Below are 71,185 nucleotides of genomic sequence, written 5' to 3' on the forward strand. Positions count from 1 at the left end.
CCATCTTGGAAGTGGGAAGATATCTGTATGGACTTCATAGTAGGGTTGCCTAGGACATCTGTAGGCTACAATTCAATATGGGTTATTGTTGATCGTCTAACCAAGATAGCTCATTTCCTACCAGTCAGAGATAAATATTGAGCGGAGCAGTATGCAAAGATTTATCTTGATAGAATCTTCAGTCTGCATGGGGCACCCAAGACCATTGTCTCTGACAGAGGGTCATTATTCATATCCAAGTTTTGGAAAAGTCTACATGAGTCTTTAGGAACTAAACTTATCCGTAGTTTTGCTTATCATCCGCAAACAGACGGACAGACTAAAAGGGTAAATCAAATTCTTGAAGATATGTTAAGAGCATGTGTCCTTTCCTTTGGTGCTAAATGGGATGAATGCCTTCCCTTAGCTGAATTCTCGTATAACAATAGCCATCAAGAGAGCATTAAAATGGCACCATTCGAAGCACTGTATGGCCGTAGGTGCCAAACACCTTTAAATTGGTCAGAAGCTGGAGAACATTGGTTCTTTGGACCGGATGTGGTCAAGGAAGCTGAAGAGAAAGTTAAACTCATACAAGCTAATATGAAGATAGCTTAATCCCGATAGAAAAGCTATGCTGATAAGAGGAGACGACCACTAGAATTCAAAGTGGGAGATTATGTCTACCTCAAGGTATCATCGATGAAAGGAGTTCATCGTTTTGGGATTCGAGGAAAGTTGGCACCCTGTTATGTAGGTCCTTTTCAAATCCAACAACGATGTGGACTAGTCGCATATCGCGTCAAGCTACCAGATCACATGTCAGCGGTGCATGATATCTTTCATGTATCTCAGTTAAAGAAGTGTCTTCAAGTACCTGACCAGGAGATCGACTTTGGTGATGTAGAACTAGAACCTGATTTGACTTATGCTGAGTACCCCATTAGAGTCTTAGATCAGAAAGATCGAGTCACTCGTAGACGTACAATCAAGTTCTACAAAGTACAATGGAATCAACACACGGAAGATGAAGCTACTTGGGAGTCTGAGGATTACTTAGAAGAGAACTTTCCTGACTTCTTCGCTTCTATCTAGTTGTAATACCTTGTCTATATTGTAACTTGTCTTGTTGTTAACCGAATGGAAAACCCCCTCACTAGCCTTTTGAATAAAGTTATGATGTGTTAGCTTGACACATTTCCTTTTTCATTACTTAGCCTTAAGTTTTAAATCTCGGGATAAGATTTCTTTAAGCGGGAAGGGCTGTAACACCTCTGGTGTTTTGACCTAACACTAAAATTTGACATGTCATCATATGCATTGCAAAGCATTCATAAAGTAGAAAATTTTGAATGCATTCACTAAATAAGGTTTATTTCATAATGTTATTATTTCATGTGATGTGATTCAAAACCCTAAATAAAGATCATGACCACGAGGGTCAAATTTCATGTGATCATGTGAGACCATGTGTCATTTGACTCAAATAACCCTAATGGGTCATGTTACTGGTCAAAAATCAAAGTTAAAGCAAAAGGTAAACAAATCAAATTTGAATTCAAATTCAAATCATAAAAGTCATTTTTGCCCCTTTTGTCTAATTCAAAACCCATGTGGAATTTGGGGTTGAGGTAAAAAGCAAAGTTGAAGATTATTTTATAAGGATCAACTTTGGTATTCAAAGTTTTTCAAGTTTACATATATAATTTGGAGTAATTTTGAAATAATTCAAATACTCAAATGCATCCCAAATTCAAATTTCAAAATGGAGGCAGAATTTGAAAATGTTCCTAGAAGCAAAGTTGTAGAGTTTGAAAATTTGAGCAACTTTCATTTTTGGAGATTTTCAACTTCTTTGGAAATTTGGGAGTAATTTGAAAAATAGACGCAGTGGCAAATCTGTAAATACTTCAAAAATCTAGATAACTACAAGCCGTCACCGCCTCACCGCCGGCGTCCTTCTCCGGCCTTCCAGGCATGCCTGCGACCACCCTTAGCTTCGTGCTGGCATGGGGAGCATGCTGCGTGTCGATTCCATGCGCTCCTTGCCGCGCTATAAAGCCCAGAAGTCGCCGTTCGTTTTTCTTCCTTCTCTCTGTTTTCCCAACGCCGTCGTCTCAACTCCGGCGAGCTTCTCCTGTCTCCTCAGCGCAAGCAAGCCCCGTCTAAGCCGTGTTCTAGTTCCGCCTGCTCCTTGCACATTCGACCGAGCTATTGCTACCACCTAATTTCGCCGAGAGCTCGCAGTACACGTTCATCTTCCTCGTGGCCGGCGACATCGACGGAAGCTCCGATTCACCGTGGCCAGCCTCATCTGGTGAGCCGTTTCCCTTGCTGGTTGGCTCTATGGATTCATCTCGATGCTGTAGTGCTCATTCCACTCTTGCCTGCTCGTTTTGCCCACTGTAGTCACCGAAACACTGTCGTCGACGAGGTCCGCTCCGCCGTGATCCCGGTCATCGTCGAAACGCGTCACCGTAGCTTCTCTGGTCTCGCCTGTTGCTTCAACATGATCGAGGTGAGCCACTGATGCTTCCTGTACTCTCTGTTTCACCGTTACTGGCCTTGTTTCGCCGGCGTAACACTACCGTGCCACCGCGTCCGCCATGGTTGGCGTTAGCTTCGTTCCATGTCGTAATCGACCTCCAAAGTACCACTGATCGATGCGCCTAGCTCTTGTGAGCATGTTAGTGCTTTGGCCGTCGCTGTTAGACTCACCGACGGTGAATTAGCGCCGATCAGCGCTGTCACAGCCACAGTCAATGCCCGAGGTTGGGGATGACAGGTGGGGGCCGGCTGTCAGTGAGAGCAAGAGAGAGAATAGTGAGCTTTGTTTATTTTCTGATTTTGAATAGTGCTAAATCTTTGGAAATTTGTAGAAAAATAATCCTAGCTCCAAAAATTTTGAAATTTTGTGTGTAGCTTCTGTACATGTTCTAGTATGATTTAAAAATTTGAAACTTGAAATTTGAATAAATTTTTAATGCTCAAATATTCAGTCCATTAATTGAAAAATGCAATTTCCATGATTTTTGTAGGTCACTGTATAATTCCAAAAATTATAAAATTTGTTTTGGTACACTAATTTGTCATGAGAAAGCTTACATAAAATTTTCAGGTCATTTGGAACAAGTTCATTCTTGGGCTTAATTCCAGATTAATTCAAAAATAAATAAAGACAAACCCTAAGTGTTTGATTAGTGTTGGATCTTGTTTTGGTCATGTTTTGTGACTAGTAGGGTTTCAAGATCCATTTGGTCAAGACACATGTGTGGTTCTTGATGGTAGGATTGCAAGTTGGTTTTGTTGGCTTGCAACTGTACTAGGAAATAAAATCATTTGCGGGGTGTTTTTACATTTCATGTACCATGAAAGCATCATGTTTACATTATCATCATGTTAAGGCATATGTTATCGTTTCGTGTAGAATCCGAGAGTGAAACGATTCTAGTTGAGCAAGTTCTGGAAGAATCTCTGGTTGTCACGGGATTCGATAATTGTGGTACGGATCCAGAACCTGAGATCGTCAACAAAGGCAAGCCCCGATTTATGTATTAAGCCATTACCTTGTTTACTTTGAAAAGTTTATCACCTATGTTATTTATTGCATTAAGTTGTTTAATTCAAATGTTACCTACTTGATGCATTACCTACCTTGATAATTGTTTACCATCCTTGAAGATGTGTTCATTTACAAAGGCGTAGAATGCTTAGTATGCTTTATGATAGGCTTTCAAAATAAAAGTTTTGATACAATCAAAGATGGCATACTGGCCAAAGAAAGAAAGAATATAGAATGAACTAGTCGGGTGACTTATCTTGAATGTTGGGTAATATTGTCGACTATGTCGCTTAAAGGCTACTCATTGTGGATCTTCTGAACGAGACACTTTGTAGTACTGGTCACATACTCCGGTAAGCCTACTTTGGTTAATCCGATACTAAGACGAATGCCCACGCACTGGGAGTGGAGAGATGGCGGGAGTAGCATGTACCCTCATGGCTGGAATGTGGCCGGATTTGAGGTGTGCTGTACTCTCGGGTGACGTGGAGACGGCTTAGTATAGGAGAATCCGGTAGTGAGGTTGATATATGCAAGATTAAGTTCTGCATATGTCGTGTGATAAGGAATCCCCAGCTGGGACTTGAATCAATTCGAATTGCCGGTGCTCCGCGGATATGGAGACTCGATTCATTACAGAAGCAATGCAGGACTGGTGAATTACTAAAACATGAGAAAAGAATGAAATGAGAAGAAATGGAATATGGAAAATGTACATTTAGTTTGAGATAATGAACTAAAAGGACTTAGGGGTAAAACTGAAAAATAGGATAAGAATAGTAAGCTTTTGGCAAAGTACTTTGAATTTTGCTACATCCTTACCTTGCCCCAAACTCCTGCATCTCTAAAGTCTTACATCCCGTTATGTCGGATTAGTCTTGTTGAGTACCTTTGTACTCAGGGTTTGTTAACCCTTGTTGCAGGTGAGTCGCATGCGCAGACTTGTTTTGGTCCCTGCTGCATGTCTGTGTTTGAAGTCAATGACGATGAGGAGTGATGAATGGCCTTTGGACAAGGCACTAGTTTATATGATAAATAAAGTTAATGTAATATTATCCCGCTACTATGGTTGTATGACACTTATGGTATTGTAAGTTTGAAAACAACTGGTTTGTAACTATGTTATCTTAAGACTTCCGCTATCTTTTACTCTGGTATATATATTTGAATAAACTGTTGTAATCTGCAATGTCCGTGATTGGGATCCTATTTGAAAAGAGAATCGTGGATGATTCGGGTTTCCCGAGGACACCCGATAGACCTATTGAGTTGTTGGGAACTCGTGTACGCTATCCGCGGTCTGTTAAAGACAACGATAGGTGCACGTGGGCCTGATTCCTTAGGAGGTTCTGCCACAAACGCCGTCTGCAGCTGACTACTGCCGCGAGCCTCAAACCATGGTATGAAGCTACTCATCCTCTCAATTGTTTGTCTGGCGTCATCTACAAGTTCATCAACTGGAGCTGTTTTGCCCGACGTTGCCCATTGGTGGCCAGTGGACCAGGGCCATGAAGATCGTGAATACGTGCAGAACATCTAGAGGCCCTGCTGGCTGCCGTGGGACCACTGATGGAGAAGCACGACCAGGCAAAGCTCTCACCGCTGGCTCTTCTCATCGTCTGAGGCGAGCATGCTGTCATCTATGCCTGTTCGTTCATCTTCAGCCATGTTCATGCAAAGCAAGCAGTTGCCTCCTACCTGTTCTGCGAGCTGTCCTGTTTGCCATCACCAGCAGCAATCAAAGGCCAAACCGGCTATCAGCTAAGAAAATAGCACTTCCCTGCAAGCACGTGATCGGCCAAAGGAACAACTGATATGTCCAAGCACAATACGTTATACTTTTCTTCGAATCCTCTACTCTCCTTGATAACCCGATATCTAAAGCTAATTTCGTCAAAAACAATCCTTCATCGTTTGTTCGTTTTAGCTCAGAATTTGTATGATACGCTCTTGTCAATATAATCTACGTGTTAGTTTTCGACATTTATCTTTCTACATATTTATACATTTATGATTAAATGTTAATTTGGTTAATATGTATGCAGCTAGTTTTATAATTAAAAGCAACACAGTAAACATTGATCTTTCGCAAATAGACACTAATTTGATTCATGATAACTTGTATGTTTCTAATTATTATAACTTGGTTACTTTAAACTTGTTTCGTATACAAAGATGATCACATGTTTTCTCTTTTATATTGTTATAAAGTTTAAATGGATTAAATAATATATGCATGGTCATAATTAAAATCTGAATTAGTTTAACTTGGCTTTTAAAATAAATGTGATTTGTATGCTCCATATGATTTTGCTCAATTAAAATGAATCAAGCATGTAGGCTTCTCTTCTATAATATATGGAATTCCGCTAAACGTTTCTTTCTAATGGTAGTTTTGTTTTCGGTGTTTCTTGTGTTCCCGTGACCGTAGCAACGAGCCATCTCTTTAGAACCCTTTCTATTATGATTGGTGTACTGTGCTTAGTTATTTATGTTTGTTTGCTTGTATGTTTCTGTGTGCTTGGTGTTTGCTACGAGTAGAAGAGAACCGTACGTAAGCGCTGGAAACCAGAAGCTGTGGAATGGAAGATAAAGTTGAGGTTTCTCTAAGAAAGTTGCTTTGGGTGTAAAGCAAGTTCAAGGCAAGTATAGCATGGGATCATCCTTATTACCTATTCACCTTTAATCATTTAATTCATACTGCATGTGTCTACCTTAACTGCCACTAAAGATTTTCTAGTGCTTTGTTACCTTGTGCCTTGTTACCTATGGGGTATTGGATTGGGTAGTATGATGCTAGTGCTCAATTAAAAACCATGATCTTGTAACTTGACTAATGGTATATGCAATAAACATTAAAAGATGCTTTTTAGCAACATAGAACAAGGAGGCTAGAGCATTGGGCTGTTTTATGGTGCTCTAGATTTCTCTCCTTAAGGACTTATTTGTAAGTGATTTATCCGGGACTTACAGTACAACTATGAGGGCTATATGGCTCTGGCTTTAGCTTAGTATGAGGATATTTTTTAGCTTGTTAGTGGTTATCTTTATTGGCGTAAGAATAGCTTGACGAATCGGATATAGTGCGGCCTCTATCCCCTTGAGTATAGGTTGCGCATCATTGTGCCATCAGGAAGGGGGGCTCTACGTCTATTTGCCGAGTGAATCTAATAGCCATAACTTGTTAGACGAACCTTTGAAAAGCTTCATAGTGAACCCTGCCGACCTTCTTTGGTAGTGGGTCAAGAGGCTGATCATCTCGGGCGAAAGGGTAAATCACGACTCATAGTGAAAGTGTATAACCTCTGTAGAGTATAAAACTGGTATATCAGTCGTGCTTACGGTCACGAGCGGCCTTGGAATATTTACGGAATAGATGATGAACACTGATGATACTGATGATAAAGATGCTCATTAATGATTACTGTTTATGCTATTCATTATTCATGTTTATCTGATCATGTGTTTATATAGGCTTTGTGATAAACTTGTTGCTACTCAATTGCTAAAAGATGACTCATTAAAAACTAATCGCAGTTAAACCAGTGTCAGCCTTTTGAGCCTCATGAACCCCATGTTATATTTGTTGAGTACGACATGTACTTACGCTTGCTTTATTTTTCACATATTTGGATAAAAATCTCGGATGAGTATCAGATTGCTAGTTTGGTGGAATTAGGCTTGTGATCAACCAGTCAGTTGTCCCTGTAGAAGTGAAGTCTTCGCCTGAAGATTGGAGTTGTCTTTCCGCTGTCTATACTCTGAGGTTATATTCTTTATACTAATACATTATGTATTTAAGCATTGTCTTATGATATTACCCTTATTTGTAGCTATATGTGAGATTTGACTTTATGGGCTCACATATGGTGTGTATCTAGTTTTGTTCTTAAAACTAGGTGCTACACCTCCAGAGGCACCGATGCGTAGTGGAATCCTAAGCCAGAATAGTAATGTAAAGACAGGCAGAGGAAGACTAAAGTTGACTTGGGTAGAGGCAATAAAAGGAGACTTGAAATGATGGAATATACCCAAAGACTTAGTCTTAGATAGGAGTGCTTGAAAAATAGCTATTCACGTGTCTGAACCTTGATTGCTTCTGCTGGGTTTGAGCTCTAGCCTACCCCAACTTATTTGGGACTTAAAGGCTCTGTTGTTGTTTTTTTTTTGTTGTTGTATACTCATATTATTGTAACCATGCCCGAATTAACTCATATTTGAGATAACATGAGGTACACATTCCGAAGCAATTCGACCCAATTTTTTAGTAATAGAAAGAAAATCAGCATTCACGTTCTGAATGGATTGACCACCTAATATAAATACACCCTCAGTCCTAGAAAAGTCATACAAAATAAGTTTTGGTATTATTTTTATCTTATAATATGTTGTTTGCTAAAGAATCAATATCATCCTAGAATCATTTTAAATACAAATCTATTGATGTAAATTTTATGTTCTAATTTTGAATATAATTTGACTAATTATTGATTCAATTGTGTGATTGGACTTTTTTCTATACAAAATATGCTTATCATTTTGAGATTGAGGGAGTATATAGAAGAAAAAAATGATAAATAAATAGAAAAACTTTCCTTGATTTTTACCTTGATACTTCTCCATATTAGAAAACCTGATGTTTTAGAATTTAGAAATTATTCAAGATCTTTTAGTTTTCGCCCTTAGACATTAGGCTGGGCCCATATCATTCTCCCCATGTGGCAACAAATCTATCACTACATGCAACACGAGGTAGTAGTGGGTATTATCCCATTGCCCTCTTTAGAGCAAGAATCTATAGGAATTATATATGAATTTTACAAAAATAAGTTCATTTTTCACCGAAAAAATGTAGAAATAGAAAAAAAATCTAGCGTTACAAAGGAGGCCCTAATAAATAGGAGTATCGGTGTAATTTCATGCCTCCATTAATCGGTCGATTGTCCATGGGTTTTGATTTGACCAATAATAAAAACATAATAATAATAAAATAAAAAGGGAAAAGAAAAAGAAAAAAAGGAAACGAAGGAATTAAAAGGAAGGAGAAAACAATAACAAAATCCTCAGCACCCACTCAACAAATTTTTTTCCTTCTTCTCCCCGCTCACCTTTTCCCCTACTCTATAACTACCTCCATTCCCGGCCTCGCACAAAGCTTCCTCCTTCCCCCATGGGCACCGCCCCTCCTTCCCCAACTCCAAGCTCCATACGCCCTCCTCGTCCTTCGCCACCTCCAGCCTCGTCCTATCTCTGCTGGATTGGAGAGGTTTGAAGCATGTTTCCTTCTCGCGCGCCACGTGCTCGACGGAATTCCTCGTCTGCACAGGAGCCAAGAAACGCTAGGATTAGGCGCCTTCCGGGGTCCCTTTTAGTTCCCCTCTAACAAATCGTAGGTTTGCGGTTTGGTTTGGCTGTGTCCCGTGATTTTTGGGTGGCTTTGGTGTAGAGTTTAGAAAGATATCAAGAACTTCCAACTTGGGGTTTCCTGTAGCTTTTTTAGCTGTTCTGAGGCTTTTATGGGAGTGCCCGTCGCGCAGAAATCCGATTCTTGGGTGACTGTGCTTGCGATGACGGACAGCGGCGGCCTTGGCGTTCGGCCTATTAACGGAGGCCGAGGGGGTGCCGAGGAGCAGCATGGGCTCGGCGACAACGGGCCTCCAGTGTCCCCACCAGAGCGTGTTTGTACGCCACCTGCGCCGAGGCTGGCTGCTTGGCGGCGCATGTCATCGCCTGGTCCTCTCCGGTGCTCAACCCCGAGGTGAGCAATTGACTTTCTTGTTTGGCTTAGAGGGGATAACTTGTTGATAGACTTTTCACTGAATGAAATAAGTGGATGCAGGAGCATTGGGTGTGAAGAGGGCGAGGATTTGGATCGGTACTTTTCCCCACAGAGTGAGTTTTCTCAAGACACTTCTCATACGGATTCGATGAGCACAAGTATTAGTAGGATGTATACCTTCCGGTTGGGGACTTCAAGCCCATTAGATAGTCCTATCAAACAATTGGGGGTAGGAGACACAAGTCCTCCCTCAAGGAGGGGTTGCCATTCTCCTAGCTATCCTTGGAATTCATGCCGGGGATCAGATGATGTTGATTCTAGTTTTATGAATTCACCTTGGCATGATGATGAACAGAGGAAAGATGATGTGCAACCAATTGATTTTGAGAGTAGACACATCTGGTATCCTCCACCACCTCAGGATGAAAATGGTACTTTTCAATATGATGAGGACGATGACAATGATGATTGTGATGGGAAGGTCTTTGGACATGTTAACCATGATTATTGCGATGGCGAGGATGATGATGATAATGATGATGATGATTTCTTAGGGATCAAAGGAAAACATAGTATATCTCACAAAGAGTTCTTGAGGAGTGCTTTACATGGGCATTTCAGGGCTCTCGTGTCGCAATTGCTCCTAGGACATGGCATTGATCCCATGGATGGCTGGCCAGACATAGTAGCCTCATTAGCTTGGCAAGCAGCTACCTTTGTCAGGCCAGATACAAGCAAGGGTGGTAGCATGGATCCCACAGACTATGTCAAAGTCAAATGCGTAGCATCAGGAAATCCAAATGATAGGTATGCCCTTTGACTACAACTTGTACTGAAGAATTACATGAAATTTCCGCCATGGTATTTTGGCGCTAAATGATTGTTCAACTGTTTGCAGTGCTTTCATTAAAGGTGTTGTCTGTTCTAAGAATGTAAAACATAAACGCATGGTGTCAAAACATGAGAACCCTAGGTTGCTTCTTTTGGGAGGAGCACTGGAATACCAGAAAGTCACGAACAAACTAGCTTCAATAAACAGCATTCTTGAACAGGTATCATCATTTTCCAGTTACATGTTCATGCTGATTTATCTCAATATGTTCTTAATATTGATTTCAAATGCAATGTGTACAGGAGAAGGAGTATCTTAAGAATGCTGTTGCAAAGATAGAGGCTCAACGCCCACATGTCTTGCTAGTCGAGAAAAGCGTGCCATTGCATGCGCAACAGCTTCTTGCAAAAGATATATCTTTAGTATTGAACGTCAAGCGATCACTTCTGGAAAGAATATCTCGCTGCACAGGTGCTCAAATTGCGTCTTCTGTTGAAAATATCACTTCTACTGGAGTTGGACAATGCCAAACATTCTGGATTGAGAAAGTTACAGAATGTTCATCACCAAAGGTCTCAAACAAAAAAACAGTCAAGACACTGATGTTTTTTGATGGTTGTCCAAGACGCTTGGGGTGCACGGTAATAATCAAATTATCTAATTGCATTTCAAAGATAGCTTTTATTCACTATTACTGTTAATTGGCCCAAATAGTTTAAATTCTTCTGCCATTTGTCTTTTCTGTCCATTATTTTACACCTGAAGGTATTATGTGCAATTGTGCATTGCAATGGATTTTCTTTGGTGAATAGCAAATGCTTTGTTTCAATAGTCTCTTAATCCTTTACTATATTTGGAACTTACTATTTTGGATCTCTTTCTTTATATTGTGATTATGCCATATATCTGAAAAAAATGGCATGCATTTACACCTTCAACAATATGATTTTATTTGGTTGATGGAAAATTGAAGGCCTTTCTTTATATTGTGATTATGTCACATAGGATAAAAGTTATGTCTTTATTTATACTGTGATCATGTCAGATCTGATAAAAATGGCATGCTTTTCCTAGGTTCTTCTAAGAGGAAAGTCATATGAAGAGTTAAAGAAAGTCAAACTTGCTGTGCAGTATGCTTTATTTGCAGCATACCACCTGTCACTTGAGACCTCATATCTTGCTGATGAGGGTGCAACACTTCCAAAAGTCCCCTCAGATCTTCAATTTGAGAAGCAAAATTCTTCCTCAAGATACTGTCAGCAGAATTTGAATGAATTTCAAACCATTGAAGGGGAAACTTTTGGAAGTGAGTGCATCATGCCTTGCCTTAATGGTTCTGCAAACCAATCTCATTCAAGAGATGACATAATTCACGAGGAACATGCACACTGTCATTCAAGAGCTGACTTAAGTCAGGAAGAATATACTCGTGGAACCATTAAGGTATACCCTTATTCCACAGAAGCTTCAATGTATGGCAGCTGTATTCCACCTGTATGTATGACTGTTCAGACACCTAAAAGTTCACTTGCCAGTGTGAGAAAAAGGACACCAGGAAATTTATATTTTCCCCATAATGGTCACATAGATGAAGCAGGTGGTGGAATGTCAAAGGTTGATAGTGACTTCCTTGACTTGGATAATGGTTGGAATCATATCTCAGATGAAGATTCTGTAGCAATACGTGATCACAATGGGAATCACAACGAATATTTCCCAACATCTGACAGTCCACAGAGCATTTTGGTTTCCTTGTCAGTTGCATGCCCTCTGAGAGGAATTGTATGCAAGCAATCTCAGCTATTTCGGATAAAGTTCTATGGTACTTTTGATAAGCCACTTGGAAGGTATTTTCGTGAAGATTTATTTGTTCAGGTAATTGCGTTGTCATCCATAATCTGCTAGTTTACTAGTATAGGTTTTACAGTACCTTATTAATTTTCATCCACCCTATATTTTCAGACTTCATGCTGCGAATCTTGCAAGGAGCCTGCAGAATCTCATGTGCGATGTTACACTCATCAACAAGGCAGTCTCACAATCAGTGTCAGAACTCTTCCATCTGTCAAGCTACCTGGGGAGCTTGATGGGAAGGTATGGATGTGGCACAGGTGTCTCAGGTGCAAACCAAAAGATGGAATTCCTCCAGCCACACAAAGGATAGTCATGTCGGATGCAGCACGCGGATTATCTTTTGGGAAGTTTCTGGAACTTAGCTTTTCAAATCACACAACAGCCAATCGAATTGCCTGCTGTGGACACTCACTCCAGAGGGACTGCCTTCGTTTTTATGGGTTTGTAGCTTCTTATTGTATACTCTTCAGTTTCTTATCTAATAATGACCAACATAACAGTTCGCATTCTCAATCAAACAGGCTTGGGAGCATGGTTGCTGTCTTCCGTTATTCACCAGTAGACATTCTTTCTGTCAACTTGCCATCCTCAGTACTGGACTTTGCTTATCCAAAAGCTCAAGATTGGGTCATCAAAGAAGCTGTTGATGTATGTTTGTGTTAGTTTTATCTAAACTTGTCTAAATTGGTTCTAAAAGCCAACCCATTGGCATCATTTTGGGAGATGTATTGCCCTTGGTAAGCTTTTATGACTTAACTTGCAGGTATGCACTAGGAAGGAACATCTATATAGGGAAATTGTTGTTAAACTTGACTGCATCGAAAAGATAGTTAAAGACCAGAACATTGGTATGAAGTCAGGCTTGCATAAACATGTTGCCGATCTTAAGGAGTTGGTTAAAGTTGAGTGGAAGAAGTATGATGTAAGTTCAAATGCTACTTGTTTTATAGATTTCTGTTGAACTGTACAAAATTTTCTGTTTGTCTTGTAGATTGCTATCGAAAAGATAGTTAAAGACCAGAACATTGCTCTTTACTTTTTCAGGTTGTATCAGGGTTTTCTATCATAGATGACTTGCTGACATTTGAACCATATATAGATGTTCTAGAGCTCAATCGCCTGAGGAGAGAGCTTGTACTTGATATTCACGTATGGGATCGCAGACTGTACATGATGCACTCCCTTACGAAAGAAAACTGTCGTACTGTGCCAAATGATGCACAATGTTCTGAGAAGCTTACTGAAAGCTTATTAGAACAATCAAAGGATGTGACATCTAGTAAACATTTGAATGTTGAGAATTCTCTAGAACAGAATCAACCAAGTACGTTGGAAGTGGCTGCAGTTTCAGTGAAATCATCCCCTATGACGGAACAAACCAACACTAGTGTTTCACATTTGGGATTGGAAACCAACATTATGGGTGATGTATCCATGCATTCTGGCTCAACTGTTATCAGCTTTGCCCCAGGGCCATGTGAAATGCAGAGTGAAGGAGTGCTGGCTGAACTAGAAGCTGGAAAGACTTTGCAGAAATCACAATCTTCTGCCTCCAATCTTTCTGACAGAATTGACTTAGCATGGACTGGTTCTGGTCAGTTTGTTAACGATTCATCAAGTAGCATGGAGGCAGTTTCATTCATACCTGCTAGTCTGAAGGATGATCCTGCATACCAGAAGGTTATAGCACCAATCAGAATCAAATCGTTCGATTCTGCTGTCAGTTCCAGAAATGTTGATGATTCAAATGCTAGTATAAGAAGATCTTATTCTCAAAGGCCCCCAAAGGCTATTGAGAGAACTGGTAAGGGTCTGTCACCAACATTCTTGAACAAGCTGTCACTTCCTGGTATGATTGATGGCGAGAGTCGGTTGCTACTGTCACAAAATGATTCAGATGTTATTGTTCCAATCTATGATGATGAACCATCTAGCATGATAGCCCATGCCATGACTGTTCCAGAATATCGCAGCTTCTTGTTGCCACTTCTAGATCAGAATAATGAATCTAGTTTATTGAATTATGGTTCTGATCAGCCTCAACCTATAACTGGAAATGACTCTAAGGATAACCATTTGACTGTTTCTTTTGAGGATGAAGACTCATATTCTGTTGATAAAGCAAAATTTTCTGTGACATGTTATTTTGCAAAGCAGTTTGATGCAATCAGGAGAAAGTGCTGTCCAGATGAGCTAGACTATATCCGCTCCTTAAGTCGCTGCAAGAGATGGAGTGCTCAAGGTGGCAAGAGTAATGTCTACTTTGCCAAAACACTGGATGACAGATTTGTGATAAAGCAAGTGACCCGGACAGAATTAGATTCATTTGAGGATTATGCTGTTGATTACTTCAAATATTTGACAGTCTCTGTATCATCTGGGAGCCCAACTTGCCTCACTAAAGTCCTTGGTCTTTACCAGGTTCGTGTTACTACTACTTTGTTACTTCTTGTGTTTATCAAATCCTGTGAGATTACATAATGAACATAGCTGTGCATTTATGCACTAGATCACTGCCAAGAATTTGAGAGATGGAAAGGAGCTGAAGATGGATGTAATGGTCATGGAAAACCTATTTTTCAAGAGGAAGGTATCAAGAATATATGACCTAAAGGGCTCTTTGCGTTCGCGCTACAACCCTGATACTTCAGGGAACAACAAGGTTCTCTTGGATCTTAATCTGTTAGAGACACTTCACACAAAGCCCATTTTTCTTGGAAGCAAAGCAAAAAGAAGGCTGGAACGAGCTGTCTGGAATGATACTTCTTTTCTGGCAGTAAGTAGACTCACTTGCTGTGAGATCTTATTTCATTGGTGAAGGTTATATATACCATACTCCCTGGATGCAGCAACCTAGTATTTCTATCTGGACTGTGACCTTGGTCGCATAGCTAATTTTACATCGTCGCCCCATCTGACCTTGTCTATATATGAGGTGTCACTACCAAAAAAACTGTTTCTTGCACTCATTTCCACTTCATCATGATTGGTACTATGAAGTAGTAATCTTTTTATGTCACGTGACATGAAAAGTATGCCAGTATCTACCCTGGACATCTGGCGGTACATTGGATTTCAGTATGAACCTTAACCTTGACCCTGGTGATGTGCACCATTGCTGGGTTCCCTGTTCTGATTACCCTGATCTGCACATATTTTTCTCCATCCTGAGTGATGTGTTTCAGCTCCCCCTCCCTTTCTCCCTCATCACTCAGTAACAGACCAGACCCAATGATCCCAACAAAAAAAATTCCTTCTTTTGGTGTACTATGACCTATAATATGTGCCCAGACATCTGAATTTCGGACAATCGCACACATTAGAAAAGCCCACCTACCTTCCCCCACCATTTTCAAGATTCCAAGAAATCCTAAGCAGCCAATTGATATGGGAAATATTGAATGCCCAATATTAGACATGCTACTTGAGGCTTTGCCTATTGATTCTGTTGTGATTCATATTTGCTTCTACAAAGATAGAAATAGACAGCTTTTGCCACACATCTGAAATTCAGATGTGAAAACATGTAGAAGCCACAATCTTTCATTTTGGAGGCAAACCTTTGTTCAGTTCTTCCGTGACATCGCGGAGAGATGTATAAGTAGCACTACAAAAGTGAGTAAGAGGGGGAGGATCTATCCATTTTTTTGGAGGCACAAACGGCCAATTGAGGTAAGTTTGCACACGTGTAGAAGTAAAGGTTGCACAAGTGTAGGGGTCAGAGAGTGGTATGGAGGGAGAGATAGCAGAAAGTAGTCTCTAGCCAGGGTGTAGCGTGGCAGCTAGCACTAGGGATGAAAACGGATTGGATACGGACGGATATCACCGATATTACATTTGTTTTCATATTTCTGTCCGGATTCGGATTCGAATACGGATAGTGTCAGCTATGTCGGATAGGATACGATTGGATATCGATATCATAAATATGCGATTTGAGTATTTGGATACGGATATGGTATCGGATGTTGGATATCCGGACTCGGATACGGACAGATCTCAACCCCTCTAAACAAATTCGGTTTCGAATACGGTCGAAAAATATCCGTACCGTTTTCATCCCTAGCTAGCAGAGAGGAGTTTCAGGATAAGGAAATGCAAAGAAATCAAAAGATGGGCAAGGTCAGCATGAAAAGTGCATAATTAATATATAAATAGTGGCAAATGTTGTCTATTTTTCATCTTTACAGTGGCAATTTATGAACTGTAATGGGTAGCTAGGATGGGTGTGGGGCAGGCTGGGCAGACAACAAGCTGTGGGGTTGCTGGGTTGAGGTAGCTTTGAATGCACTGGTTTTTGAAAAATACACTGTTGCCAGATGAGTGATTTTGGTGCCAGTGTAGCAAGAGTTAGTGGTTAGTCCACATGACTACTGTCGATGGTTCAGATAGGTCTTATTCATGCCAGCTACTTGGATATGGTGATTTGGTTCCCGGCTCTTTTTGTTGTTGCCATTCTAATTGACAACTTGTATCTAACCTATCTTGTCAGTTTGGTTCAGCTTATATAGATGGTGACTATTTGAGTAAACTGGTCAGATCAACAGACTTTTTAGCATATTCATTTAGAATACCAAGGTGCATGAAGATGCAGCTGTTGTCACTATCTAACTCTTGCTGCCATGCATTCCCCTTTTCCTCAGTCGGTGGATGTGATGGACTACTCTCTCCTAGTCGGCATTGATGAAGAAAGAAAAGAGCTTGTGATGGGGATTATCGACTATCTTCGGCAATACACTTGGGACAAACAACTAGAGACTTTGGTGAAGGCGACAGGATTTCTAGGTGGCTCCAAGGATGTTCTGCCGACCATCATATCTCCGGTTCAGTACAAGAAGAGGTTCAGGAAGGCCATGTCGAAGTACTTCTTGGCTCTCCCTGACCAATGGTCACCGTAACGTCTCCAATGCATCCAGGCCATTCCAAGCGCGACAGGGAAGACACTTTGGTTTTCCTTTTTTTTTTCTCCCTTTTGTTTCTTTTAGAACGATCGATCCATCTATGCCTCTTGTATGCTGTTTTTGTTCACAACAGGCAGGATGAACTCTCTGGAGGATTGTGGCGAGGGTCCATCCAGGCATTGGTTAGGCGTCAATACGTGTACATACCCTACACTATAACATGAAATGCAAAGGAAATGAAATACGCGAACTCCCGAGTTCCTTCCCAGTGATATGATTTGAGGTTTTGTGGATTGGAAGCTGTGTCCATTGTTGCTTTGTGAGATCTGAAGCATGCAACTACTCCCTCCGTTAGGAAACTCGAGATTGAATGTTAGGATACTCGAGAGACGAATAAGAAAGGTGCCAATAAAAGAGTAAAGAAAGGCACAGCGAACACGGTGGCATTTATTAACGATGGAGCATTTTACAGCGGGGTAAGCATACATTATTACGACTTACGAATTAACCTTAGTTGCGCCACATTGCAAAATACAATAAGCACTTCAGTTCAGCCAACAATTTGTAATGAGCTCTCCGGTTTATGTATACCGCAATGAGCTGTATCTGTAAGCAACTGCAGAGTAGCATCATCATCATCACGAATCCAATGACGCAGCCATGCCCCCCGTACTGCATGTTGCCGGCGCAAGTACTTCGCTCAGGCTTTCCCACAAGATCCAAAGAGGCGCAGCTTCTCTGCTACCACAGCTTTCATTGCTTCTTTAGCAGACGCCATGACCTGAATCAGGTCCTTTTCTGGCTTTCTAAGGGACTCCAGGTAGCTATTCCGAACCTCGGTGTTCACATTGAATTTTCTCACGCCCAAGTCTATGCACTCCTGCTCCAGAAATTAATGCATTGTTATTGCGTTTGCACAATAAGTTTTATCCTAATAATACTTGAGATATGGGCTCACCAATAGCAAAAGATTCTGTACTGAATCACGAATTGGTCTGTAGTATATTTTATCCAGGAACAATGGAAAATTTACTGACCTCAACACTGTACTAGACTTAAAATCTACCACTCATGACCTGTCTGCAGGTTTGCAGCAGGAAAAAAAATCAGTGTTTAGGTAATGTGGTTATTTCAATCGTAAAAAATGGCTTAAACAAGTCTTCAAAAAACAACCCTAGGCTCCAATACCACGTTGAGCATTTGCATGAACTAGCTTAGCAGAGAGTCTAGAAAATGGTAGGGGGATGGATTGCCTTCCTTCACTCAATAGCTTAACCATTTTGGCTGAGTTGGTGCAGGAAACACTGCAACATAGCTACAAAATACAGCCTTATACTAATCTAATAAATAAAAAAACTGAAAGAACCTAACCAACCTTTACGAGCTCATGAGGTAGACCAGATGCTCCATGGAGAACCAAGCTAACTCCTTTCTTTAAGGTCAATGCACGAAGGTCCTGTCGTCAGTCAATTAAAAACATGCTGATTCTGTAAGGATTACTCAATTAAAAGCAGGCAACATATAAACTTCAAAAAAAAAAGGCAACAGAACAATGCAAATTTCTCTCAAAGAACTTTTCATGATACGTTCCAGAGGCAAGTGTAATTGAATTTCTCTGACCTTTAGCAAGTCAAATCTGAGGTTTGGTCCACTAGGTGGATATTTTCCATGAACATTTCCAATGCAAACTGCTAGACCATCAATGCTTGTCTCATCAATAAATCCCTCAGCCTGTAAATATGTACCATGAAGGCACATAAATCCTTAGAAATAGGCAAAAGTATCACAGTAGAAGGCCACTCAGTTAACATTGTTGTAGAAGAAGAATCGCACCTGGGCAACATCAGTAAATCTTGCTTCATATTCTTCAACGGTCAGGCCATCTTCGGAGCCTGAGAGCCTACCCAACTCAGCTTCCACAAGTAAACCTTTTGCATGAGCCAAGGAAGATATGCTCTTTGTGTATAAGATGTTCTCCCCTAAAGTTAGATGGGAACCATCCACCATGACTGAATCAAATCCCTGGAAATTCAAGGGTCACGACATTGACCAGGAAAAAAACTCAAGATTAATGGTTATGAAATAAACTTGCATGTCATCTCTGGTAATGCATATTTGAGGAAACCACGGATCTTCACATACCGCTTCAAGAGCTTGAAGCAAGTCTGACTTGGAAATGCCGTGATCATAGTGAACACTAATAGGCACCTGTGATAAGAGAATCACAGAATGTGAACACTAGAGTTTTCAATTTATTCAGATAATTGTTAAACATGTGGTTTATTTAGGAGTACAGATAGTTGAATTTGCTCTCTTTGAAAACGGCAGATTCTCAAGTTTCTCTTACACTGGATTGTTCTGCAGCAGCAACGCAACATGCTACCAATGGGACTCCACCTTGCTTCAGAGCACTGGGATGAATCTAAACAGCAACCACAACAATTAAGATAAAGACTCGAGATAGTATATGTGATATACTACATTTTCATATATTCATTAACAATGCTATATACTATATTTTCATAATCAAGAGCTACGTGGTACTGCTTTCAAAGAACCTGCAGGATAGCAGGAGCTTCATTTCATTAAGAAGAGAGAGTACAGAGCACCGAACTACAAGGAACATCACCAGAACACTACAATGAACATAGACTCGCTACTCACAAATAAGCTACATTTATTCATCTAACAACTATGAACCCCCCAAGCCCCCACATGAATATTGCAGGAAAGAAAATAAAAGGCATGAGAACCTAACGAGTTTAATAATGTTTTCTGAATTATGTGATTTCAGGAAAATAAGCATATTGAAGTTCCTAACCTGCAGGATAGCAGGACTCTTTTCAGTCTCTGCTGCTGCAACAACAGCTTCAATTCCCTCAAGGTTATACACATTGAAAGCACCAACAGCATAACCGCCCTTCTCCGCATTCTTTACAACAAGAAAATAGTTAAAGGAAAATTTAAATCCAATAAGTGGTCCAGAAATTAACCTTGACAAGACTTTAAAATGTCGAGAATCTTACAAGAAGAAGTTCTTTTGTAGAACTTCTAGATGGGGAAGCCCAACTTTTCACCACTTTAGCAAGAGCACTGTTATCACCAACATTACCTGTTTGAGGGGCACGATGTTACCTTGAGTCAAAAGGTTCGATTATTTCTGTGTTAGTGTGGAATAACTAAAATGTTTAATACCAGGAAAAACAATGTAAGGGACCCCAGGAAATCTACTCTCAGGACCAAGCTGCCACAATGGTACACCAGCTAATGCTTGTCCCATGACTTTGGCACGTTTAGCTTCCAAAGCTTTTGTAGCAATATCAGATGAAGTGATTCCTCCCTGTGTGAGTCACATTAAAATTAATTTCAGAAGTCAATTTCATTCACAACATGTGGGCTCATTCTTTTTTCTCAACTAGCACAGCAGCACTTGCATACATTGTTTTTTCGTTGAAGGAAACATGTAGGTATAATTCTATCTCAAAATTGCACCAAAACGTAAAAAAGAAAACAGAACCAATAATTTGGTTTAACAGCAATCATTCCAGAAATGGCCAATTCTTGAAAAGCTGTAATAAATTATCTATATGCATATGAAGTGCAATATGATGAACTTGAGTGCAACTAACAAGTCAATATAGTTAAAAGGGAAAAAACTGTGAAACTGTTACCTTTGCAATGATGTAATGAGGTTTACTATCAATCCTTCTCACAATCTCCACTAGTGCTGAACTCACTTTATAATTAATTTCTAAGCTTTCTTCAGGAGCTGCAACATATTAGGTACATTCTTCTTAGATCTTAGGAGGTCAAACTACTTAGGACAAACATCAAAGGAAGAAAAAACATTACTTTGATTTTGCCTAAAAGGAAAATAGAGTTATATCAGTTTCCAAGTAGTGTGCTGCTAATGTTTACCAGCTCAATGAGAAAACATCAGTAGTTATAAGTCATATTTTGAAAAACTTAGCATGCGCTTGGTTTTAGGACATGGTAGGATGGGATGGTCATGTCCCTAGTTTTAGAGTTTAGACATGGTGGGATAAGACTCCAAAACAGAATTCTAAAGAGAGTTGATTTGGATAATCTCCAGACGTTACATAAGGCTATTATGCATGCTAGAGATGTTCTTTTAGATGATTTGGATGTAAATTCACAACTCCCAAACGAATCAAAAATTGTACAGAACTCCATGTCTCAAGAAGTGTTGTTGACTTGGACATAATCAGCACTTTTTCAGCTTATCCATGAAAATTTTTGGTTCGCATTCCTATAGTGTTTCCATTCATACTTAAACATGGGTAAAAGCATCTCCCCAGATGTGCCAACAAAGCATGATATCATACTATAATAGTGCAATAGATAATTATATCAAGATTGTCTCAGCTCATCACTATTATGCTAATAAACAGAAAATATAACTGGATGCAGAATAATTGAAAAGATGCTAACTTTTTCCAGTAATGAGTTGGCGGCTGGTGACAACTAGAGTGTCTTTTCTGGATTGTATATAAGCATTCCCTAGTTCAACAATTCGGCTGATTTCTTGGTCTCTGTCCTCCATTGATTTCATTGAAACCATCTCGACAGACACCTAACAAAGAAGCAAGAGACCACATTGGATAGAAAAGATCTCAACATAAGTAGTCCAAATTCAAAACAGAAAATGTAAATAAACTACTTAGATCTTATCCAGGGAGATACCATAGTTTCATGTTTAGGCATGACAACAAATATAACTTACCTCTATTACTCGAAGAGATTGCCCACACTGTGATCGCAACTCATCAACCTAATAAATGCAAATATAGTAATATACATGAGAATGTTAAGGGTATCATATTGAGGCCTAATAGGTGGACTATATATAGAATACATGGGGACACAGAAGAGAAACCCTAGACTAGGGAGATTACACTAATACCCTTAACACCCCCTGTCAAATGCAACGTGAATGCAATGTCGTTGCATTTGGAGAGTTGACACTATGCAACGTTAATACCCTTAATACCCCCTGTCAAAATCCAAAATAGAAGATGTCGTCGAAGCGTGCAACTCTTGAATAATGTCGATGTAGAAATGATCTCCTCCACAAGAGGGTACTGCCTTCACAACACGTACTTCGGCAAATACCTCAAGTCTTCACAACACAGTACATCAACTCTTCAAAGATGAACCTTGCTTTCGAGACTTTGAACTCGATGAGAATATAGAGATATGTCAAATGAAGCCAAAGGAAGCAAGAATGATGATGATGACGACAAATAGAAGGCCATTGATCATGAAGCAAGGTTATCAAGTCGTCCGACTAATCGCGATTAGTCGCGATTAGTCGGGCTGATCGGTGCCATGGCGATCATCCATGCACTACGTTTAGTCACAATTAGTCGCGATTAATCGTGATTAGTCACGATTAGTCGGGCTGATCGTTGCCATGGCAACTAGGATCGATTAGACGATTTGAAAACATAGTCATGAAGTGTAGCACAATGGCTACGAAAGAGACCAAGAGGGCATAGTCGCATCAATGATGATATTGATTAGCTAAATCGACGGGACTGAGCTAACCATGAAACAAAATTTAAAAAAATGGCTGATTTGACAATAAATTTGTGGACACACACGGGTCAGACGAATTGGATGTTACGAATAAAGGGAGACTGAACTGGATATCATATTGAGGCCTAATAGGGGGACTATATATAGAATACATGGGGACACAGGAGAGAAACCCTAGACTAGGGAGATTACACTAATACCCTTAACAGAGAAGATACAATCTGAAAAGAAAAAAAAAGAGAAACTTAAATCGCTAGAAGTCTGACCTGCTTTGTAGTTTTTGGCACATACGAACCAACAATTATGAGGCCTCCAGTTAAAGCTCTTTTTAAGCCAAGGTCATTTGGACAGATAGGTGGCTTTGGCTTGATCCCAATCCTTGCGCTCACAAAACTTGCAGCTGTGCGGCAGAGAAACCGCTTTCCTTTCAATTCAGCCTGCCAAATTAAGAATAGGAAAAGAACAATGGCATATCAAAATAGAGCACTGGTGACAGAATAAAACATATTATCATATATTACTTGACAAGAAGTTAATTGTACCTGGATCATTCCAGAAGCAAAGACGGCCATGTCCCTGTCACTAGCAGCATTTACGATGCACACAGAGCCCTACAAACACACAAATTCCTTGTCAGAAAATTTCAAAGTGAACCAAGAACAGAAGGTAGAACAAGAAGAATCAATGAATTAATCCCTTTCTCCAGCAGTTTATCTACTTCCTTGAGAGATCGACTCCACCAGCTAGAGAAACTCCCAATGTCAGCATTAGGTGAAATCATCTCAAGGCCAGCACATTTGTCATGGTTTGATACTAACCATGACAGGTGCATTCACAATGCATAATACAAAGGGCTCGCTAAATTTAGACGACTGTTTTCTGATCGTTTTAAGTCAATAGCAAATTAACTTCCACATGAAGTATCATTTTATGAAATACCTTCTCCAAGCTACAGAGATGCTCACAGACAGCAGTTGGTCCTTGTTTACGCAAGAGAGTTATGGAAATTGTTGAAACTTGGTTCTCCGAAACCCGTCCTCTTGTCTTCTCTTCAACCCACTACACATTCAAGTACAAAGCAAATTTCTTAGGTCTTGCTCTTCATTTTACCAAAATAATTCCTCCAGAAACTTACCTGTCTTAGATTGGAAGATTTATAGCCAAAAGCTGCATCCTTGGCAAATTCGGTTTCACCAGCAGGAATTAATCTGTAGATAATATCTGGACCATCAACCTTTTGTGATATCATTTATTTAAATATCTTGCATAGATTACCTATCAGAGTCTGCGACGTAGTGGACGTCATTAATAGTGTATCTCCCACCTTGAAGAAAAAATGGACAGATTATCCAAGCATCCATCTCACCTAATACTGAGACAGCAGCGTCAGCTTCCTGAAAGCAGAAGAACACAAGATGACCACGGAAAATGAAAGAGAAAAAAACTTAAAACATCAGTGACTTTAGATATTAACCTCTGGGAAATGACCACGTAGAGTTGAATCACCTCTCAAGACTACTGTATAACTAACACCAGGGACCTTCTTTGCTGCAGCTTCAAGATTTCTGCAGATAGTTTGTACTAGCAGCATGGCCTGTTATAGTGAAAACAGTTAAATACATATTTAAGTGAAAAATGTTAAATATATATTTAAAGGGGCTCCAAATATAACTACTCAACTTCTTAGAACTTCATTCCTTTAAATAGATATGTAAAGGGGCTCCAAATATAACTACTCAACTGCTTAGAACTTCATTCCCTTACCTTATCAGCAGTCATGGAACGAGAGTTTGTCAAAATAAAAAAGCAAGTTGGTAGCTTGAGAAACTGTTCGACAAGGGCTTCAACAGGCCTGCAGTTTTAAATCGCATGCTAATCTTAAGAAACCAAGTATTTATGAATGAAGCTCGTATATTAATTTTTGCAATTGGAACATGTATATGGATTAAAGAAAACATTAAATTCTGACTTTACCATTCAGTTAAAACTTCTATATCATGAACTGTTTGAGTCCCAGTTGGATCATCATCTAAAACTACAAGAATCTTTTTGCTACTTTGAGATGCAATAGGTACAAGATTATCAATTGGATCTTCTGTCCATTCAGCAGGAAGAGAACGAAGGACATCTTCTTTACTGAGCATGGGAGCCTTCCCTTCAACTTTTACACCAGTTAATGTCTCATAGACCTGCAATCACAATCCTCATCAGACCAATCTAAAATTTACACAGTAAATTATGAAAGACCCAATGAGTAATCAAATGAGGGTTTTCATATTTCAGCATGATCATAAAAAGAAAATATTCACCTTCACAACGGCAGCATCGTCATATCTACCCCACCCAGAAGCAGATCCTGTTACAAATGCATCACCAAAACTAAATAGTAGCACCACATTTATAACCTTATTTCCAAAGAAGATATATTGCTTGATGGTTAGTTTTTTAGAATACTGTGCGACACCATTACTCAGGACATTTTTCATGTAAAAGCAAGAATATAGCATTGAATTGATCACCATTTGGAATAGAATGAAATGAGTTTTTCGTTTTCTTACAGAAAAAAACAACCTGAAATAAACAGCTGGTGGGCAATAGTAGAGACGTGCACTGGGATCCTCGAATTAGAACTTTCAGAAGATACTATACCCTGGAAAAGACAAGATGCAAGCATTATAATATATTGATGGTAGCTAACAACATCAGCAAATAAAAGGTCATTTATCCATACCAGATCCTTGACAAATATATCCACTGCAGAATAAGGTGTATAATCATTATCGAGCATGTGTGGCACACGATTACCAAACATCCTGCACGATGGATACTGATTAAGCAATCACATTGCCACCTTAACACATTGTAAAGCATACAAGCATCGCATAAAGATTTAAAGAAGATCATTAAAGTATGGAATCTAAAGGAACTAGCAGTTAGCAACATTAGTTGAATTGCATGTGTGCATTTCTTTCATTGTCAGTTTGCTAGTCAACCAACATGAAAAGCAATCTAAGTTTAGATACCAAATGATTGAGAAGTGACGTGATTAAAGTGAGCAAGGGCAATCAAACAAATATACCATGAGTAACCTCTTGCATGTTGCATAATTTCGAAGACTCTTCTCGTTCTCAAATTTAGTCGAGCAGCAAATGACATGGCTTCAGCTGCTGAGGCTATATGAACCCCAGCAAGAAGTTGGTTGACCATCTTAACAGAACTGGAAAGAATGAGAAATAGATACACATTTATGCTAACATGTAACCATTCATTTTAAATGTATATCATGTACAGCCGCCCAATGACGATAGAAAACTGCAAGGTAAGAAGAATCAAAGTAAATAACTATAAGACATTAAGATGTATATATCACCTTGCAGCTCCACATCCTCCTTTGATTACATACAACTTTTCATTCAGCGCTGTTATGTAAGACTAATAAGCCACTGGACAATCTCTGGATGTTTGTCTTGAAACTAAAATATGATGGTGTTCAGGTAGTCATCTTTATTACCTGACAGAACAGAACCAGTGCAATGCAGAGCTTCATCTGTCCCTGAAGCCATTATCTGTTAGGATAATGCACAGAGTTATTTCAACTAGGGTTGCAACATCATGTCCATATCTAATTGATGTATTAGTAAGTAATCATACAGTTAGTGTCCCATCTGCCGCCCTTTTGACACCACCAGATACTGGAGCATCAACCAACTTTATCTGTCGGCATTCAGCTGTATGGAACCATAGTCAATGATACTAACTATTTTATCGCAGAAAGAACACAACATGCTAATCACAGAAACAGTTCGCAGCAGCGTCAACACTTCTACAAGTTGTGGCTTCCAAGACTATAACAGTCTTTCGATAAAAAAAGAATACCAAATTACAACAATTCTTCTCCAAAAAAAATGTAAACATTTGTTTCTTTAATATCAAGCAGAATAAATAAACATTGGTGTGCCTAGAAGATAAAATCAAATAAATGAACCTTGCAAACAATTTGGACAATCTAGAACCTTATTTTGGAAATTAAAATATGCTAAGAGCTGTTACCTTCTAATCTTCTGTTGAGGTGGATCACAAATCCAGGAGAAACTGTAGAAGAAAGGATGACAGATGTTCCAGCAGATAACACTGAAAAAGGACATTGACATCACTAGAATTAAATCTCATCAGCAGTAAACCAACTTGGTAGAAGAATTTATTTTGCAAAGTCAGAACATAAGGGGTAAGCTTGTACAGATTACCTGGTACAGCACCAGCATTTCCAAAAAGAACACTATCAGCTTGAGACTCATTTGCAACCATGATAATAAGTATTTCCACATCTGCAATGAGCTTGCATGGTTAATACATCATCAATGGTGCCACTAACAAATAATAACTAATTAGCTCAATCTCTGTGCAAGGTAACAACTATAACATTCTTCTAGTTGAATGGAAAGGAGCAGTACTAACACTCATTTACATCTGTGATCTTACCTTGTACATGAATACTCCTAATGAAATGAAATTACACGGTTAAATGGATCAGTAAAAACAAAAAATAGGTACAGCTGATCTATCCTGCAAGATTAAATAATACAGTATTACATTTTTACATGAGAACAGCCAAACAGGTCATAGCTACTATGTCCAGCCAATAACTTATGAAGCTATTTGATAGACAATAGCCTAACAGGCTTAGATTCCTTGAATTGAGTTTACAGAAGAGATTACATATAAAAAGAGAGGAGGAGGGTGGCCCAAAGGGCCAGCTGAGTCCCAAGAGGCCAGCCGAACCCCAAGGGGCCAGCTGGGCATTAACTCAGCACAGCTAGCTAGGAGATTAAAGCTAGGAGATTACACAAGAAACTAGGTGATTAAAAGTAAATAGCAATAGCAATTAATTCTAACACCCCCCCGCAGTCAGATCGTCGGTGGAGCGAACGTTTAGACTGGAGCGAAAATCCATGAAGACAGAGGAAGGGAGCCCCTTGGTGAAGACATCGGCGAATTGCGACGTGGTGGGCACATGAAGAACCCGGACTGCACCCATGGCGACACGTTCACGGACGAAGTGAAGGTCGATTTCCTCGTGCTTGGTGCGCTGATGTTGAACGGGGTTGGTGGAGAGGTAGCAGGCGCTGACATTGTCGCAATAGATGAGGCATGCGAAGTCCAGGGGATGGTGAAGTTCCTGGAGCAGTTGCCGCAGCCAAGTGGCTTCAGCGACGCCGTTGGCAACAGCCCGGTACTCTGCCTCGGCGCTAGACCGGGAGACAGTGGGCTGCCGCTTGGAGGACCAGGAGACCAGGCTGCCTCCGAGGAAGACGGCGTAGCTGGAGGTGGAGCGGCTGGTGTCCGGGCAGCCGGCCCAATCAGCGTCGGTGTAGACACGGAGCTGTGTTGGGGCTGTTCGGGGAATGACCAGACCATGGCTGAGGGTGCCCTGAAGATAGCGAAGGATCCGCTTGGCAGCGACAAGGTGAGTTTCCCGCGGATCATGCATATGAAGGCACACTTGTTGGACGGCATAGGCAATGTCGGGCCTGGTGAAGGTGAGGTACTGGAGGGCACCCACAAGGCTGCGATAAGCAGTGGGATCAGCAACAGACGGGCCGGCATCAGCTGGTACCTTTGCACAAGTGTCAACTGGAGTGGAGCAAGGCTTGCAGTCACTCATGCCATGGCGAGCAAGTATGTCTAGAGTGTACTAACACTGTGAAAGGAGAACAGAATCCCTGTGGCGCTGAACTGCAACGCCAAGGAAGTGATGTAGGGGTCCAAGATCTTTCATGGCGAACTCCTTTTTCAGAGCAGCAATGACACGGTGAAGGAGTTGCTGAGATGAAGCCGAGCAAGTAGACTGTCTCGGTGCCACGGCTGAATATGAAGAGAGATGTGTCTGACTTGGCTTCAGTGAACCCCAGAGAGATCAGAAAGGAGGCAAAGCGGCTGTACCAGGCCCGCGGGGCTTGCTTCAAGCCGTAGAGGGATTTGTTGAGTCTACAGACATGATCTAGAAGTGCAGGATCAGCGAACCCAGTAGGCTGAGAGCAGTATACTGTTTCTGAAAGAGTCCCGTGGAGGAAAGCGTTCTTCACGTCAAGTTGATGAATCGGCCAGTCCCTGGAGTGTGCCACTGTGATGGCTGTCCGAACAGTGGCTGGCTTGACAACCGGGCTGAAAGTTTCATCATAATCAACACCGGGGCGTTGAGTGAATCCCCGAAGTACCCAACGAGCCTTGTATCTCTCCAATGAGCCATCGGCATGGAACTTGTGTTTGAAAATCCATTTTCCAGTAACAACATTGGCCTTGGTGGGGCGGGGGACGAGGTCCCAGGTGTGGTTGTCCTGAAGAGCCGCATATTCATCTTCCATGGCCTGGCGCCAATGAGGATCAGCAAGGGCATCTTGACAGGACCGCAGTAGGGGAGACAAGGCCTCGGTATGCAAGGCGAGGCGAGGCTGCCGGTAGCCTGTTTTTCCACGGGTCGCCATGCCGTGGGAGTTGGCGACCGGCGGAATGGAAACAGCACCAGCAGGAACCGAAAGATCGCTCTTGACATAGCGAGGTGGAGAGGGCACCATGCTGGAACGTCGAGGAGGCGCTCCTGCCGAGCGCTCGGGTGGCGGGGCAGGAGTAGGAGCACGCCTGCTGTAGACATGAATAATAGGCGGCTTCGGAGGCGCAATCACCGGGGGGGGAGTGCGCCGATTGTAGACGTGGACGACGGGTGGAGCCGGCGCCTGTACAAGGGGGGCCTGTACAGAGGACGCCGGGGACCCCCGGGACACAGCCGGTGGTGCCGGGGTGGAGGGCGCTGGCAGCACCGGGGCCTTGGACGCCGGCGTGCCTGCGCGTGCCAGAGATGGTGCCAAAGGCACCAACTGGAAGGGGGCAGCAGCGCCGGGTGTACCTGTAGGAAGGGGAGACACTGGAATGGTGTCGTCGTCAGTTAGAAAATCAAGTTCTTGCTGAGGAGGGGATGGTCGGCTGAGGGAAAAAGGAAACGTTGTTTCGTCGAAAACAACGTGGCGAGAAATGATGACGCGGTTGGTGTTGAGGTCGAGGCACCGATAGCCCTTGTGATCCGGTGAATAACCAAGGAAAACACAGAGGGTGGAGCGGGGGGCAAGCTTGTGAGGAGTGGTGGCAGAAAGGTTGGGGTAGCATGTGCACCCGAAGGCACGAAGATCATGATAGGAGGGGAGGGTGCCATGGAGGGCAAAAAATGGGGTGCTCATGTTTAGAGTTTTGGTGGGAAGGCGATTGATGAGATAGATGGCAGTGGCTAGAGCATCAGCCCAGTAAGAGGGGGGCATGGAAGCTTGGAAGAGGAGGGTGCGTGTGATGTTATTGACGGTGCGGATCATGTGCTCGGCTTTCCCGTTTTGCTGGGAAGTATAGGGGCACGACATGCGGAGAGTGATGCCGTGAGCAAGAAAGAAAGCACGAGACGGAGTTGTCAAACTCGTGACCGTTGTCACATTGGACTGATTTAATGGTGCAGCCGAATTGGGTAGACACATGAGCGAAGAAATTAGAAATCGTGGGGAATGTATCGGACTTAGCGCGAAGGGGAAAAGTCTAGAGGAAATGAGAGCAATCATCAAGAATAACTAAATAATATTTGAAACCAGAGACACTAACAACAGGAGATGTCCACAGGTCACAATGGATTAAATCAAAATTCTTGGCTGCTCTAGATAGCGAAATAGAAAAAGGGAGACGAATATGACGCCCAAGCTGACAGGCGTGGCAGAGGGAGTCATCTTCAAGCTTGTTGCAGACAATGGAGGAGGACTGCGCAAGGGACTGAAGAATGGCCTTGCCGGGGTGACCGAGGCGCCTGTGCCAAGTAGTTGGTGAAGGAGTGGTGACAAGGGCGTAGGAGCCAGTGGTGGATGAAGGGAGCTGAAGAGTGTAGAGAGGCCCCGTGCTGTTACATCGGAGGAGGGTGTTCCAGGTACGGAGATCCTTCACAGAAACACCAAGAGGGTCAAACTCGATAGAAACACAATTGTCAGTAGTGAATTTTCGAACCGAAAGGAGATTTCTGATAATGTTGGGAGCTACAAGGACATTGTCGAGGCGAAAGGGTCCAGGAAGGACAGAATAGCCGATGCCAATAATAGGGAGGGTGGCCCCGTTGCCTACGACAATGGAGGAGAGAAAGGAAGAGAATGGTGTAGCGGTGACCATACCAGGGTTGGCGGTGATGTGGGAGGAGGCGCCCGAGTCGATCACCCAATCCGAGGAACTCGGAGGTGGGGTGAGGGAGACGGTGCTGAAGGCGCTAGCGAGACCCTCGGGCGTCCAGGGCGCCCAAGCAGGAGGTGCCTGAGGGGGCTGCGGGTAGTAGGACCCGGAAGCCGGTGGTGGAGCGAAGTATGCCGGTGGCACGCCGGCCACCAGAGCTTGCTGCAGAGGTGCAGGCTGGACTGCGCGTGGTGGAGGGCCATGGGCGCCGCCGGCGGTGGACCCTGGCCACATATGGATAGAGCCGGTCCAGGGGTTGAGCAGCGAGGGCCACTGTGGTGTGGCTGGTGCAGTCCCGCCCTGTGCACTGCTGTGGGAGCCACCAGAGCCGCGCCCGCCGCGGCGGCGTCGGCCGCGGTTGCCACTGGATTGCTGTCCAGCAGCAGCATGATGGCCAGCAGTGGCCTGATGATGGCGTGGAGGCGCAGGCGAGGAAGAAGTGGGCGGCCTGATGGAGGGCGCGGCGACGAGAGCCGAAGGAGAGGCAGAGGGCGTCCCCATGTTGACCTCGGCCAAACGGAGGTCAGCACGAACATCGGCGAAGGACGGGAACGGCCTCTGGCGGGTGACGAGCTGGGACATGAACTGAAAACGTTCATTGAGACCCCGTAGAACGTTCAGCACTAGAGTTCGGTCCTGGATGGGCTCGCCGAGGTCGGCGAGGGCATCCGCCATGCTCTTCATTTTGTGGCAGTAGTCATCGATGGAGAGGGCACCTTGGCAGAGAGTGCGAAACTCGGCGTCGAGGAGCATGGCGCGGGACTCGCGATTGTTGAGGAACTGCTATTCAATCCCGAGCCATGCTTGCCGAGCGGTGAGGCCGTCGTGCTCATGGATGACGTCCAGGAGGTCGGCGGAGATGGTGTTGAAAAGCCAATAGAGGACGACGCAGTCCATGCGTGACCACGCCGGATCGTAGGGGCGGGAGTCGACGCTGAGGACGTGATCCTTCAAGGCGAAACGGCCGAGGATGAGGAGGACGTAGCCGCGCCACTTGGAGTAGTTGGAGGATTGAAGATCAAGAACAATAGGGATGAGGTTCTTGATGTTCTGGACGACAGCAGCTTGAGTGTGGAGGTGGGCGATGGCCGCTGCTTCAGAGGAGGCGGAGTGGACGTTGTCATCCTCAGGATCGGCGTCGTCGTCCGGATGCTCGGGGCGGAGGCGATCCCTGAGGGCCGCGGCCTGCTGCTCCAGGGTATCTGCCTGCGCGCGCTCTTTGTCAAGAGCAGCAGCAGCGGCGCGGACACGCTCCTGGGCGGCGGCAGCGGACTTGAGAAGGGCAGCTTCTTCCTCGAGCTGCTGGCTACGCTCTATGTTGGTGGAGCGCAGAGAGGAGGCCTCATCCTCCAGGCGCTTGGCAGCAGAGAGAGCTTGGTCGCGGAGCTTGGTCGCGGTAGCCATGGCGGAGGAGCTGGAGGTGGCCATGGGCGCGCGCAGCAGCCTGGGGTGGGTGGAGTGGGAGCGGAAGCAGAAGGATCGATGGTTTAGTCTGATACCATGATAGACAATAGCCTAACAGGTTTAGATTCCTTGAATTGAGTTTACAGAAGAGATTACATATAAAAAGAGAGGAGGAGGGTGACCCAAAGGGCCAGCCGAGTCCCAAGAGGCCAGCCGAACCCCAAGGGGCCAGCTGGGCATTAACTCAGCACAGCTAGCTAGGAGATTACACAAGAAACTAGGTGATTAAAAGTAAATAGCAATTAATTCTAACACTATTATCCAGAAAAATTTATTGGATGCATAATGTAGACAGTATGGAAAGACTTCGTAAGTCACCTTTTGCTACTTCCTCAGGAGAACCTTTTGTTGATCCACCTAAATCAGCAAACCTGGCCATTGTTGGCTTGTAGACCTAAATCAGAAATGGAGAAAAGATATTCGTTGAGGGCATGTACACACATACACAAAAACAAAGAAGAATAGAAAAAGAAAAGGAGAGCAGGATGTCCTATGACATAGCCCTAGGATCATAGACAAATTTATAGAAAGTTACTACAAAAAAAAACTGATTAAAGTTCAAGATATTGGTCTTTCTATTGCTTTGGGATTAAATCTAATGCATTCATTGTTACTTATAACACGGGTAACAGTCAACAGACTATAATCTGCGACTGAATCCAGCAAACATCAAGAGATTGGTCAGAGTTCTGGGATGCGAAAAAATGTTAAAGAAACGCATGTGCAATCGGAAAGGAAAAGGCGGTGTACAGTTCTTTTACCTTACTGCAACAATACATTGGGCAAATTATGGAGTTGGGAAGGATAAGAAAGTCAGAAGAGTTCTCACATCATAAGCAACAACACAGAACCCTGATTTCAGCAAATGGGATGCCATTCCAAAGCCCATAGCTCCAAGACCAATGAAGCCAATCCGGTTTGCTGCTTTAGATTCCATAACAAGCTGATCAGCTAATGTGCTTGCATCATAGATTTGTTGACTGGCAGCATCTACAATATTTACTCCAAATGATGCTTCCCAAACCTGAAATGCGAAATTCCAAATTCTAAGACAGATTTGAAAAAAGAGCACCTGTTAGCAGGTTTTAAATGCAACATCTATTCCACACCTTCAGTGGTGAGGCAGATCCATCTGCAGTTACTGCTGAAGAACCTGCAAATACGTACAAAGAAGAGTGGATGAACCAAAAACACATAAGCAAGCATGCAAAGGATCCAATTTTCTAGATATCCTAAGACAGATAATAAACGTGGATGGATTATCTGAAGCCTTTGATTCCAAACATTAATGATATCAGGTCAGTGTTTGCCACTGGCTAGGTCAACATGTAAAGAAGCTTTAGACATACCATGTATCAATTGTTGATAGGCAACACCCAGAAGTGGCAGCGGAAATGTTACTGATTTTGCCATATCCATCACATGGCTCTATGATTTGTAAAGTGAAACTATTAGAGATTCAGAAAGAGAAGCATTTAGCGATGCAATAGAGATAATTCTTTCCTGCTAGCACTACCAGGATGGCAAATATAAAGAATTAAGAGGACCCAAGAATGTGGAAAGTAAGAATGGAACCCTTACAACTCTCATCAGAAAAGGGAATAGGAACTCACTGCATTTTTCCTTGCTGAGTTTAGAATATCAATAAGCAAAGGATCCTCACTCAGAAGTTTTGGAACTAACTCCACAAATATCCTGTAATCAGTGTAGTAAAGTTTTACTGAACAGAATGTCAGGTATTATTTGTTTAGAGAACACAAAAGAATAAAGAAACTCCCATAACCTTGAGCTCCCAGCAGCATTCGATATTATGTCATAGATAATTGATGGATGAATCCCAGCTCGAACACCAAGATACATTGCTTCCATAGACGCAACAAAATGAATGCCCTCCAGCAAATCATTCACCACCCTAAGTTTGCTGCAGACATAAAACACACATATAGATTTTAAACTGCCGTATAATAGTTGCAGTAATTGGTATGGATACTATTTTTACTGTTGATGTTCCAACTTCCATAGCATGGCTATAGGGTAGTATTGGACTGTTTGTCCTTCTATAATGATATGATATGTAATTATTCTTACGTATTCTTGAAATAGAACACTATTTACTATTGTCAGAAAGGGTGAGCAACCTGCTAGTGCAAAATTCACCTTCAGCAAAGTAAACGATATTGTATAGACCTGAAAATATCACCTGGTAAATTAGAATTTCAACATTATTGCACCTTAGCACATCATAAGATATAAAAGAAGATGGAAATATTGGCAAAGAAATTTACACATCTTTTGACTTACTATGGAAAAACTTTCTAGCTCTTTCTGCTATGTCCTGTCTCCCAGATGCAACAATCTGGCATATACAAAGTAAGTAGTGATAAGAGAAAGGGAAAATGAAGATGCATGGTATTCAGATTCCCATTATGATGTACTGCTTACAATAATCTGTTGCTTTAGTTCATCAGATAAACCACTGAAAATGTATCCATCCAGAAGGAAGACATCCTTCTTCTCACCTGTACGGTAAATTAAGTTAGCTAAGTACTACTAAGCTAAGATCCTCCATGTGACCATGTGGATCTCAATGGGTATATAAGTGGTAGCATTCAAATCATCAAATATATCACATGAAAAATCAAGTCACGTTTAAATTCAAACAATTAAACGTCAAAATTTGACGGTTTAAGTGTGCAGATTTGCTATATCTAAAACATAAAAGGGAATGCACCAAGAGCTCTTGGGCTCTTGGCACAGTAGCCCTTGCAGGCTTGGAAGCGAATGACATGGCATGCAAAGTATTTTACCTGTAAGCTTCTGCTCCAGCTTCTCCAACTGGCTAGGCAGCAATGTCGAACGAATCAATACAATCGAACCCGCGCATAATCCTAAAATGCTCAAACAAACCTTATATATAAGTTATACAGTACCTTCTAGAGTACTATCTCTGGCCCTAAATAACTGTCACCGTTGGCGTGTGTGCCGTAAGTTTGACTCGATTTATGGAAAATACGTGTAATATTTGTATCTCCATATAAATTTATTAAAAAATAGATTCAAAAACCTTTCCAATAATATTAATTATGTACCACAAATATTAATATTTTTTAATATATATTTAGTCAAAGTTATTTCTCGGGAAGCGAACACGACAAATATTTAGGGACGTGGGAGTAGACAGTTAAGGTGGCCAGAAGCAGTCAACGGAATGACTCAAGACGTACCTTTCGCGATACCCTCAACTCCGAAGAACAACTCGTCAACTCCACCAGCATCGCTTAGCACAACGACCAGCGCAGCATCTGCAGTTAATGATAAACGCCATCAACTTAGCCCGATGACCCGATCACCTCGGCATTCCAACAAATGCATCGCAGCCACGCAGGAGGCATAGCAGCGTACTCCACAGTTCCACACCCACCAACCCAAATAGGCAGACATCTTTTTTTTTAAACGGAATAGGCACACATCAGGCACAACCGACAGAATCGAGCCAGTACTGGAGCCCAAGAGCGCAGGCTCACCTCGCGCGGCTTCCACTGGGCTCGCGCACCGGAGGAGGCCATTCAACTCCGCGAGCGCCGCAGATGGCGACCGTTCCGCCTGCGCAGGAGTCACTAATCAGACACGCGCGTGATCATACCGGAGAAGTTCCAGCGCGAAACTAGGGGGGGAGGAAGAGCGGAAGGTTGGTGATCGGGGCGAGCAGGGACTGACCTCGGGGGCGAACGAGCGGACGCGGGCGCCGGAGCGGAGGAAGGAGGCGGCGAGCTCGACGCTGAGCTCGTCCGCGCCGATGAAGGCCACGGGGGCCGCGGTCGACGACATCGCACCGTCTCACGCCGGCGACGACCCGAAGCAGAGCAAAGCGGATCGAGTGAGCAAGCGAAGTGGGCCGGCACGAGGATTACCACTTTTGGAGACTTTTTCTCGGGTTATCCGTGCCACTGGCAGGTGGGACCTTTCCCGAGGGCCAGTCTGCCAGACGATGACGACAAGCTGCTTGGATTCTGGAGCTGATCACGCGCGGAAGCCTTTTTCTATTCTGCCTCGAGAGGCGGTCAGGGTGGTGGCGTCCACTGTGACCGAGTATGCTCAGGATCGGCTGCCAGCTTCCAGTTCGTTTTGTAGTAACGGAGCGTGAATTATTTAGCGTTCGCTGATTTAATGTAAGAAAAAAAATATTATTTTAATATATAATTTATGATTATATACGAGCAAGCGAATAGACTGGTCCACAACCCCGCACTATCTTTTACGCAAAAGTTTTGTGACTACCGACATATCCATTTGATACGCCCGTGCTATCTGCGCATGTGGTATGGTATGTGCACAAAAGCTCGATGACTATTAGATGTGTTCAAAATGCATCTACGCGCGTGGTACATAGGGTAGGAGACTGATTGCTAGCAAACCCCAGTACTCCCTCCATTTTAAAAGTATTAAGATGTTTTGGTTCTCCTAGATGTATAGTTTTTGCTATACACTAAGATATATATTATGTCTCAATATGTATTAATAAAGAATTTTGATGAGTAAAAGATCAGAATCGTTAGCACTAGATAAGATCATACATTAGCGGAAGAAGAGTTTGAGCAATCTGGTCCAACATTATGCGCATGGACATAGAAGAAGTAGGTGATCCTCCTCACGTTCATCGTCGATCAACACAACAACAGTCGCTACTAACTTCTAACCCTTATGCCATGCTTTTTTGTCGCACGACAAGATTTGGTTGCAACAGGAGGTGTTATCGCAACTATTTGCACTTTCGGTTGCGATAGATGGGATTTTTGCCACGCAAATTGTTTCGTAGCCCTAAGTACGGAGATCGTTGCGAAAAGTAAGTGTTATCGTGACTAATTGTAGAATGGTTGCAATAAGTGATCATTGTTGCCACGATTTGAGTTGTGTTGTGAAAAGTTCTATTGGTGTTGCAATACTTATAAGATATTGCAACTATTTAGCTAATGGTTGCGATAGTGCGCATATATTGCAACAAATATGTTTCGTTGTATGTAATAGTCACTTGCGTTGCAATAGGGCTGTACATATAGCAACGAGAAACTACAACGTTGCAATAGCTAAGGTTGCACGTTTAGTAAAAATATGACAAAAAAGAATTATAACCAAAAAGAGGCATATGTGTGACTCGAAGAATCATCACTATGTCATATTCATTTTTATGGTAGTTTGTTCATAAAAAACTCTTTGTATTATAAGTTAACTGTTAATACATTAACAACCAGGAAATGTTGAAAGTAAATAAAAAAGTGACTGATTTTCGAACTTGAGACCAACCACACTCACACCAAGTAGGCCGACCAGTAGACTATGAAGGTGTTTGTGTTTGCGTTTGCATAGCAAACTCTTTTGTATAATAAGTTAACGTAGAAATGCAATAGCTCTTCGTTGACATCATTTAAATTTTTTGGAGTGATTATATATCAAAAATATACTGTCATGCAAGTTTTTAAAATTATCTAACCAAATATGTAAATAAGGTATAGTCCTGCACTTTATTAAAATAAATTGAAATTTTATGGGAAGACAAATATAATATAAGTGCATATGTATCTATTTGTAAATAATGTAGTCCACTTTATTAAGATAAATTGAAATTTTATGGGAAGTAGAAAAACGTGCACCACGGGTAGTTGAACTTGTGACCTGTTGCTTGAAGGGGAACCTACCTTACCAATAAGCTAGAGAACTATTTGTGAAATTGGATAAGTTTATTAAATATATACAAACGGTGCATGCAACTAATGTAGCCCTAAGAAAAAACAGAAAAAAGCACTTTGATGGCACTCAAAGCTAGACCTGTTGATTCAAATTGGAGTAACCATCACTACCACAAACAGTATAATTACCAGAGTGCCTGAGGATTTGTCGAGTGCATTCCATTAGGCACTCGACAAACATTCTATTTACCGAGTGTTTTTAATTCAACACTCGGCAAACATATAGCACTCGACAAAACTCAACTTTGCCGAGTGTCTAATAAAAAACACTCGGCAATCTACAACGAAACACTCGGCAAATAAGGACACTCGGCAAGTAGTAGAGGCACGTGCGCTGGGCGTGCAACGGCCATGTGACGGCCGTTAGGTGCGCCGCCTTGCCGTTATAACTTTACCGAGTGTCCGTTAGAGACACTCGACAAAGACAATGTTTACTGAGTGTTTTTTATTGACACTCGACAAACTGATATTTTTGCCGAGTGTTTTTATTGACACTCGGCAAAATGATGTTGTTGCCGAGTGTTTTTTATTGGCACTCAGCAAAATAATTGTTTTTCCTCTCCTACCCTCCAAACTTTTTCTACTCTCCACATACAATATGTGGTTCTACATGTTAAAATTTGACATATTTCTCGATCTGTTTGCTATATTTAATTAATTTATTGCATTTAGAGGAATTTTTTGGTTTAAGTCAAATTTGAACCACAAGTGATTCAAATATTGGAATAAATTGAGTGGAGAAATCATATTCATGTTATTGAGTCCATTTTGGGGCCTTACTCGGGAAATAAAAAGAAATTTCGAATATTTTGTTTAGGAAACACGACCACGAACGTGTGGCCGAATGGTTTTTAAATTCTAAAAAAAGCAAATGAAGTCTGAAAATGACGAGATTTGTCAAGATCTCATGATATCATATGTGGAGACTATGGAAAAAATTGAGAAGGTTTCGCACAATTTATCACATACGACCTTTACAAACCGAAGCATCTCCGAAGAAGAATCGTAGCGTTGAGAAGGATCCGGTAAGATTTGGAGTCAAAGTGATGGTCGAATTGGGGTTTGACTTCAAAACTTTTTGTATAGACAATAGACAACATAGATTGGTTCACATCAAATTTTGGTAATTTTTCGGATCCATTTGATAATTTTAATTTATTAACTGTAATTATAGAATTTTAATTGATATAAATTGAATTTGATCTATAAGTGCATGAAATAATGGATTAATATTCGTAGAAAAATCAAATATGCATTGTTGAGTGAATTTGACAAGGTATTTTCAAATTACATCATAACAAATTTAGTAAAACACGTTATGAAAAAGAAGGATGGGTGGGTATGAAATATCAATTTATTTTGCCGAGTGTTAACTGTACGACACTCGACAAATAATATAGTTGCCGAGTGTCATATAGTGGACACTCGGCAACATACCTAAGCCGGCCCCACTTACCAATACCGTACCGGTTGGGAAATTGAAAAAACAATGCCGAGGCATACCTTGACTTTGTCGAGTGCCAAATCGCAGGCACTTGGCAAAGCCTTTTGGTTTTTACCCTAACCGGCCGCAGACTTACTCACACAGTCACCCCCCCCCCCCCCACACACACACTAGACCACCCTCCGCGCCGCCGGACCGTCACCCTCCGCCGCCGGACCGCCCTCCGCCGCCTGGCCGCCACCCCCGCAGCCGGGCCGCCACCCTCCGCCGCCGGACGGCTGCCCCTTGCTGCTGGGCTCCCGCCTTCCCATGCCGCCGCCGCCGGCCGCCGCCATCCCGGCGTGTCGGCACGACTCTCGGCCCCCGGCGCGACGCCCCTCCTGCCACCGCACGGCGCCCCCGCCACCCGGCGCTCCTGCCTCCCAGTGTCCGCCACCGGAGTGTCCCCCTCGCCTGGTCGCCCCCTCGCCGGGTAGCCCCCCGCAGCCGACGCCCTCCCCCGGTCCAGTAAGCCACCCCCCCCCCCCCCCCCCCCCCCCCCCCCCCCCCACCCCCCAATTTCCTTTGCGTGGCGTGGAGCACCTCTTGTTGGTCACGCCCTGTAGGCTCGGTCCTGGACTGCGGCGTACAGTAGTTCGTGTTTGATTTCATTTTCTCTCTGTTTGTTGCTTGCTTTCTGGTTCGATTCCTCTCTCCCTCTCTTTGATCCGCACTGCAGGTAGGCATCGAGCAGAGCAGACCCTGCTTGCTTTCTCTGGCAGCCGTGCGCACCTGGCCGAGCAGTATCTGTAGCTGCAAACTAGCACCGAGCGCTTCTGCACCGTGAGTGCGTGCACCGAGCTGTGCTTGCTCCTGGCCGTGCGTGGCCTTCTTGGTTCCTGTGCGTGCATCGGTTCTACATCTGGTTGGAGAGCAGCCCCTCCATCCGTGCCTATCTTTGAGTCAGTTGATTTTGATTGTCAGAGAGCATGGTTCTTGCAGCCGTGAATTACTAAAGCTATCATTGAATAACCTTTGGAGTATTAAATTAGCTCCTGTGCGTGCATCCGTTCTACATCTGGTTGGCTAGCTGTTTGGTCCAGTAAGCCCCCGCAGCTTACTTTGGTCATGTGAATATTGAGTTAGCTGTGGTGACTTCGGCATTATACCTTGTTTTGTAATTGTTTATTGGTCCCCGAAATTTACTCTTTAGTTATAAGTAGCTGCTCAAGTAAACATTTGTCCTGATGCATTTGGCCCTTTCAAAATCAACCACCTGTTTGTTATGCATCAGGTGAGATTGAGCTGCTGCTGCTTGCTTGTGCAGATCTTGTATGTTCCTTTTTAGTTCGTATGTTGCTGCTTGAATATTATCTGTTTTTTTTGCTTCTGAATACTGCTGTAATTCAAAAGTTACTTTACTGCATGTTGTGTGAAAGTGGCATAGTAGAGATTCTGTTACTTCATGGCCAATATTGCTATACAGGTTTAGTCATGAGCTTTGAAAAAAGGCATATTCAAGCTTTAGGTTTCAATAAACACTCTTACTGTCATGGTGCAAATGTCTTTGTATTGCTTTGAAAGTGCATCATGCTTTCTCAGTATGTAGAGTGCTTTATTTATGCACTGGAAGAGCATTAGTTCAATAACCATTTATGCACACAGTTGAGAAAGGACTTCAGCATTGGTTCTGACAAGTCAACAACCAAGCTAGATATACGAGTACTCACAGTCAGGAAAATTTCCACAGGATAAGAAAAACTGCACTATAAGCCCACAACCAATACCATATTGTGAAACAAAGTTGTATAATTTTAATTATGTAATCTATAAAGTCTACATTTATGCATCAAGCCCATCAAATTTAATCTTGTTGATTTGAATCACTGTATTCAGTTGCCGAGTGTATGTGATTGTCGGCCATCGTGCCGTTTGTTGCCGAGTGTATGTGGTTGTCGGTCATCGTGCCATTTTATTTGTTGCAGGTTTTGGAAACCTCCCTGTGTAGGGGAGGTGCTGCCAAAATTTAGATTTGACACTATTATGTTCCTTTTATTGCAGGAGAGGCTATTGCAACGTCCTTGACTCGTCACTTTGCAGGACAACAAGGTGAGGCATAAAAGACCCTTCTTTTCGTATCATGTTCGTATATCACGTAACCTAGGTGTCTCCCGTTCGAAAGAGATACGGTTGAAAATATGCAGATCTTTACATATCTATAACCGTATCTGTTTCGAATTGTTTACGTTTTTTGGACAGCTCGAGGATATGTAGATGCGGTTAGTTTCCATGCTCTACTCCGATCCGTGATAGAGTTTCGACAGCATCTCCCTATTGTTCTCTGGATACACAATCTCCCTTCCAGAACGTGTATTTGAAGAATAGCGGGGAGGTGCTGCCAAAATTCTGTCTCGGATAGGAGTAGAGCATGGAAACTAACCCCATCTATACATCCTCGGGTGAGATTAGGACCTATCTTCACCTATTAGATAGTATAGGAACGTGTAGATGCAACGTGATTTTTATATTACTCGCTGATATGCTAGAGGATGGATGACCGTGAGTGGATGTACACGGGCCGCTCTAGTCAGACTTCGTTGATCGAAGAATGGATTGACAAGACCGATGCTTCCTTGGAACGGGCATTTGCAAGGGTTAAAGGAGCTAGTGTCACTTGGTGTCCCTGCAGCAAATGTGCAAACACGCGTCGACAAACCAAGGTGGTCATGGATAAACATCTTTGCAAGAATGGATTTACGGCAGACTATACCAAGTGTATCTACCATGGTGAAGCCGATCGTGAGAGAGACGAGGTCGTGAGACAACGCATTGAGGAATATGATGGGGATGCCAGGGTAGAAGACATGTTAAATGACTATCATGAAGCACACTTTGATGAAGGACGTAGGGAGGAGGAGCCAGAGGCTACCGTTAAGGCATATTACGACATGTTGTCTATGGCACAACAACCCCTTCACATGTATTCCAAGGTTTCTCAACTGGATACCATTGCACACCTAATGGCCTTGAAGTCCTAGTTTAGCTTGAGTCGAGACGCCTTCGATGTTATGCTCACAGTTGTTGGCAGCCTACTCCCGGATGGTCACATCTTGCCAAAAAACATGTATGAGGCATAGAAACTCCTTCGTGCACTTAAGATGCCATACGAGCAGATACATGCTTGTCCGAAGGGATGCATCTTATTTAGGAAAGAGTATGCAGAAAAAAGTACTATGTGAAGTACGAATCATCTAGGTTCCTAGAGGTAGACTCTGGTGATGGTCAGAAGAGGCAACTCGCAATCCCCGTGAGGATCCTATGGTACCTTCCTTTCATATCGAGGATCCAACGGCTTTACATGACTGAGGAATCCACAAAACAGATGACATGACACAAAAACAAATGTCGATACAATCTTGAGAAGATGGTACACCCATCCGATGGTGAAGCCTGGACAAGGTTTGATGAGATTCGTCGTGAGAAAGCTCTAGAGGCTCGTAATGTATGTGTTACACTGGCAACAGATGGGTTCAATCCTTATGGAATGGCGGCTACCCCGTACACCTATTGGCCCATGTTCGTTATCCCCCTCAATCTCCCCCCTGACGTCCTCTTTCAACGATAAAACATATTCTTATCGTTGATAATTCTAGAACACCCGGGGAATAATATGAGTGTGTACATGGAGTCTCTGATTGATGATTTGGTCCATACTTGGGAGGAAGGGGTATGGACATACGACTGAGCTACAAAGATAAACTTCAAAATGCATGTTTGGTACCAGTACTCCCTGCATGACTTGTCGACATATGGGATTTTCTGCTGCTGGCGTGTTTACGGGAGGTTCCCATGCCTAGTATGCAAGGCTTCTCTGATGTTCATTTGGGTGACGAAGGGTGGCAAGTATTCTTCGTTCGATAAACATCGACAATTCCTCTCTCCTGACCATCCATTCAGACTAGACATCAAGAACTTTACAAAAGATGTTGTAGTTAAATACCCTGCACTGCAGATGATGACAGGAGCCGCAGTTCGTGCTCAGTTAGACGCTCTCGAGGTCAATAAATAAGAAGGTGGTTTTATGGGATATGGCAAGCAACATTCCTAGACTCAGAAGTCATGCTTGTGGAACCTCCCCTATTTTGATGATCTTCTTCTTCCATATAACATTGATGTAATGCACACTGAAAAGAATATCGCCAAGGCAATTTTTGGTACAATCATAGACATTCTTGATAAGACAAAGGATAACGTTAAGGCTAGAGTGGATCAAGCGAGGTTATGCGACAGACCAAAGCTAGACATGGCGCTGGAGACGAGGTTTAGAATGTGAAGGACTTATAATTACTTCAGCGATTACATTTAGGCAATGACAGTGATTACGTCATTCCCGATCATGATGATTATATCAACACGCGTGATAATGATGATGAGACTTATGATCTAGCTAATCCCGATCATGATGATTATTTCTAATACATGTATGAGCCGTACTAATTTATTTATTATTTGTCATATCTTTCTAAGTAGTTTTGTTTATCTGTGCTGATTGGTTTACTCTTTTTAATTATAGGTGATTAAACAATGGTGGGCAGTACGAGGAAGATCGCGGCGCTTTACGGAAAGATCGCAGCTTCAGGGTTAGCTTCAGGGAAAGGTCAAGGGAGGGGTCGAGGCAGGGATGGAGGGAAGAGTAAAGGGAAGGGTAAAGGGGCAAGGCTCCCGTCGCTTGTAGCTCCCTCGTCGTTGTCTAAGGAGGAGGTACCTTCCGTGCATGCCTCTAGTGATGATGAGGAGGTACCTTCTGCGCACGCCTCTGGTGATGAGGAGGAGGTACAGGAGGAGCAAGAGCATGTGGAGGAGGCAGTTGGTTCCCAGGTCTGGTTGTGAGGTCCCTTGACCCTCTCGAGGTGACCGATACCTCTTGAGAGACACCCAATGATTCGACCCTCTAGGAAAACGTAAGTAACTTTAGATGTTTTCAATAACTTTTTGTTTGATATGTTAAAAATTACAATGAAAACTAATAATTTATCTTAATCACTTGGGCAGGGGTTGGATTAAGGTCAGTGGGGGTGATCATGACCGTAAGGTTAACGACATCTTTGGCCTTTTATGCAGGCTACACTTCCCTGGCTTAGTGCAGTTTGGCGAAGAGCTGCAGCCGGCCTACACTTGGGACCACTACATCACCGCCCTCGACGCCGCTGATCGTGACGGCAGGGTATTCCCCAACAAGGCGGAGCGGCTGAAGGGCGAGCTGTGGGTAAGTATTGCTCACACTACATTGCTCAATACATTACATTCACTGGACATTCTTGAAGTAATGACTGTATACATCGCGTCTATATGCAGGACTTCTATAGATGCCAGGAGGGGTACGAGGCCAAGACGGCCTCCATCTCTGAAGAAGTCGCTAAGAAGCTCGTGAAGGACATGCACTACGAGGCGCGCATCTAGGCCATCATCGACTACTATGCTCAACACAGAGGGATGGAGGTTAAAAAAGAAGAGGCAAGAACAATGAACCTGACCCGGGAACAATTCTTGAAGGTAAATATAGAACATTAATACTTACTTTTTATGAGATTAATTACGCTTAATTTCATTTTTTCATATGTCATACACTTGATGACGTAGTTGCCTCCGTACTGGTGCAGCCAGCATACCCAGTGCTGGGAATATATGGTGGACAAGTGGTTGGAGCCCGGGTGGGCGCACTACTAGAAAACTGTACTTTGTCGAGTGCCTGATACTTTGCCGAGTGCAAAATATCGTGGCACTCGGCAAAGCAATATTTTGCCGAGTGTAGCACTCGGCAAAATTTTACACTCGGCAAAGCAGGCTTTGCCGAGTGCCAGGCACTCGGTAAATCTGGACTTTGCCGAGTGCCTGGCATATGGCAAAGCCAGGTGCTCGGCAAAATTTAGCCGGACCGTGACGGCGGCCACCTACCGTCAGATTTTGCCGAGTGCCAGCCATCAGGCACTCGGCAAAATTTGTTTTTATTTTTTTTAAAAAACTTTGTCAAGTGCCATCTTTGGGCACTCGACAATTTTTTTTATTTTCTGAAAACAAATTTTGCCGAGTGCCTCCTGGGCCCGGCACTCAGCAAAGATATTTTTGCCGAGTGCTCCCCATGGCACTTGGAAAAATATATATATATTTTTTGATTTTGGACCCAAATTTTTTTGTGTAGCCTTGTGATAGTATTTAAAGCTCTACTCTAAAATTTAGTGAAATTTTTAATTTTTAGGTATATTTCATTAATTTATTTTGTTTCGTTGATTTTTTCGGCGTATTTCAAATTTGAACTGCAGGTCCATGGAATAATGGAATTTGGTCATCCAAAAATTGATATTCATCATATTTAGCGTATGTTGAGGCCATATCCAGGGAGTCACATGAAATCTCGAGCATCTCGTTGACGTAACATGTCGAGTTAGTTACGGGAAAAGTGAATTTAAATTATATAAAATTCAAACGAAGTCCAAAAATCATGAAACTTGTGGAGGCGTCGTGTTATCACATGTGGAGGCTGTGGTAAAAAATTCATAAGATTTCGAGCAAGTAGTGATGTCGGATGCCAAAAACTCAGACATCTCCACATGTGTCACATGTGGAGATGTCTGGGTTTTTAGCATCCGGCGTCATTACTTGCTCGAAATCTTCTCGATTTTTTACCACAGCCTCCACATGTGATAACACGACGCCTCCACAAGTTTCATGATTTTCGGACTTCGTTTGGATTTTATATAATTTAAATTCACTTTTCCCATAACTAACTCGACATGTTACATCAACGAGATGCTCGAGATTTCATGTGACTCCCAGGATACGGCCTCAACATACGCTAAATATCATGAATATCAATTTTTGGATGACCAAATTCTATTATTCCATGGACCTGCAGTTCAAATTTGAAATACGCCGAAAAAATCAACAAAACGAAATAAATTAATGAAATATACCTAAAAAAGTCAAAATTTCACTAAATTTTAGAGTAGAGCTTTAAATACTGTCACAAGGCTACACAAAAAAATTTAGGTCCAAAATAAAAAAATTTTTGCCGAGTGCCATGAGGAGCACTCGGCAAAAATGTCTTTGCCGAGTGCCGGGCCTAGGAGGCACTCGGTAAAATTTGTTTTCAGAAAATAAAATTTTTTTTACCGAGTGCCCAAGGATGACACTCGACAAAGTTTTTTTTAAAAAAATAAAAACAAATTTTGCCGAGTGCCCGGTCCAGTGGGCACTCGGCAAAGAAAATCCAAAAAAAACGCCCGTGGCCTAAATGGCCCAACCGGCCCACCCTCACCCCTCCCTCCAAACCCTATCTTTAGCCGCCCATGCCCCCGACCCCGGCACGCGCCGCGCCGCCGCCACATCGCCGCTCGCCGCCCACCGCGCAGCCCGCGCCCGCGCAGCCCGCCCCCGCAGTGCCGCCCGTCCACCGCCGCAGCGCCTCCGCGGGCGCCACCTCCCGCCGCGCGCGCGCCGCCACGTGCACCGCCACGCTCGCGCCGCACGCAGCAGCAGCGCCGCCCGCCGCAGCGCCGCGCCCCCAGCCCATCCCCTTGGCTGACACAGGCCACCCCTCCCCTGCCCATCGCCGCGGCCCCCGGCCATCCCCGCGGCCCGCCCCTCCCCAGCCTTGCCCGCGTCCATCTTGGAAGGAGAAGGAGGAGGAGGTACTAGGAAGAAGAAGAATGAAGTAGAAGAAGGAAGAAGAAGAAGGAAGAAAAAGGAGGAAGAAGGAGAAGAAAAAGGAAGAAGAAGGAGAAGGCGGAGGAGAGGAAGGAGGAGAGCATTTCCCTATTGTTGGTTTATGCTACAAATCACTTTATCTTTACAGTTATATGTCAATAGAGATTTGCAAGATCTTGATTCACAATGGAACCTCATGCTGGTTATGGTCTCCACTTTTCTTCTTTCAGTAATGAGAATATGAGATTAATAGTGTTTTTAGAATTTAAGGTACTCATCCTGCCATTTCTGTTTGCATTAAATTTTTGTTATGGTTAGAAGCCAACAGTTCATAGATTCAACAGTAATTTTGTACCGGTACATTGAGAGGTCGCACTTGATTCCTTAATGCAGAGAGCATTTGGTTTCTTATAGGTTGCCTACTTCTGGATTTGGAGCTGCAGACCTCATTTTATTTTACTTTGTTTCATATGAACCAACCTATTCATTGTGCAGCCTATTCCCTCCAAATTTGAAGGTCAGTTTTCCCTGTATAAATCTCTATTCTCATTTTGGGCCTTTATCTACATGATGCAGTTTGATTACTCGGCATTTGCTCATAATTAATGAATGCTTCTGTTAGTTAGGACAACCTATTTAGTAGGGATAAAAACGGTATGGATATTTTCCGACCATATTCGAAACCGAATCCGTTTAGAGGGGTTGAGATCTGTCCGTATCCGAGTCCGGATATCCAACATCCGATACCGTATCCGTATCCGAATACTCAAATCGCATATTTATGATGTCGATATCCAATCGTATCCTATCCGACATAGTTGACACTATCCGTATTCGAATCCGAATCCGGACAGAAATATGAAAACAAATGTAATATCGGTGATATCCGTCCGTATCCGATCCGTTTTCATCCCTACTATTTAGCAATAGACAATACATAGGTCGCATCATAACCAATCTGTATCTGTAAGTCCTGAACATCTCATGCATTTTCCTTCGTTATTAGGTTGTATACATATACCTTTTTTATCAAACAACCAAACATTGCTGACTTTGTTCTTTTCTTATGTTTGGTGTGGGCCATACAGTACCATGGAGTGTTTTAGTGTGACCTCAGCGTCTAATCGCCTGTATCAGTTTATGTTTTCCTTGTGACTGCCAGTCTATTCCTTTGTTCGAAAAATAGATTTCCCTACTAGCTACGTGCACACCTCAAGACACAAATGCATCCTAAAGTTTCCTCATCTTTGTTATAGCATGCTCTTATCCTTTTGGAATTGATGGCAATGTTGTTCTTTTCATGGTTTGCAAAAAAGGTTGCATCCAAACTGGAGACAGTGACGAAGTTGGTAGGCAAGTGCAATTCCTATTTAGTTTTGTTCCTTCAAATCCAATAAGTATAACAACATGCATTATATTTTGTGCCCTCCAGTGCACCAATGAGAACTCACTGGTTCTTACAGAATGGTTCATTTACATTATATGCCTCCAAATGACATACTCAACTTAAGAGATCTTACAACAATCCTATTTTCTATTTATGTACGGTGGGTCCAGCCCCTGTCAGCCACGTGGTTCCGTCTCCAGGTAGACCGGTTGGGACTGACGGACGAGCGTGGCTCACGCCCCTGTTTTTATGCTCGACAACTACAGCTTGTGTGTGTCAGGCCCTCTGTTTCCTGTTCTCTCCGGTGTCTGCATTTGTGATGTTGAACTTTGATGTTGAACAATCCTATTTTCTGTTTATGTACGGTGTTTTTTTTAAAAAATATTACTTTGCCGAGTGCACCTTTTCAGGCACTCGGCAAAGTATTTTTTTAAAAAAATTCAGAAATTCTTTGCCGAGTGCCTAAACAGGGGCACTCGGCAAAGAAATTAAAAAAATAATAAAAAAACTTTGCTGAGTGCCTGGGCAAGGGCACTCGGCAAAGTAATTTTTTAAAAAAAATAAAAAAAACTTTGCCGAGTGCCTGGGCTGGGGCACTCGGCAAAGTAATTTTTAAAAAAAATATTTTTTTTTGCCGAGTGCTGGGTCGGGCACTCGGCAAAATAACCGTTAACGGCCGGCGCCACAACGGCCGAAATATTTTGCCAAGTGCCGCCCCAAATACTCGGCAATTTTTTTTATTTTGCTGAGTGCGCCGATAAAAAGCACTCGGCAAAGACCCTTTGTCGAGAAAATTTTTGCCGAGTGGGCTTTACCGAGTGCTACACTCGGCAAAGCCTTTGCCGAGTGCAAAGGGCTCTTTGCCGAGTGTAAAAACACTCGGCAAAGCCGCGGCCTCCAGTAGTGGTGGAGACGCACAACCCTTGTCGGGACCGACGTTTGCTGATGCCATGTGCATCACACCATCAAGGCAACCTGAGCCTCGACGAATACAGGGAAAAATGGGTACGCGAATTCATTTCTTTATTCTAATGCTCAATTATGCATAATTTCTAATTATTTTGCATTTTTGCCGCAGTTGTCGTCGCATGATGGTCAGCCTTGCTCTCAGTTCAAGGCATGTGTTCTGTCCGAAAAGGGCAAGGCGACGGCAAACATTGACTTCAACCCGGAGGACCCGCCCAAGGCGTACAACGATCCCAGCATCCATAGCCGCATTAGTGAGTACACAGCAATGGCAAGGCAGGTTCATGGGCCACAGTTCGATCCGAGCACCCAGGATCTTGATGGAGAAATCGTGATGAGGGTGGAAGGAGGCAAGAAGTATGGCTGGTACTGGATTGGCGACAGTACAATCGACACGACCTCTACTCCCACTCTCTCCTAGATCAAGCAAGGAGCACGAGCTCGAACCCGGTGATACACCCACGACCAACCGCTATATAGTTTCAGACGGAGGCTCTCTAGGTTATTTCTGTTTTATTCATCGTTCGTTGATTGTTACGTACTTTAGCTTTGCATTGTAACATTGAGATGAAATGTTATAGGCCCGGGTGGAAGCAGAAACGAAGCAACGGGAGGAGATGGAGGAGATGATTCAACAGAGGGTGGCGGCCGAGCGACAGAACATGGTGGAAGAACAACGGCGGACGATGCAGAGGATAGAGGAAGAAAATCGATTGAGGATGGACCAAATGTTCCAATACATGTAGAATTTTGCATCGAGCAAGGGTCGAGCTTTGTCATCGCCACCGATGCTATTCCCTCCACCTCAGCCACCCACAACTACTCCTGTGAGTCACTTGACACCTTATACTGCAGATTGAATACTTTGACTTAGAGAACTTTAGATGTTAGCTCAAAATGACTTAGAGAACTTTAGAGTACATAGGCAACCAGTGAGATAGAGACAGAGAATATGCAAGGTTAAGATAAGCTTAAAATTTCCATTTTCTCCTTTGAATTTTGTAGTGCACAGATCATCACTCATTTCCTTTGCTTTTATGATATAGTGCTAATAACAAGAAATTAACCATTAAGTGAACATGCCTAGCCCTTTTGTGTCACTGAACAACCTAGATCATGCAAATGACATTTTATAAAGCAAATCACACTAGAAGAGGAGGTACTAAGAAATGGAGGCTGCACTAAGAATTTTGCTGACCAACCACAGATACTATTGACATTCGTCGTTGTTGCTCCCGATCAGGAACCCTACTCATGTAGCCCTTGCCTAGCACATTTACAGTGCTCAGTGATATACTAGCCGAAGCCACTCCACACAAAATCACATCTCTAGCTGCAGGATTCAAAACAAACCAAATCATAAGCTAGAACAGCATCCCAATCGAAATGATTTTTTCTCTGCTAACCAATTTACAGCTTCCTTTTTAACTAAAACCAATTACAACTTCTCTCACAGCACTAATCCTCAAGACTCGATGGACGCAGCAGATGCATAAGATATGTAGGCTTTTGCCAGAAATGATAGCCACCACTACAACTATGCATTTCCGTAGTACTAGTACTAGTAAATACAGAATTTTATAATAGTAATAACGAGCACCGCAGCTCCGTTCTAGCTAACGCTATGTAGCAGTTAAGCATACCATGTATCCAAAAATAGCTGGCATTAGTTTGTACTTTTTAGCCCTCGTTTAGTTTGCACGGATCGGTGGCGGCAGATTTACTGTGCATCACTGTAGTGCAATGTGGCATTTTGTTTGTATTTGGTAATAATTGTCCAATCGTTGACTAATTAGGCTCAAAACGTTCGTCTCGCAAAGTACAACCAAACTGTGTAATTAGTTTTTGATTTCGTCAACATTTAGTACTCCATACATATACCACAAGTTTGATGTGATGGGGAATTTTCTTTTTACATAGTGTCAAAGTTTGGATTTTGGTGGATTTAAACACCCCCTTAGTTGTGATCACACTACTGCACAAGGACTGTGTGTTATTGCAGTGTCTAGTGTATGGATGATCACACTATGGACAGGCAGCCTGTAGGCCTGTGCACTAGTTTGCAAATCAGCAAAACACAGACTTCAATTGCCTGCTCGCTGCTACTGTGCATGGCCTGCACTCCTATTGGCATTGCCCTGCCAGCTCCAGCTTCTAGCTCTAAGCCCCCCACTACATGGCTTAAACTAATACTAATAGGTAAGATATACTAACTGAACATGCATGGGTCGGAATGCAGTGAGTTTTTTATTAGTACTATATATACTTATATGCAAGTATTTTTTCAAGACACTACTTATACTTTTTGATTGCAGTGAGTTTTTTATATCTGTAGCTTACACATGTAATCTCTTCTCTTTTGTGCAGAATCAATCAGCGGCATCAAATAATCAGTCTCAAGACCCGGATTTGTCGCAGTGATTCCAAGGGCCTCCGCAGTGATTGCATTTGCATTTGTGGCTTATTGTGACTTAGTTGTGACTTGTGATGATAGTTTATTGTGAATTATGATGATGGTTTATTATGCCTGTGACATATAATTATGCCTGTGATGATGCTTTATTGTGAATTGTGATGGTTTATTGTGAATTGAGAGAGCTCCGTTATACGGGACAGATTAGTAAAAAAGAGGGGTATTGGTCGCTTTGTCGATTGTAACACTCGGCAAAGCGAGGCGTTACCGAGTGTCAAGCCAAAACACTCGGTGAAGAGACCAATTTCTGTTATTATGGGAACCTTTTTTGCCGAGTGTTTTGTCTTTACCGAGTGTACTCTAATGGACACTCAGCAAAGTGACCATAAAATCTGCCCGTTGCACACTTATTTGTCGAGTGTATTGGGCGTGCCACTCGGCAAAGTGTGTAAACTTTGCCTAGTGCTTTGGTCTTGACACTCGGCAAACTTTAGAAATGTTATCGAGTGTTTTGGTCTTGGCACTCGGCAAACTTTAGAAACGTTACCGAGTGTTTTGGAATTGACACTTGGCAAAGTTTAGAAACTTTGCCGAGTGTTTTGGGCTTGACACTCGGCAAACTTGAGAAACTTTACCGAGTGGTTTTCCGTCGTACACTCGGCAAAATCGCCGTCACTGTGCCACCCCGTTAATATTTTTTTGCCGAGAGTTTTTTTTTGCCGAGTGTTTATTGACACTCGACAACTATTTACCGAGTGCGCGATAAAAAACACTCGGCAAACTGCTGTTTGCCGATACTGTTGATGCCGTGTGTTGTATGCCGAGTGTTACACTCGGCAAAGCAGTTGCCGAGTGTTTGTGGGCCTTTGCCGAGTGCCCCTAGCACTCCGCAAAGCTAATGTATCCCGTAGTGCATACTACTAAGCTATGAAGCTATTTGTGTATATGACTGCAGTTTATCCAAATTATATGAATTTCCATGAAGAAGAAAAAAACGCTACACGCAGAGAAGCCAGAGAGGAAAAATAATCATTATATTTGGGAGAAATGCAATGTAAGAGGAGTTTTTATGCCACACTGACTGTATATGTTTTTAAACAAACACTGATTTCTCCTGTATGTCTTCTCTTGCAGTTTCAGAACCGAAGTGGAGCCACTGCATATCTTCCGACTTCTGCATTATCGGTAGACTTTCCAAAGACACTGGGTTGGAGGAAGGGATTGAGTAAGACCACGACACTCTGCTCTCATGCCATAGCAAGGTCTGGAGCCCCTTTTGCTTAATAATGGACACCAAAACAAAATTATGAATAGATCATCGTTTATGAGCTTAACTCGTGGACAGCCTAAACATTTGAAATTAGGATCATTTTCCTTCATGTTGCTTTGTTTATTTCATCTTTCCTGCTTGCCTATGTTGCTGAAATTTGGTGATGTGCTTAGTTGGTGGGTGCTAGATTTAATTCAAATAATAAAATTTTCTTGTATGTTGTTTTGATTTCTTTCCAATTTTTTTGAAGTTGCTGATCCACATGCCAAAATTCAATACATTATGGGTCTGAATGACTTACCATAATTAACTAGATCTATTGTTTTGCCACCAGATCCGCTGTTTTGCCATTGAAGGGCATTATATAGAAGCTGCTTGGTCCTTGTCCTTGTTCTCGTGGAGGTTTGCGGCATAATGGTGGCTGCTCCATCTCCATCCATGCTTAAACGTCGACGGGAAGAAAGCCATCCATGTGGTGACTACTCCTTACTATGCCATGTGCTCCATCTATGTCACTCCCTCTTGATGCTCCATCGCCAACTCGAGCTCTAACAACCAGCAAGCAACAATACCACCAGAAAGTCCACAAGTGTTGAATAGATGTTAGAAAGTCTTGTACTGCTACAAGTTTTAAGTTTTTGTGAAATACAGAGTGTCTATACTTTTGGCTGTGATTTTAGATACTTGTCGAGTACCATAAAACGGGGTACCTTAAGCGTACACCAAAAAGGTCACTTGAATCCCATCAACAACAAAGCTAGAGGGTAAGCCATGGGCTCATCACCAGCCTCATCCGAGCCCACCGGCTCTCCGCCTCGCCCGAGGCCTCGCACGGGAGGTCTCGGCGCCCTGACGCAATCTCCGCCTCGCGCGAGGCCTCTCACGGGAGGCCTCGGCAAGGAGCCCAATCTCCGACTCGCCCGAGGCCCCGTGCGTACAGCCTCGGATGAGGCTGCTATCCTCCGTATTGCTCGAGGCTGGCTTGACAACAACCCGTCGCTCCCGCCTCGACCGGTCTTCCCGACAGCGTGTCTTGTCCCATTAATGCGTCAACCACTCCCGCAATCTCGGCCAGACAACGGCTCGACACCACGGAGAGGCCGATGGGACAAGAAGTCGCATCAGGGCCATACCGACTAAGACAGGGCATGGCGGGGATTACCGGCCACTGTGTTCCTGCGCTGTGCCCACGATCAGCGCCCGCACTACACTGTGCCCCGTAACTCCCTCCCCGAAGACAATGCAGCATGGGAGAACTGGCCCGGATCGTCATCACCCCCAAACCAGTGTACCAGGTCGACCGCTCCCCCTAGGCCTCGGCACTCTACGCCAAGGTCCCGGCTATCTTGGGATTCACGTCTGTCGAGACCCCCCCACCGCGGTTCGGCCTCGGCATCAACCGAGCCTCGGCCGCGCGCGCAGTCAGTCCACAGCGACCCGCACGCTGACCACCGCACCCGCTCCGAGGCAGTCCTGGAGCTCCCTTCAACTATAAAAGGAAAGGACTTGGGCCATTTCTAAGGGGGAGGGACAGAGAACAACACCCGGTAACACGCACACTTCCCGACCGCCTGAGAGCAACGTCTCAAGCAGCCCACATCACTCCCCGCCGAGACCTAGGATTAACTCCCTCTCTCACCTAGCTTGTAACCCCCTACTACAAGCACTTCGATGCAAGGAATACAAGATCGATCTCTCAGACTAGACGTAGGGCACCGATTGCCTGAACCAGTATAAGCCTTGTGTCTCTTTGCATCACCATCTGGAATTGAGAACACGCAACACAAATTCACTAGTTGGTTGAGGATCCCCCGGTCCAAAACACCGACAGTTGGCGCGCCAGGTAGGGGCCTCTGCGTGTCAGCTTCGTCATCCCAACAAGTTCCGGATGGCAGACCCCGTACGACCACTGCGTCTTGGCATGGTGGTCTAGTTCGGGAACCTAGAGTTCATGTCTCTAGGGCACGAGTACGACATGGTACTCCTCACGCCCCGAACCCCGCCTGCCGACGACGACGCCATGCACCAGCAGCCTAGGCGTAGGCGGCACCCAGGCGGCCGCTCTCGCCGCGCTCGCCAGGTACGACGCGAGCAGGATCACCCCGATGCCACGCGAACCCAGGGCGATTCGCCGCTCTCCGATGGTATCCCACGACCAGCTATTGGCGCAAGGTCCCTGGTTGGGGACCTGTCTAGCCTGAGGATGGACAAGGGAAAAACACCGGTGGCACCCGACGACGCCCCGACACCAAGCTCCGCTCCACCACTCCCTGAGGAGCCAACTCCGGCGGAGCAGAGCCCGGCGGCGGCACTATCTCCATACCCCTTTGGGTTGAGAAATGCAGCCGCCTCTTATGCTTATGCCTACGCTTCCGCTCACGCGGATCTCTCGGAGCGCCACCAGCGCTTCGCTCTCAACTTCGACACCACCGCGTCGACCCACACCCACGCCGACTCCTCGGAGGAGGACGAGGCATGGGCCGGAGCGGATTTCTCCGACCTCCATGACCGCGAAACCATGCGCCACTTCTTGGCCGCAAGTGACTATTGCTTTGGCTATTCCGATTTCGATGATGAAGGTCCTTACGATCCCACTCGTGCGTGCTTCCACGTCAGACTTGGGATGCCAAGCACGGGCGACAAGCACGAGGGGGTAGACAACCGCACTCTACTTCATCAGGGAACGGGCGATGCTACACCTTCACGCATTGTTCCACCGGCGGCACAGAACGACAACCTTGCCCTCGGACAATTTCGACGCCCGGACCTGGAACAGCTCCGTGAGCTTCAGGCCAAGGTTGAGCAAGATCAACTCCTTCTGCAACAGCTCCAAACCACTCTCGAGCAGGAGCAGCAAGGCTGCGGTGATGGCGGAGGAGCCCGGCGATGGGCTCACGACGTGCACCACCGCATCAACAACGATGAAGGGGACGATCGTCCCCGAATCTTCAATCGCGCTAGCCAGAATGTCGTGGCTGCGGTGATGCTAGTGCGCGCGATGCCCGAGCCCTCCACCATGGAAGGACGACGGGTTCGCGGTGAGCTTCGGGATCTCCTCGAGACCGCCGTGGTGCAACAGGCAGAGAGTTCCGCAGCCACGACCATAGCCGCGGTAAGGCCATGGCCCCGTAGCCTCTCCAGCCCCTCCAGAAGCGGCTGCAGCTTGGGCTGGTCGTCCCTCGGGACGCCGTACTTCCACCTCTCTGGGAAGCTCCCCACAATCCGCCCAGTGTAGGGGGGAAGTCCTCCGTCATCATTGCGAAGGTAGAACCAGCTCGTGTACCATCGGCGATTAGATGACGCGAGCTGGGTCGGGATGTAGAGGTGCTGGCGGTCCTGGCGCACTTGGAGAGTGCAGCCGCCAACCCTCGTTGCTTTCCTCATGCCCGACGTGCCCATCGGTTTAGTGGTGTGCCCCGCCCAGAAGAGATGGAGCCACAACTCCTAATGGGGAGCAATCCCCAAGTACCCCTTGTAGACGGCAACGAAGATGGCCGCCTGAGCGATGGAGTTGGGGTTGAAGTTGTGGAGCTCTATGCCATAGTAGTGCAGGAGCGCCCGCATGAACCGATCCGCTAGGACGCCGAGGCCACGCTCATGAAAGGAGACGAAGCTCACGACATAGACGTCGCGAGGCCTTAGCTCTGGCTCGCCGTACGGAGCGATCCACTCCGGCTTGTTGGGGTCCATCACCGGACGAAGGAGTCCGCCGTTGACGAGCGACTCGAGCGTCTCCATGGTAACGTCGGAAGGATCCCAAGGGTCCGCCTCGATGACAACAATGTCGCCAGCCATGAGTGCGGTGGAGGGACTGAATGCGGCGGTGAGTTTTTCTCTTTCCCTCACTCTCTCGCTCTTTCTCGCTTTCTCCCTGGCTCGCTCTTCTCCCTTCTTCTTCCTGGCACCCGCTGCTCTAGCGACGGCTCGATGGAGGTAGAGCTAACGCAGGCAAGGTAAGGTGAGGAGGGGAGAGACTCTTTGAGTATTTATGCAGGGTGAAGGCAAAACGAACGGGCGATGAAATTGGGAAAGTTTCCCCTCAATCCAGCATGGTTAACCACGATCCGATTTTACCACCCACGCGCCCACTTCTTTCTCATTAATTACGGGAACAGTTACGTCCCATCCGCCACATCGCGCTCGGCCACTATGGCAGCAGGCGTCATTTTGCCTCCCTAGGAAACCGCCTCAAAAGGCGCGCCACCCGTTGCCGAGCCGATGGGGAAGATATTCCCCCCACCCTACTCCTTTCAGATGAAGGAACCGGGCTCCGAGCCTGTTACGGTCTAGGGGTTCAAAGGCTGGGCCCCTAGGGGTTTCGACAGCCGCCCCAGGATAATAGAGTCAGGGACGACCGCAGGCGAGCCTATGCGAGGCTGAGGCCCAAGCAAGCAAAACACTTAGGACGCCCTAAAGTCGTGTCCGAGACCGGCAGGGAGGTCTCCGAATGGGATCCCACCGTAGGGAGGCACCGAGCCACCGAGGCCCAGCGAATGGCCTCGGCACCCACTAGAGAAACCCTCTGGTACTTTTGGAGTGTGTCTCTAGACCACTAGCCATCCCCTATCGAACAGGGCATGGGCCTCCACTCGGACTTACCCAATAACAGCTCACCAGAAGTGTCGACGCTCGTGCCCACCGAGGGTAGCCTAGCACATTCCACCCCTCCTTTCGAACGAAAAGGAAGCGTGGGGGTTGTACAAAAAGCCAGGGGAACCCCTGACGGACCTCTTGCTCTGCGTAGAGGCTAGGGGGTTCTTCCTGCAACTTTGCCGAGACCTCGCGACCCCGGCTCGCACTTGAGGGGCCTCGGCAAACAACCCCTCCTTCTGAGCGAAAAGGAAGCGCGAGGGTCGTATAAAAAGCCAAGGGAGCTCCCGACGGCCCTCTCGCTCTAGGCAGAGGCTAGGGAGCCCATCCTGCAACCTTGCCGAGACCCCACAACCCAGGCTCGCGCCCAAAGGGGCCTCAACAAACAAACCCTCATGCACGAGGGGCGTACAAAAAGCCAGGGGAACTCCCGACGGCCCTCTCGCTCCATGCAGAGGCTAGGGGGCTCTTCCTGCAACCTTGCCGAGACCCAGCGGCTTTGGCTCACACTCGAATGGGCTCGGCAAACAACCCCTCCGTCCGAACGAAAATGATATGTGGGGGTCGAACAAAAAAGCCAGGGGACCCCTGATCACCCTCTCGCTCTGGGCGGAGGCTCGGGGGCTCCTCCTGCACCCAAGACAAAGACAAACAACCTAAGCCCGTGCTAGAAGTTTCATTACAAACACGATAAAGGGCACCGAGCCCGCTATGGTCTAGGGGTTCGAAGGCTAGGCCCCCTGAGGTTTCGACAGCCGCCCTAGGGCAACAGAGTCAGGGACGACCGTGGGCGAGTCTATGCAGGGCTGAGGCCCAAGCAAGCGAAACGCTTGGGACGCCCTAAAATTGTGTCCGAGACTGGTAGGGAGGTCTCCGAATGGGATCCCACCGTAGGGAGGCACCGAGCCACCGAGGCCCAGCGAACGGCCTCGGCACCCACTAGAGAAACCCTCCGGTACTTTTGGAGTGTGTCTCTAGACCGCTAGCCGTCCCCTATCGAATGGGGCATGGGCCTCCACTCGGACTTACCCGATAACAGCTCATCGAAAGTGCCACCGGTCGTGCCCACCGAGGGTAGCCTAGCACATTCCACCCCTCCTTCCGAACAAAAAGGAAGCGTGAGGGTCGTACAAAAAGCCAGGGGAATCCTTGATGGACCTCTTGCTCCGCGCAGAGGCTAGGGGGTTCTTCCTGCAACTTTGCCGAGACCTCGTGACCCTGGCTCACACTTGAGGGGCCTCGGCAAACAACCCCTCCTTCTGAGCGAAAAGGAAGCGCGAGGGTCATACATGATGAGGACATCGCCACGCTGGACACACCGACACCATGGTCTTCCCCAAGTTGCAATTCGTTTCCAACTCAGCTGCCACGTCGTCCTCGGATTCAGCAGACACGTCGTCACTGTTTTGGTCATAACTTCCTCATACGACATCGAAACGGGCCGTTCTTGGATGCGTTGGAAAGGGGACGACGATGCCGTCGTTTTGGATCTGGTCCCAGCTCCAGAAGGTCTGTGGATCATTCTGTGTGACCACGGCAAGGTGCTGCGTCACCTATTTGGGCCAACTTGGCCATGTATCGTGTCGGGCCTTAAGCCCAAGTTGTGGGCGCCCAACCCCTGGCCGTCCCCAACCCTAGGTCGAGTCTTAGACTATAAACACAGCCGCCGCCGCCGCTGCTACACAATTGTGTTTTGTTTAGAGTTTAGTTTTCCATCGAGAAACTGAATCGTTCATTGTAACTGTGGTGACAAATCCTTTTACAGTGATCCAGGGCCCCCGTTCTTGATCTCCTCCACTGTGTCGATTAGTCCTTTGGAACCGAGTTCTTGAACCCTCTATTCATATTCGCGTCATTCATATTTGCAATTTCAGATTGCGTGTTTTACCTTCTTGCTTGTGCTCTTCGATTCGCTTGCAGGAAAAGCCTTCTTGGCGAGGTCAATCAAGTTGTGCTTGGTTGATAACCAACGGAGCAGTGGTGTAACGGTTGCAGGGTTCGAATCGTGTCTGATTTGAAGCCGGATCGCCAACGTTGAGATCTCCACAAATCGAACTTACCGGCTACCTCTCGGAAGATCGGGCCTATACTCATCAATACAAAAAGCCAGGGGAGCTCCCGACGGCCCTCTCGCTCTGGGCAGAGGCTAGGGAGCCCTTCCTGCAACCTTGCCGAGACCCCGTGACCCAGGCTCACGCCCAAAGAGGCCTCGACAAACAAACCCTCACGCACGAGGGGCGTACAAAAAGCCAGGGAAACTCCCAACGGCCCTCTCGCTCCGTGCAGAGGCTAGGGGGCTCTTCCTGCAACCTTGCCGAGACCTAGCGGCTTCGGCATTCACCCGAATGGGCTCGGCAAACAACCCCTCCGTCCGAACGAAAAGGATATGTGGGGGTCGAACAAAAAAGCTAGGGGACCCCTGATCGCCCTCTCACTCCGGGTGGAGGCTCGGGGGCTCCTCTTGCACCCAAGACAAAGACAAACGACCTAAGCCCGCGCTAGAAGTTTCGTTACAAACACGATAAAGGGCACCGAGCCCGCTATGGTCTAGGGGTTCGAAGGCTAGGCCCCCTGAGGTTTCGACAGCCGCCCTAGGGCAACAGAGTCAGGGACAACTGTGGGCGAGCCTATGTGGGGCTGAGGCCCAAGCAAGCGAAATGCTTGGGACGCCCTAAAATCATGTCCGAGACCGGCAGGGAGATCTCCGAATGGGATCCCACCGTAGAGAGGCCCCAAGCCACCAAGGCCCAGCGAATGGCCTCGACACCCACTAGAGAAACCCTCTGATACTTTTGGAGTGTGTCTCTGGACCGCTAGCCATCCCCTATCGAATGGGGCACGGGCCTCCACTCGGACTTACCCGATAATAGCTCACCGGAAGTGCCACCGCTCGTGCCCACTGAGGGTAGCCTGGCACATTCCACCCCTCCTTCTAAGCGAAAAGGAAGCATGAGGGCCACACAAAAAATCAGGGGCACCCCTGACCGCCCTCTTGCTTCATGCGGAGGCTCAGGGGCTCTCCCTATGACCTTGCCGAAACCCCATGACCCGAACTCACACTTGTGGGCTCGGCAAATACGATAAAAACTCCTCACTCAAAACGTGAAAAAAGCCCCTAGAGGAGTGACTCCACTCCTCTAGGGCCTCGAGGGCTACACCCGGCGGGTGCGCTCGCGCGCACCCACCGAAACCTCAAGAAGCAAAAAACAATCCCTACAGGAGCCGCTGCAAGCTAGATCTCGACAAACCCTTAGGGAGAGTGCACGCACTCCCCCTAAAGCTCAGGGGCTACTGTCGGGTACCATAAAATGGGGTACCCTAAGCGTACACCAAAAAGGTCACTTAAATCCCATCAACAACAAAGCTAGAGGGTAAGCCATGGGCTCATCACCAGCCTCATCCAAGCCCACCGGCTCTCCGCCTCGCCCGAGGCCTCGCACGGGAGGTCTCGGTGCCCTGACGCAATCTCCGCCTCGCGCGAGGCCTCTCACGAGAGGCCTCGGCAAGGAGCCCAATCTCCGACTCGCCTGAGGCCCCATGCATATAGCCTCGGATGAGGCTGCTATCCTCCGTATCGCTCGAGGCTGGCTTGACAACAACCCGTCACTCCCGCCTCGACCGGTTTTCTCGACAGCGTGTCTTGTCCCATTAATGCGTCAACCACTCCTGCAATCTCGGCCAGACGACGGCTCGATACCACGGAGAGGCCGATGGGACAAGAAGTCGCATCAGGGCCATACCGGCTGAGACAGGGCATGGCGGGGATTATCGGCCACTATGTTCCGGCGCTGTGCCCACGATCAGCGCCGGCACTGCACTGTGCCCCGTAACTCCCGCCCTGAAGACAATGCAGCGTGGGAGAACTAGCCTGGATCGTCATCACCCCCGAACCAGTGTACCTGGTCGACCGCTCCCCCCAGGCCTCGGCACTCTACGCCAGGGTCTCAGCTATCTCGGGATTCACATCTGTCGAGACCCCCCACCATGGTTCGGCCTCGGCATCAACCGAGCCTCGGTCGTGCACACAGTCAGTCCACAACGATCCGCACGCTGACCACCGCACCTGCTCCAAGGCAGTCCTGGAGCTCCCATGATGCACAGGTTCGGATGTGACCAGCACATCGCCCCAGCGCTTCAAGGATGGACCACTCCGACGACCACGCCGCCACAGGAACAGGCTATAGGGCTCGAACACGCCGCCTCCGTTCACACGACGTCGTATAGTTAGCACATGTACTACCCCAGTCCTCCCTTCAACTATAAAAGGAAAGGACTTGGGCCATTTCTAGGGGGGAGGGACATAGAACAACACCTGGTAACACGCACACTTCCCGGCCGCCTGAGAGCAATGTCTCAAGCAGCCCACATCACTCCCCGCCGAGACCTGGGATTAACTCCCTCTCTCACCTAGCTTGTAACCCCCTACTACAAGCACTTCAGTGCAAGGAATACAAGATCGATCTCTCAGACTGGACGTAGGGCACTGATTGCCTGAACCAGTATAAGCCTTGTGTCTCTTTGCATCACCATCCGGGATTGAGAACACACAGCATAAATTCACTAGTTGGTTGAGGATTCCCCGGTCCAAAACACCGACAATACTATTTCAATGGTTTTTCTATCTAACGAATGGTTGTTTGAGATTAATATATGTGTGTGCAATCGACTCTATTATGGTCTGATTGTTTTGCAACAAAATTTTGGTGGTGAGATTCTATTGCAATGAAATCATTCATGAGGCAATATGATCCATGGCAAACAAACTACCTTATGTGGCAATATATGATTTTTGGCAATGAATAACATTGCGTGGCAATATATGATCTTTGGCAACGAATAACATTGCATGGGCAAATGGTATTATTGCCACGCTATGACCGTCGTGGCAACAACGCTTTTGGCAACAAAATCATGGCGTGGCAATATAGACTATTGCAACGACGCTGTTCATGGCAAATGTCTCTATTGCAACACTATCAACCTGTTGCATGTACCACCTCTTGCTATGAAGACGGGCGTGGCAAGTGCTTATATTGTCACGATCGTGAACATTGAGATAACGTCCTATTGCCATGCTCGGCAAAGGACAGCTATGGTTGCAAGAAACCCCAACAGTTGCAACGACAAACTAGCAACGGCTTGCAATACCTTTATGCAACGTGACTTTTTGCAACCATTGGCAATGAACGCGATTTGGTTGCAACTTCTACCTTTTGCAACCAAATTGAGCCTATTGCAATGTTTTTTCGTCATTGCACAAGGGTTAGAAGTTAGTAGTGAGTAACGTCTCCACGGTATCCACACGTACGAGGATGGAACATCATGCTCTGATATGCTAGCACCATGCACGTGGCTAGGATTTTATGGGAGGGAGAGAAGAGGTGGGGCTAGGGCTTTAAGATGGTCGAACTACGTGTAAATCCTAGAAGTACCTCATATATTAACTCCGCTAATTAATGGAATTCCACCCTAAAGGCTCATTATGGCCCTCGTGGGTTAGCTATTGTGAAAGTTGGTATACTAAGTTAGCCAATTTGTGTGAAGCAATAGCCAATTTCTTACTATTGAGAGTTGTTCTGGCATGTGAGGTAGGACTAAATGTTGCAGCATCCTCATCTGAAAATTAAACTGTCTTTGCTGGTTGTATCCTCATCTGAAAATTGAATGCTTTTTCACTTCACAGTTGCTATATATGGAGAAAAATTGAATGCTTCCTTTGCTAGTACAGTGGTCTATGATGGTATATTCATATGGATGAGGTGCCACAAGTACTTTTTTGTTGGTATTTTCCTTCTGCCTTTGTGATGATTTGTTTGTTATGGTTATGTCCCTTTGCCACTGCTCCTATAGATTGTTGTCTAAAGTTGTGTGGCTGGAAGATTTAGCTCATGGTTCTTTTCACTTGAATTAGATGCTTCTTTTGCCATCCTCTACCAAATAAAGCCTGGCTTGATCTACCTTATGTGGCTTTTGATGCACCTTGTCAACTTCCGAAGGGTCAAAACAGTTGTAGAACCATTCTTCAGGTAAAGTAAAGATCTCCTCCTCTAGTAAACAAGCTTCTGTGTACTCCTCTTGATGACAGTTAGAGTCCTGCAATCTCCATTGTCCTCATGTGAAAATTGATACAAGTAGTTTCCTCAATTTCTGTGTCAAAGATTCTTGATTGTTTTGTTACCTCATGGTGTTACCTCACGTTTGTGATAGACTTTATAACTATTTCATTAACTTCTAATATGTTGGTATTGTTCTTTTGCCAGTGATGGTATATTCATATTTGTCAGAAGTTGTGCAACTAGAAGATTTAACTCTTGTGACAATTAAATGCTAGGTTCTTTAATAAGTAACAGAGTTTTTCATTCCTCTCTTTGTTGTTTTTTTATGAGGACCAGTCTTTGCTGGTTGTATCTTCATATGAAAATTGAATGCTTCTTTGCCTGAGTTGTATCCTAACTTGAGAGTTGCTATATATGAAGATGGATAGATAATTACTTCATTGCCTGAGTTGTTACTATGTTAAACACTTGGGTTTTATTTGTTACTGCCACCTGTGAGTCCTACATAAAGTTGATGTTCTAAGGTTGTTTTTTCATGTTTCTGAGGCCACTAGTTACTTTGTTCTTTTATGTCTTGCATCAGATTTCCTAAGTGTGTTAGTTAGCTATGTTTGTGCTTGCATTGTTCTAGTGTTGGATGTCAACTTAGCTTATGTCTTGAATATGGAAAGTTAGGAATGATATATGTTTTTGACCACATATTTTTCTAATGAAGGTAGCTGTTGAGAGTGAGGACGAGGATCCAAGGAATTTGAAGACTACAGTTCTAATGATACCGAAGAGGAGGATTTCGACGAAGAGGATGACAATGGCTTGCGCGACATCTGCTAGAAGCTCATGCCGGTGAGGGACGACATGAATGACCTCTTCAAGCAAAATTGCAAGGACATGAAGCACCGGGCATGTACGAGGTTCGACAAGCTATACAACTAGGTCACTGAGGACTTGGAGGCGGAGAAGAAATTCTGCAAAGACAAGAAGGGATCTCGCAAGAAATGAAGCGACAATGGTGGTGTGTTGGTTCCTTTTGCTTGTACAAATGGATCGGAAGTAGTAGCTGCATGATCTTGAAGCGGTGTGTCTCAAACTTGGTAGTGTGAAAGTAGTGGCTAGAACTTGAAACTTGTAGATTGCAGCTATACCATGCCTTTTCATGTGGAACTTGTAGATGGTAGCTTTCATGCCATCTATTAACTACTTAACTGATTATTTATTTATGTATATGTCTCTAGAAAGGTGTATGTTTCTATGTATGTGTATGTCTAGAATGTTGTATGATGTCTGAAAAGAATGAATCTAATAGGGGCCATGTCAGAATTCAACAATAGAGTCGGCTCCGCCTCTGTAAAACTTATTTGTAGAGGTGGCTATGGATCCCAGTCGCTTCTCTGGAAAGACATTTGTAGACATAGGTGTTATTCCTAACCGCCTCTACAAATAACAATATTAGAGGTGGCTGGGCCCTGCCTCTACGAATCGGCGATTTATAGAGGTGAAAGAGCAGAGGAAGCTGGGACAGCCACCTCTATAGAGGCATCCTAACCACCTCTTAAGATTTGTAGTATTCCTTTGCTAATATTTTTTAGCACACCAATATTTTGGTATTTAGACATATCTCCTTACTCTGAACTTTTATTTTGATGATCTTATACTCTATGGAAACCTTATGAAATATTTGCAAGATTCCACAAAACATATCTACAATTTGAACTATCGGACAAACAAAAAAGGGTGCCGAATAACCCATGTTCACAAAATTTAGGCTTTTTATTGATTGTCTGGTTGTCATATATATTATTCCACCACTGGACAGTTCGGACTATAGTACTCTAAGATGATCCTATTTGTCTGGTACTAACTCGTATGTATAGTTGAGGACGAGCGCTAGCTCGGTTGGCTGGCTTTCACAGTGTGCGAGCAGCTGGGTGCGGTTCGATCCTGGGATCTCCGCGTTTCCTCACCAAGGTTTTTCCCTATAATAAATTGCAGCTGTCTCGCACAGATATAACATCACTGTCGTACCTTTCAGCCGTGTACTTCCCTTAGATATAGATTGTAGATCTAGCTTACGCACTAGGGATGTGCATGTGTTAGGGTACGTGCATACATGTGGTGTGAGTTGGTGCGTGAGTTCAGATACTACAGCTTGTAATCGAAGGTTGAGGCAATAAAAAAACTCGTATGTATAGTTCATTCAAAATCTAACAGTGGTGCCATTTGTTTCTTTTTTTTGTTGTTGTTTTCTTTCTTTCCTTTGGTTGCTTTTTTCAGATTTTACATCACTTGCTCCCTTAAATTCGTAGGAACAAAATAAGCAATCATGTGAATCACATATAAGCACACATATTAGTTCAGCTGAACATGTTGTCACCTTAATTATCAAAACCACAAAGTACATGACATATTTAACATGTTTGCTACGGAATTGTTAGGGCATAACTAAATTTGATGTGAGTGCACTTGTAGCTCATTTGACGTGCATAAAATTTTTGGTAAGCCTTGGCTGCAACCTGAACCACCTCTTCATAGTATAATCCATGTGCTAGAGACTAAGCTACAACAATTGGAGTATTTGATCCGTTCTCTATTGTTTCGTCTTGGTAGAAATTAAAAAATGTCCCTATATTTGTTTGTTCCTTTTCGGAGGATTATCATAAGAGACATAATTACATGTTCTTTTGTTCTTTCTTGGAGGATTACTGTAAGAGACGACATATCTATAGTTCCTATCTGATTACCGTTGTATTTTACTTGGCTTATTTTATTTCATACCATACCACAATCCATCTATAACGTTTCCTTTTGTGTGATCAGTATAGGACTTTATAGCGATCTATGGCCAATGAAAGCTCTAGTTTGGTTTTGGTGAATTGATGAAACCCTAAGTGCTAACCTAGTTTATCAAAGTGATTATGAGATAGGTAGCACTACTCCAAGTGATTAAGCATATGAAGATCATGACATGATGATGGTGATGGCAAGGTGATGATTAAATGCTTGGACTTGGAAAAAGAAGAAAAGAAAAACCAAAAGCTCAAGGCAAAGGTGATATTGATAGGAGCTTTTTGGTTTAGTGATCGAGACACTTAGAGAGTGTGATCACATTTAGGATTGATAGCCTGTACTATTAAGAGGAGTGAAACTCGTATCGAAATAGCGGTTATCAAAGTGCCACTAGATGCTCTAACTCATTGCATATGTATTTATGATCTAGTGAAAAGCTAACACCCTTAAAATGCTTGTGAAAATATGCTAACACACATGCACAAAGGTGACACACATTGTATTTAGCACTTGGAAGCAAGGGTTCGAAACTTCACCGGCGGAGTGTCCGACCATAGAGTGCGGACAGTCCGACGGTGCCACCGGCGCCCTAGTATAGAAAAGACAGGGTTTCACAAAGTGCACCGGACGCTGGTCACTGCAGTGATCGGACGCTTGGGGTCCTGCGTCCGGTCAGTGGAGCAGTGAAGGCTGCCCTCGGTCTCTTCGACCGGACACAGGCGACCGGACTCTGGATGAACACTGTTCAGCGTCCGGTCGTGCTAATGTGGCGGCGCACAGAGGAGACGGCGAGTGACTAGGACGCGTCCGATCGTGAGTGGAACCTTACTGGAAGTGACCGAACACTAGGGGTCCTACGTCTGGTCAAGATCAAACTAACACGTCCGATCACAGTGGAACCTTACTGGAAACGACCGGATGCTGGAGTCCTGCGTCCGGTCACTTTAAGCAGTGCGTCCAGTCATGACTTAAATGTACTGATGACTCGTTGAGATCGGGCTATCAGCGTTTGAAGTAGGGACCACGTGGAGTGCATCGTGCGACCGGACACTGGGGTCCTACGTCCTGGTCGATATGACCGGCGCGTCCGGATCGCCCCTGACTTTTCAGAGAACAGAGAGCCAACGGACTCTATTCGTGGGGAGCTCTCTATTTAAGCCCCATGGCCGGCTCAAGCTCACTCTCTTGGCCATTTGCATTGACATAGCAACCTTGTGAGCTTAGCTAAAGCCCTCCCACTCATCTCCATTATTGATTCATCATCTTTGTGAGATTGGAAGAGAATCCAAGTGCATTGCTTGAGTGATTACATCTAGAGGCACTTGGTGTTCGTGTTTCGCTGCTGGATTCGCTTGTTGCTCTTGGTGGTTGCCACCACCTAGATGGCTTGGTGCAGTGGAGGAGGATTGGTACGAGTTAGTGATTGTTCATGACCATCTCTCCGGTGATTGTGAGGGGACTTGTACCTTCCCCGGCGGAGCGTCGAAAGGTAACCCTAGTGGATTGCTCGTGTCATTGAGTTACCTCACTTGTGGGTAGATTCTTGCGGTGTCTAATTATGTGGACGAGGTTCGTGCAACACCTCTTAGCCGTCGAACCACCAAGTGTTGGTCGACACAACGGGGACGTAGCGTGTTGGACAAGCACATGAATCCTCTAGAGAAAATTGGTTGTCCTCTTGCCCTTTGGTATGCTCCCGGTGATTAAGTTAGTATTCATCTTGTGATTGGTTCACTCCTCTACGCGGCGGTATAATCACCTTACCTACTCATTTACATACCCGCTAACTAGTTGTAGTAAGCTCTTTAGTGTAGCTAGATTTGAGAGCTTGCTTTGTAGCTTAAGTTCATCTAGTGGAGCTCTCTAGTGTAACAAGTGTGAGAGCTCTTAGTGAGTAGTGACTTAGTAAATTGTGTGTCTAGTGATCATAGTAACTAGAATTATTGATAGGTGGCTTGCAACCCTTGTAGAGTTAGAGCAAGTTTGATTTTCGCTATTTGTCATACTAATCAAATTGCTCTAGTTAGTTTATAGATTTTTAAATAGGCTATTCATCCATCCCTCTAGCTATATTAGGACCTCTTAGCCGGCCGGTATAAATGTATGCCAATTGCCCCCTACGTGTGGCTGATAGTGGTGTCAGTATAAAGTTATATCAACCAACCGCTTATACCGATCACTGTTGGATGCTATTGCGTAGGTATACACACTAATAGTTTGAGGCCTATTATAAACTAGGAATGCCAATTGATCGTCTATTAGGAATTTTTACCGACTGATTGTCCATCAGTATTTTGGTACTTCAATAGACTCATGTCTGACTCTACTTTTGGTTATGCTACAGTGTCATCATGGTCACACCAGGAGAAAAATTGACCATATGGATAGGAACACTTTGTACCATATGCATGCGTTTTTTTAGAATGCAAAACTCAATATCCCTCGATACAATTGCAAAACATTTCTTACAACATGTGTTCGAGGGTAAAAAACAAACACAAACAACAGAGGGAGTATATTGCAAGCGGAAGCTCCCACAAAACAGCATCTCCCTATGATCCCTCAAGAATCACTGAACTCCTGTATATGCCGGGCACCAGAACTTTTCCAAAATGTATATCTACTAATAGGCCAGTTATCTGCTATGGCTTCGGCTTCCGCCGGCATGCATTGTACCCAAATTTTAATTCTCCTTACTATAAAAGGATGAGGGTCTCCTGTCAAAAAATATATGTCAACTTTGTATAAGGTTCAGTTCAACATGAAAATTATTGTAATAATTGGCTAAAAATGCTCAATGGAGTTCGTAATCCATCTCAAGCCTTGTTTGGATGTAGTTGGATTCGCTATCAATTCACATGTGTTGAGGATAAATTGGAGTTAAACTTGAACTAAATTACACTCAATCATCTCCGGTACATGTGGATTGAAGATGAATCCGACAACATCCAAATAAGACCTCAAGGAGCAATAAAGTAAACCATAGAGCTGGTGCAAGCTAGAACCTAGGACTGCATTTCAAGTGGCACAACTACAGATGGACAAGTGTAAAAACATCCCTATTTGGGCGAACGTGCACACCAAATTCTAAGTAACACAAATTAAACTAACCAATTTCTCGGTCACACACCGACACGAAATTTTTCTGCCATGCAAATAGATTGTTATGGCCTTATGGAGACAAGATCACATATATAATTATTGATTAGAACAATTTTCATGTTATGCCTTGGAACAGCGCTAGGCGCCAATGATTTTTCTTCCTAGTTTTACCTCCTAACTACAAAATAGGTAAATTTGATACCGCTACCAATACTATTCAATTCAGGCCCACGCCGTAACACCCTAAAACTTGCCTCTTTTGAAAATAGGTCTAAAATGTTTTATTTATGAATTTTGAGCTCATGACAATGTAGGAAATAATTTTTTTTATTAAATTAAAATTCATCATAAGGTAACAACATGTTTGAGCATACATGCCCTTGCATTTGGTTTATTTGGTTGAGTGGTTCTGATTGAAAATTTTAAATGGTTGAAATTGCTTTTACAAATGAAATTAAAAATGGCTTTGAAATAAAAGAAAAAAATTGAAAATAAAAGGATTTAAAAGTTGTATAATTTATTTTTAGAAAACTTACTAAAATGGCTCATTTTTTATGTGAGTTGAAAAGTGTATTTTAAACTCTAATTGAATTTGATTTGGTTTACATTTGAATTTGGCTTTGAAAACAAAATAGGAAAAAGATTTGGAAAATGAATTACTTCCTCTCCCATTCCCCCTCTCTGGTTTTGGCCCACCTCCTCTCAGCGGCCGCTCAGCCTCACCCACCACCATGGCCCAACGTCACCCCGCAGGCCCAGCGTTCTCCCCTCTCCTCCCTGCTCGGGCCGAAGCCTAGGTCGGCCTGCCTCTCTGTTTCTTCGCGCCCGTGGCCATTTCTGTGCTCGCGGCCCAGCTCTGTCCACGTCGGCCCAGCAGCTTCGCCCCGCCCCAGGTCTACGTCGTGCGCTCTCTTTTCCTTCCGCTGACAGCTGGGGTCTTCTCCTTCCTCCGCGCCGTGTCCGCCTCGTGTACGACCCCGCCGCCGCTGCCGTGTCTAGCTCTGTAACGCCGCGCGTGCTGTGCCGCCCACGCCTCCATGCCCCTTAAATACCGCCCTACGTCTGCTCCGCCTCCCCATCTAAGCTGAGCGCAAGGCACATCCGTTTTAGAGACCCTAGCGCCGCCGCGCACCCTAAGCCGCCACCGTTGAGAGTTGCCTTGCTGCGCCGCTGCTCCACCGCCACCTCGACTGCTCTATCGAGCTTCGCCACGCCCGTGCTAACCCGCCGAGCCCAATACTTCACCATATTTCACTTCGGTTCGCTTGCGCCGCGTTGCCGTAGTCTTGCCGGAGGTCACCACCTGCCCGCCACATAGCCCACCGCCACAGCGCCGCCTTAGACCTCTAGAACCCCCATGGTGAGTTCTCCGTCTTCCCCCCCTCTCTCCCCGTGGTCTTACCGTGTCCATAGGTGGCCGTAATCGCCGAAACCGTGGACGCCGGCGAGCTCTTAGCCGCCGCCCATGGCTGGCCGCCACACCGGGCACTATAGCCGCCGGTCAGCTCTCTCCTCCCCCCGTGATCTAATCAGCGCCGTTCAATTATGATCCGACGGACCAGATCTTAAGAT

The 71,185-nt window shown here is 44.6% G+C and overlaps 3 protein-coding genes across 5 annotated transcripts; 2 read left to right on the top strand and 1 right to left on the bottom strand.

Moving 5' to 3' along the window:
* The first annotated feature begins 8,619 nt into the window (after positions 1–8,619).
* LOC136526963 (putative 1-phosphatidylinositol-3-phosphate 5-kinase FAB1C) lies at positions 8,620–17,184 on the top strand. Its single transcript, XM_066519537.1, has 11 exons — positions 8,620–9,299; positions 9,381–10,127; positions 10,219–10,372; positions 10,455–10,793; positions 11,227–12,027; positions 12,115–12,446; positions 12,528–12,654; positions 12,770–12,928; positions 13,051–14,427; positions 14,516–14,782; positions 16,650–17,184. The coding sequence occupies exons 1-11, from the start codon at positions 9,058–9,060 to the stop codon at positions 16,902–16,904; spliced, it is 4,800 nt and encodes a 1,599-aa protein (XP_066375634.1). The 5' UTR covers positions 8,620–9,057; the 3' UTR covers positions 16,905–17,184.
* A 148-nt stretch (positions 17,185–17,332) lies between these two features.
* On the bottom strand, positions 17,333–36,209 carry LOC136526964 (uncharacterized). Of its 3 annotated transcripts, XR_010776644.1 has the most exons (43): positions 35,892–36,209; positions 35,699–35,777; positions 35,399–35,476; positions 34,982–35,062; positions 34,617–34,693; positions 34,476–34,530; positions 34,313–34,361; positions 33,958–34,095; positions 33,788–33,869; positions 33,524–33,602; positions 33,284–33,327; positions 33,004–33,198; positions 32,493–32,568; positions 26,711–26,791; positions 26,517–26,597; positions 26,118–26,194; positions 25,978–26,032; positions 25,837–25,885; positions 25,546–25,683; positions 25,198–25,279; positions 25,038–25,116; positions 24,776–24,822; positions 24,441–24,655; positions 24,231–24,318; positions 23,941–24,060; positions 23,742–23,860; positions 23,602–23,674; positions 23,406–23,525; positions 23,009–23,077; positions 22,733–22,903; positions 21,652–21,699; positions 21,360–21,501; positions 20,579–20,676; positions 20,103–20,247; positions 19,934–20,019; positions 19,729–19,839; positions 19,255–19,329; positions 19,050–19,115; positions 18,741–18,929; positions 18,528–18,638; positions 18,283–18,363; positions 17,866–17,987; positions 17,659–17,787 (listed from the first exon to the last, which is right to left on the bottom strand). XR_010776644.1 is itself a non-coding variant. In XM_066519538.1 (42 exons), the coding sequence occupies exons 1-42, from the start codon at positions 36,000–36,002 to the stop codon at positions 17,608–17,610; spliced, it is 4,140 nt and encodes a 1,379-aa protein (XP_066375635.1). In that variant the 5' UTR covers positions 36,003–36,208; the 3' UTR covers positions 17,333–17,607. The 3 variants fall into 3 exon arrangements, 2 of the variants coding, with proteins under 2 accessions (XP_066375635.1, XP_066375636.1); XM_066519538.1 differs by lacking the exon at positions 17,866–17,987 and having other exon boundaries at positions 17,333–17,787; positions 35,892–36,208; XM_066519539.1 differs by lacking the exons at positions 17,866–17,987; positions 34,982–35,062; positions 35,399–35,476; positions 35,699–35,777; positions 35,892–36,209 and having other exon boundaries at positions 17,333–17,787; positions 34,460–34,530; positions 34,617–34,670.
* A 10,478-nt stretch (positions 36,210–46,687) lies between these two features.
* LOC136525936 (uncharacterized) lies at positions 46,688–50,144 on the top strand. Its single transcript, XM_066518757.1, has 4 exons — positions 46,688–47,029; positions 47,194–47,247; positions 49,511–49,678; positions 49,980–50,144. Exons 1-4 carry the CDS (start codon positions 46,688–46,690, stop codon positions 50,142–50,144), a joined length of 729 nt encoding a protein of 242 aa, XP_066374854.1.
* The last annotated feature ends 21,041 nt before the right edge of the window (positions 50,145–71,185 follow it).

This window comes from Miscanthus floridulus, chromosome 19 (assembly GCF_019320115.1).
Source record: "Miscanthus floridulus cultivar M001 chromosome 19, ASM1932011v1, whole genome shotgun sequence".
Classification (NCBI taxonomy): Eukaryota; Viridiplantae; Streptophyta; class Magnoliopsida; order Poales; family Poaceae; genus Miscanthus; species Miscanthus floridulus.

Excerpts from the sequence above, each read along its gene's own strand:
- LOC136526964 (XM_066519538.1), bottom strand. The coding sequence starts at position 36,002 with ATGTCGTCGACCGCGGCCCCCGTGGCCTTCATCGGCGCGGACGAGCTC. Across the intron at positions 34,531-34,616 it reads AACTAAAGCAACAGATTATT|ATTGTTGCATCTGGGAGACA; the intron begins GTAAGCAGTACA and ends TGTATATGCCAG. Across the intron at positions 23,078-23,405 it reads ATCTCTGTAGCTTGGAGAAG|GGCTCTGTGTGCATCGTAAA; the intron begins GTATTTCATAAA and ends GTGTGTTTGTAG.
- LOC136526963 (XM_066519537.1), top strand. The coding sequence starts at position 9,058 with ATGGGAGTGCCCGTCGCGCAGAAATCCGATTCTTGGGTGACTGTGCTT. Across the intron at positions 12,655-12,769 it reads TCATCAAAGAAGCTGTTGAT|GTATGCACTAGGAAGGAACA; the intron begins GTATGTTTGTGT and ends CTTAACTTGCAG. Across the intron at positions 14,428-14,515 it reads AAGTCCTTGGTCTTTACCAG|ATCACTGCCAAGAATTTGAG; the intron begins GTTCGTGTTACT and ends TTTATGCACTAG.
- LOC136525936 (XM_066518757.1), top strand. The coding sequence starts at position 46,688 with ATGCCCCCGACCCCGGCACGCGCCGCGCCGCCGCCACATCGCCGCTCG. Across the intron at positions 47,030-47,193 it reads GGAAGGAGAAGGAGGAGGAG|TTATATGTCAATAGAGATTT; the intron begins GTACTAGGAAGA and ends TTATCTTTACAG. Across the intron at positions 47,248-49,510 it reads CACAATGGAACCTCATGCTG|TTGTCGTCGCATGATGGTCA; the intron begins GTTATGGTCTCC and ends TTTTTGCCGCAG.